Genomic DNA, 65186 nt, shown 5'->3' with positions numbered 1-65186 from the left:
CAAAAGAACCAGTGGATTCCATTTGTGCACTGTAAACAAGTGTTTAATTTGAATTCAGGATAATGAAATGAAAACCCATTTCAGCATTTCTTTTCTTGATTCATCATTTCATTCCAGTCTATCAATCAAATGAGATGGGTGATGAGATTGTCTAGCTAGTTCTTATCCAATCATCACATCTAACAGGGTTCTTATGAAGTGAATTTATACATCTTTTGAAATGGTTGTGGTCCAAAAATCATGACTGGTCTCATTTACTTAAGTGCACTGTTGGGGATAATAGCACAGATGCTATAAAGAATTGGGGTGATCACCACAAATCAAAATTCTGATGGGGACAAGGGGTTGGTGGTGTTTGTTAGGTAGGTGTGGCCACTGGCCAACACTCCAAAAGAATCTAAAATTGATTCATAAGAATAAAAAATTTTGATTTTTGCACCCAAAAAAAACCACTAGATTGACTGTGGTATTGGAATCGTCATTTAACCCAAAAAAAAGGTTATGGGTCATCTTCATTTATTTTCCCGGTAGAGATTTACTATCAGCTAGAAGGTATTGCAACACTGTGCAGCCTATGGTCCAGATCGATATTATTGATGTTGAGCAGAAACCTTGACCACTCATTTTGTAGTTAAACTTTACCTTAAAAAAATCACTTTACACGAAATTAAATGAAACGAGTGATTCATATTTCATCTCGACTCCAAGTTTTGATTTAGACCGTAGGCTGCACAGTGGTACTGCGCAATAATTGTACAACACTGAAGTAATTTCGAAGAAAATGGTGAGGTATTGGTATTAGTGTGAGAAATTGTCATGGGTTGTCGGTGGTTGAAGTTTCTTCTCCAACAACATTCAAACTCCTTCCAAGGTGAAACAATGGTGGTGAGGTTGGGTCTCCTCTATGCATTTGGAGAAGGGAAGGGATAGAGTTATTGGAAGTGGAAGCTGGCAATTTGTCTCTTATTCTTTGGGTGGGATATACAAAGAAGAACATCACCTTATCATCTGTGGGGCTGGTGAGAGACATTCAAGAGTTGTCCAAGAGTTGATAGACTGCTGCCGACTCTTTTATCTTGAAAAGCATTGACTTAGGCATGCGATAGTTAGTGGTCATTTTCCACTCTTTGATTTGTTGAATTGTGTAATGCAAAACTTGGATTTAAAAATTTGTGCTTCTCCAGCTATAGCTGTTTCTCTCATCAATAAATAAGTTTGTTTCGTACCAACAAAAAAGTTTCATTAGTAAGATAAGGTTCGAAATGATGTTTCTCATTGATAAAATTTTACAGTATAAATAAGAGCTTCAAGAGTATGGCACAGAGTTAGCATGGAACAGAAGAAAAAAAGATCAAGGACCACAGGTTTTCGCATCAAATCCTCAGAAAATGGATTTGTATTAAAGATTTAAGTACTTTAGAGTTTAGAAAAAGATGCATTTTTGCGCAATCAAAGAAGGGGTAAAGGTAGCATTGGATATGGGAGTATGGCCACTCCAAATAGAATCAGACTCGCTGAAGGCCATAAGATTACTGGATCCAGAAGTTAACGAGCAAGGATCGATGGGAAGATTAGTTGCTGAAATTCGAAGCCTATATGCTTCTCGAGGCCATGTTAGATTTGGTCATGTGAGGCGTCAAAATAACAAGGCTGATGATTGGTTGTCTAAGAGGCGGCTAATTGGAAGAGATGATCTGGTCTTTTTTAATGATCCCCCGCAGGAAATGACAGACATCCTTAAAGATGATTGTCTCAAAGAGTTGTGCTCTAGTTTGATTTGTTTTGTTTTTTTGGTCTTTTGACCCGTTTTGTAACAAAAAAAAAAAAGTCCGGTCTCTAAGGATGTTTGTCATTCCACTTCAACTGCTAAATATATTTGATTTTCACAAGAATAGATTCCAGCCCCAACCCCCTTCTTTTGGAAACTTCAGCCTTTTTGAAGCTCTAGTTAGGAGATAAACACTTCTAAAAAAAATACATTTGAAGTCTTGGAATAAAAAGTCTTGTACAAGTTAGTATGGCTCCAAAGAGCTTTTACCTAATTCCAAATTGATTGTAGGGCCATACAAAACACGAGCAAATTGCATTTATAGCCTCTATTTGCAAATGAGTATATTTAGGTAAGAGGGGAGGTAAGTGATATTATCCAACTAAGAGAGGTGAAAGTGATATTTACCCTTTTTTTTTGTACAAAGGGGCTTTATTAAGCCGGGGGATGGGGACATTAATATGCCTTAGCGAGAGTCGAACCCACGACCTCTTTACTAAGAGGTATTGGTTTCAACCACTAGAACAGCTCTGCATTGGCTCTAATCCAAGTTTTAAGATAATAAAAAATATACGTAAAAGTTAGTCAATTTTAAAGATGAATTGACTTCTATTTAGGAGATTTTTTTAGGAATTTGCTTAGAAAAATCTGTTTTATCAAGAATTCAAGATGTCGTGTTTGAATATGAAAAACTTTATTAAAGTCTTATTAATATTTCAACCAGGTTCTATGTTTTGGAAATGCCTTTCCTTTTAATGTTTGAAATAAAGAAGGGCAATATTGGGAATTCTAAACATATGGTAAATGTTGACTCATCACTTAATGCTATTGTTCTAACAATAGAGGTATGGTTGTTATATAATTCAAAACACAAGGATGTGATGCGATAGAATTAATTCTAGCGTGTAACAAATACAGGGGTGTAAATATAATTTGTTCTAACTTCGTTCTTTAACATAGAAAGAAACCCACACTCTTGCCTCTTGATTCAAGTACACAACTCAAATTTGTGGAATCGAACTGAGGAAAAATAAATTGCCCACAATGAACATAAATATTTTTTGTTGAAAAATGAGCAATATGTGAATGAAAAACGCTCATTAAGAGGAATTTTGGGAATTAAATGCATGAGATTATTATGGTTGATTGGGTGTTTCAAATCTCAATGATGGTTCATGCATAGAAGTTAATGAACATTTGGGCTTTACATTTCCCAAGCATTAATCATGAATTGATGGTTATGGGACATTAATATTTGGGCTTTTGATTTTCCAATTCATGAATGGAGGGTTATGAGACTTTTTATTTCCCAATGAACTTCTCATTTTCCTAGCTGGGTTAATAAATGACCAAAGATTTTCGTTTCCCAAACTTGATCCATTAATAACCAAAGCTCTTTGTTTTCCAAGTTTGGTTGTAAATGACAAAAGCTTTTAGTTTTTCCAAGCGTGTTAATGAGACATTGATTGATAGTATAAAATATTCATTGTACCTACCAAAGATCTCCACTATAAATTGGGATCCCCCCTTAATGTAAATGGTCTTTTTCTTTGGAAGTTTTCTTTCTTTTAATTTAAGTATCTTGTTGAGATTGCCTTGAGAGTCTTCATAATGTTTGTGTCTTGTTAATGGATTATTGAAGTTCTCCCTTTGACAAGTAAAAGGTTTTGGGACTATTCCCTCATCCAGTTTTAGAGTCATGCTAAAGTTATTTTGAGAATCTTGTTATTTTGTGGTATTCCGGTGATAAAAAGAAGGCACATATCAAGTTTGCCGTAGTGGTTTACTTTGTGTTAAGTATACCGTGGTTCGTCTTTGTATTTTGGGAGACAGACATCCATAAGATCCTCAAGCACACGTCGGAGGGGAGGAATCTGTTTTGAGGAAAGCTTTTGACTCTCCTCGACGATTGTCCTTTATTCTTCTCATTTCGGTTCAGGTTCTGTTTACATGTTTTTCCAATTATTGTCTCAATTTTTTATCCCCCTGATTATATTAACAATGTGGCTAACATATTTTACCTGGTTCGGATCTTGTGATTCCACATCCAGGACAAAAGTTAAATCTAACGAAATACACCCTCAAATTGCTATTTATAATTTTTTTTTTACAAGGATTACAATGCATAAACCTAGAGAGATACAAGAAATACAAAAGTCCCAAAACACGAGCAAAATAGCAAGAATATTGCAACAACAAAGAGCTGTAGCACTTCACAATAGAGAGGAAGAATATGTTCTCCCAACACACTCTAACAAAAACACCTAAACCAAAGAGATAAAACCTAAAACAAATACCTAGTAAAAGTCAATTATGCCCCTAAACTAAATGCAAAAAATAGATTATTAAGAATGCCCTCAACCTAATGCCAAAATGCCGAGTATACCCCTACAAAGATGCATGGATTTTAAATCACTTTGCATCATACTTCACTTTGGTTTAAAGCCGAAAAACCTAAGACTTAAGACTAGAGACTTTACCCCTGAAATGACTCAAGAAAAAGAAAAACAAAATATAAAAGATTATTTCTGAATTTTAAGCAAACTCAATGCTTCCCTAAACTTACCAACTAGGACATACTTGGTTAGAATATCAGCAGAATTTATATTTAAAGAGATCTTCTCCACCTTGACTTGACTACTTGCAATGATATCTTTAATAAAATGCAGCCGAACATCTATGTGCTTGGACTTTTCGTGGTAAGTACTTTTATTTGATAAATGTATTGCACTTTGTGAATCACAAAACACAATGGGATCTTCAACTTCAAATCCCAGCTCTTTAACAATTCCCTTGATCCATAAAGCCTCTATTACAGTTTTAGTTAATGCAACATACTCCGCTTCGGTGGAAGATAAGGCAATAATATGTTATAGTTTAAACTTTCAACTTACAACATTGTCACCCACAATAAATACAAAGCTAGTCAATGACCTTCCTTTATCTAAATCAACATAATCTAATTCACAATATCTTAAATATATATATATATATATATATATATATATATATATATATATATATATATATATATATATATATATATATATATATATATATTATAGCAACAAGGCTGGCCTCGACCACAGCCCGGACGGTTCAAACCACCACCACATAAGCATATCCGCCTAGACATGATACACTAAATTTTCAATAGCATTAGCATTAGATACATTTCTCATAAAGACAATCTCATCACTAGACAGATCATCATCAACAGATTTCAATCTAAAATGAGAAGCCAAAGGTACATTATCAGGCTTACAACTATGCATTGAAAATAGTTCAATAACCTTTTTAATATAGCCAAATTGAGTTAAAAGCAAAATTTTATTTTTTCTATCTCTAACTATATCTATTCCCAAAATTCTTTTGGAAGGTTCAAGAATTTTCATATCAAACTCGGTTTTCAATAACTCTTTCAACCTATTGATATCATTAGTGTTCTTAAAAACAATTAACATGTCATCAATATAAATCAACAAGTAAATAAAACATTTATCCTCAAGCATCTTAAAATAAATATAATGATCATAGCTACTTTTAGAGAAACCAAGCAACAAAACAAAGTCATCAAATTTTCTATATCATTGTCTATGAGATTGTTTCAAACTATATAATGATTTTTTAAGCAAACAAACTTTATCTTTAGAACCCTTTTTTTATAAAGTCTTCAGGCTATTCCATAAAAAATTCTTCATCTAGAGAGCCAAGAAAGAAAGAAATTTTGACATGTAATTGTTCTAACTCATAATCAAATATAGCTACAGCAAATAACATCAATTTTATTGAAGTATGCTTAACAACAGAAGAAAAAACCTCATGATAGTTTGCCATCAACTTGAGAAAATCCTTTAGCTACAACCCTAGCCTTAAATTTAGCATTCTCAACACCTGGAACAACAAGTTTTTCTTTTGAAAATCCATTTACAACCTATGACCTTCTTACCTATAAGTCTGTCCATAGGGGACCAAGTCTGGTTCTTCATCAAAGAATAAAATTCTTACCTTCATTGCTCTCAGTCAATCATTCTTAAATAAACTCTCACATGCCTCCTTGTAATTAGTTGCCTCAATGAGCTCAATTAAGCCACCAACCTGAGCAAAGGCTATAATATAATTAGACAAAAGGTCATTGCCTTGACCACCTATATTAGGTTTAGTTTCTAAGGGTATATCATAAAGTAATTCTAGACCATCATCATCATTATGCTCTAGATCATGATCTTGATCCAAATGTGAACTAGATAGTTGATCTTGAGCATCACCCTCATGCTACTTAGAATGGCCAACATTCTCTACCACTAACCTAACTCTATCTAAGTCATCAAACTCTTTAGTTCCTTGTAACACATCTCTATAAAAATATACCTCATTAAAGACAACATCTTTACTAATGACACATTTCTTTTCAGAAATAAGCCACAACCTAAAACCTTTCGTTCCAAGAATGTATCTAATAAAAACACCCTTGATAGCTCCAAGGTTTAATTTTCTCTGCTTAGTATGAACAAAAGCAATGCAACCAAAATGTTTTAGGTAATTCAAATTGCAGGGTTTTCCTGTCCAAAGTTCCACAAGAGTTTTAAAAGCTATAACAGAGGAGGGGGACCTATTAATCACATGACAAGCTATAAATACAACACTAGCCCAAAAAGGTTTACCTAGACTAGAATCAGCCAGCATACACATAACCTTGTTTAATATTGTCCAATTCATTTGTTCAGTCAACCCATTTTGTTGAGGTGTATTAGCACATGTTCTATGTCTAGCAATTCCAAATTGAGCACAAAAATAAGAAAATTGATTATTACAATATTCAAGTCCATTATCAGTTCTTACGACTTTTATTTTTTTATTATTAGTTTGACTTTCTACTAGAGTTTTTTAGATTTTAAACTTTCAAAGGCTTGATCCTTATGTTTTAAAAAATAGACCCAAACTTTTCTAGAATAATCATCAACCATAGATAGAAAATAATTGCGAGCCTGAGAGAGAACTAGAAATTTGGAGTGATCCCCATAAATCCGAATGTATGTAATCTAATATAGATTCTAATTTATATAAAGATGCAATAAAACCAAGCCTGGATGAGACTTATCTAAAATGCAGTTTTCACAAAAATGAAGACTGATTATTTTCTTGGGGTTCAACAAGCCTTGCTTACAAAGCTCTTGTAAGCCCTTACTCATATGTCCAAATCTTAAATGCCAAGTCTAGTATCATCAGATTTATTTAAAACTAGATCAGACTCACCCATAATAACCTCACCCTCTAAAATGTACAACACTTGCCCTAATTTTTCTCTCATAACAACTAAGGCTCCCTTAATCACCTTAAGAACACCATTTTCATATTTATAGCCAAACCCTTTAGAATCTAACATCCCTAAAGAAATCAAATTCCTTCTCAAAACAGGGACTAACCTATTGTCCTCTAAAACCTTATAGGTCACTTATATCACAAGTCTGATCATTTCTCATAAGGACTTTGCCACTTGTTATTGGTTTAAAGTCACTTAACCACTCACTCCTAGATGTCATATGGAATATACAATCTGAGTCCATAACCCATTCCTGGTCTGCTAACCTATTTGTGTTTGATAACACTAACACTTCAGCAGTGTGATATCCATCCAATAAATTAGCAGAATTCTTTTTATTTGTGTTCCCATTATTCTAAGATTTATTTATGTTAGGACAATTTTTCCTAAAGTGACTTTTCGTTGTGGCAATACCAACAAGTAACCCTACCCTTAGATTGAAATCTATTAGGCTGGTTACCCTTCGATTTATTGTTGTTATTTGAATTTGTCTTTGTATTATTGATTTCTCTTTCAAATCTATCCCTATCATTTAAACCTTCAGTAGAGGCTTTCTTTTCAAACTTCATCTCTAATTCTTTAGATCTAAGAGCACCCAAGACATCTTCTAAAGTTAAAGACTCCCTACCATATTTAATAGCAACCTTAACATCTTTGAAAGAATCAAGCAAAGCATTCAAAAGAATTATAGCTTGGTTTTCATTTGAAATTTTTTCGTCAATGACAAATAAACTAATAGTAATTTTCTTAAAATTCATCTAGATTTTTCAAAGATTTACTAGGATCTATTTTGAAACCAACTAATTTTTCTTTCAAATGAATCTTATTAGGCATAGATTTACTCATAAACAAATATTCTAATTTAATCCAAACACCAGCAGCAGTGGTTTCATCATCTACTTGTCTTAACACATTATCCGATAAATGCAAAATTAGCAACCTATATGCAATTTCATGCATATCAAAATTTTCAATATCAGATAGAGAAGCAAGTAAGGCTTTCTCATCTTCAAGTGCCTTAGAGCACTTCTGATGTACTAGTACTGCCTTCATCTTCTTATACCACATATTGAAGTCTCACTTCCGTAGTCCCCATTAGGTTCCCTGTATTCAAGAAAGAAACCAACAAAAAACAAAATAGTGAATATGCAAGAAACCATAAATAAGGAAGAAAAGAAAAAGAAAAGATGAGTAATTGAAGAAAAATAATCCAAAACACATTTGAACGACACAGAGATCGCACAAACAAAGAGAAACAAGCACCGAATCGCGAGCTCTAGATATCAATGTAGAAAGAAACCCACGCTCTTGCCTCTTGATTCAATTACACAACTCAGATTCGTGAAATCAAATGGAGGAAAAATAAATTGCACAAAATGAACACAAAGATTTTACTTGGTTCAGATCTTGTGATCCTACATTCAAGGCAGAGGTTAAATCTAACGAAGTACACCCTCAAATCGCTTTTTACAGACCTCTCTTTACAAGGATTACAATGCATATACCTAGAGAGACACAAGAAGCACAAAAGCCCCAAAATACAAGAGCAAAATAGCAAGAATATTGCAGTAACACAGAGTTGCTACACTTCACAAGAGAAAGAGGAAGAAGATGATTGCCAAACACATTCTAACAGCAGCACCTAAACCAACGGGATAAAACCCTAAAACAACTACCTGGTAAAAGTCAGTTATGCCCCTAAACTAAATACAAAAAATAGATTATCAATAATGCCCTCAACTTAATGCAAGAATGACAAGTATATCTCTACAAAGATGTGTGGATTTTAAATCTCATTACAACATTTAACTATGGAAGTATGATGATAAATCAGTATCAAATTATCCTAGATGTATCAAAAGATACAATGCGTGGCAAAATTAGACCATCTGTTTAGGAGTGTACTTTATTTCAATGATTTGTACCATCATATTTGGCTTCTCTAAGAGGGCATCATGATTTATATCTTTTATACAACAATTTATTTGGTTTAATTCCAAAATATTTGCGTACGTTTAAAATTTTTATAATACTTAGATTGTAATAATTAGAAGGGTGAGCTCTCAACAAATGGGGTATTCGGAAATTTGGGTGCATATTTAAAATAATGAGCTACGGAAATATATCAAAACTCCATTTGCTAGCATGTCGAACTCAAAAGTCTAAAGAAGATGGTAGGCCTAATGTTTTCAAGTTGTTGGGTTCTATATGTAGTTTTCTGATTTTCTCTTTCATATTTTGTTGGAGAAGAAAAAAGAAGAAAAAAAAAGAAAAAAAAAAAAGGAAAGATCCACTTTGCTTTTAAGAGGTCATCTTATCAAGATTTTCCAAACCCACCCCCGCGCAACCCCATCTATGGCAAAAAAAAATGAGCAAATTGCACTGACACCCCAAAGTGGAGGCCTTAATGCACTGACACCTCACTTTATGTTTAAAAAGCACAGAGACCCCAAAATTGAATTTTCATTGGATATATTTATCCAATTTATCACTGAAAACAGTTAAGTCATTGTTTATTTTCAAAAATATCCCTATAAGAAACAGCGTCTGAAAGGTTTTCAGTGACAAATTGGACTAATAAATTCAATGAAAATCCAATTTTGGGGTCTTTTTAAACATAAAGTGGGGTGTCAATGCTTTAAGGCCTCAATTTTGGGGTGTCAATGCAATTCGCTAAAAAAAATTTAATATCTTTCTACAAATTTGATTAGACTTAGGGAGATTTCATTCTATATATGGAATTCTTAATCACAGAGAAACTACTGTTACCATGGAGATCTTAGGGCCTGTTTGGTTACATGAATCCAGAGATTTGAAATCTCTGGATTCATGAATTTGAGAATTATACCCGTTTGGTTGTAAAAATCTCTAGATTCATGAATTCTATAGATTCACCTTTTTACACTAAAAACTTGAATCTGTAGATTTATGGGTAAGGGGTGAAATTCAGAAATTTCAAAAAAGCTATACATTTGCACATTCACAAAAATCACGTCCATCAAATAGTTTTTAGTTTTTTAGGATGAATCCACAGATTTCATTCGACAACCAAACACTTAATTTTATAAATTATGACTATAGATTTGAAGTCTATAGATTTGAAATCTGTAAATATTTAAAATCTCTAGACTCATGTAACCAAACAGGCCCTTAGTGAACCAAGTGATTCCATAAGTTTTATGGTTGAATGTAATCCCTTGTGCGCAAAAATGTTCAACATCTACATCTTGTAAATCAAGAATCAATCAATATGCTGCAGCCTGCAGCGTTCTAACATTATGATTCAGGTTCATTTATTCTGATTTATTTCTAATATATACGACATTTCTTATATCATTATATCGTATTATCAAGTAATTCCACTAATTTTGGACGGATTCGAATTCTCTTAAACATAAATAAATGATTAAAAATTTGGAAAAGAATTTTCATTAATACAATGAAATCCCTAGTATTTAAGTCATTATACACTTCATTCAAGGTAATTTATGCCTACCACAGGATAGTAAGTGGTATAAACGTCAACATATTATGCATCTTAAATCAAAATTGAAATTGACCAAAACCAAACCGAGTGAAGACGATACATCTAAAACCCACCAACCAAAGAATTAAGTTCACGCTAACACTGCTAGAAACATTAACATTTGGTGTATCTGACCTCTGGAGGGCTTCAGCTTTCCTAACTGCATGCTTGGGTATTTCTTTGATATCAATGTACAATAGAGTAACTATACAGATCATGCCAGAGTTATACATCCATAGAGATCATAAGAAGCTGCAAAGTTCACAGGAGAAATACTTCCGTTGAAAAGCCAGCTTGCTAGGCTCCCTATGATGCAAAGTTTCTTGGATTTCAGGAACCAGAGTAGTATGAAGATAGGGCCATAAGCGATATAATACAATAAATATTACAAAAATGGATATCTCGGCCAAAATAAAATTCACAATCATTGATTAGTCATCATCCGAAATACACACGACATCTGCTGTTTGATCCGTTCGGGCTGCATTGCCCTGTGAACTACTATGCGTGGTGAGCTCAGGCGGATCCAATGCACCCAAGGTCGGACCCAAATGTTGGAGAGGTGGTAACATACTTGGTTGGTTTTCACCACGGTGGTTACTCACATCCAATAAAAGCTCCAGAGCAGACAATGAAGAACTATTAAAACCCGTCAAGCCTACAGCATTTTCTTGTTGGTGGTTCCTGCTAAAAGGCCCAGATGAAAGAGAATGTATCCGGGATCCAGACTGAGGAGTCATGGGAGAAGTCGAAGCAGCATTTCTGAGTGCCTGCTGACTGGAAATGGTGTGAGGAACAGGCTGTATGTTGGGTGCTAGCATTGATGTGGAATGTCTAAAAGGCTGAAGGTGAGGGGCTGGGGCGCGCAGTTCACTGGCAACTTGGACGTTCCCTGCCAGAGGAACAATAGGACTGATGGGTTGTCTGACCGAATTACCAGAGAAGAGTGCAGAGGATTGGTGGACCACCTGCAATGGCGGAGCTGCTGGTGACCCAGAAACAGGGGCAGGCCTCTGAGCATGTGATAGCTGAAATAACTCCATGAAACTAGTAGGTACCCCTGGAAGAAGAAGACATGTTAGATGCTCCATGAAAATTTAAAAACAGCATGTATGTTGTATGCATTATAGCAATCAGTGTGCCTATTACAGTCCATTGTTAGAAGCATGCCATGTTAATCATGATAAAGAAAATACAGTAGCTGGATCTCCAACTATGAAGCTTAATACACATCTGAACTTGCCCATGCTGGTAAGTTTGACTGTGAGCACTACCAATGCGTAACAAGTTCAGATGTATTCAACACATGGTGAACACGGATTAACTATGCCTTATTTCCAACTTGGGAATACATCTGTCAAAGTCAAAACATTAAACTGAAACAGGTCCTCAAATAATCCCTTACCTTGCCGTTGTCCCAACATCCCAGCTGCCCTTGGCTCACTGAATTTGGATCTGAACGCATCAGCCAACATCTTATTCATAAAAACTTTGTTGCAGTTTGCATCCAGTGTCTTTCTCTTCTGCACAAGTGCAGCCTCAGCCTCCTGGAGCATTGCCGCATACTTTCTTCGTATCTGTTCTATCTCTTTATCACGTTCAGATTCAAGCCGCAATTTCTACTCACAAATAAGAAAACATTCAACAGAACAGAATATATTGGACCCACCTCCCACTTAAAATACAGTGTTAACCAAAACAAGAAAAAAAGAAGCTCAAGAACAAACCAATTCTGTATGGAGTTTGATGGCCTGCTCCTTTTCTTTCTGTAATCTTTCCATTTCGTGTTGTAGTGGGTCATAATACCAAGGCTGACTCACTGGGTTTGTTGAAGTAGTTGGACGTAGCGGTCGGTTGTTGGATTCTGGAATCGTCCCCATACCCCCCGTAACTGATACATGTGTGCCGCTTCCAACTGAATGTACAACATCTGGACAATAACTTGACTCTAGAGCAGTAACCAAATTAGTGTCCAACAACTGTGTCCCACTTCCAATTGACGGACTAGCACCAGGAACTGATACATGCGAGCTGCGTCCAACTGAATGTACAATATCGGGACAATAACTTGACTCTGGAATAGTGGCCAAATTGGTGTCCAACAATCGTGTCCCACTTCCAATTGAGGGCCTACCCAAAGCCTGGTGCTGCAACAAGGAGGTCGTGGATTGTGGAAGAGAAAGGGACGGCTCAGAACAGTCCTCAACTGATGGTGATGATTCAGAGTGACTAGATGATACTGCTGGATCGTCTATCGTTGGTGGATCTTGAAATTGATTTTGGATGGAGGTATGGTCTTCAACACTTGCTTCATTATAGGTCCCCGTAGTCAAAGGTACATCATCTTGATCATATCTAGTAGAGGGTATGCTCATTGACACAGGCAGTTGCAGATGTTGAACAGGTTCCGTGACAGAGGTATCATAATCGCGTTCATCAGGAGGTAAAACATCACCCGGCGCCAGTGACAGAACCTGCACTTGTTCTGAAACGTGGTGTGTTTCAGAACTTGAGACAGCCTCACCTTGTGCTGCAACTGATGAAGGTGGCTCACAACGCTCAACACTAGAACTAGTTAAAAGTCTCTGCAAATTTCCATGAATACATGCATGGAGTACAAGATATGTTAGCACATTCAATTTCAAGCCCTGTGCGTAAGCAAAACACATCTTTCTCAACATGGAGACATAATCTAGATCTGGGTGGTACAATGTCAATGTAATAAGCTAAGACTAGCAGTAAAAGAATATGGTGTGCATGTAGGCAGATGGAACATCAAGACCATCTGCTACAAGCTTATAATCAAAATTTGGATGGTCAGAACAAATAGGTACATGGTCCACATATATGGCCACTTACTTAGTATTAAGCTACTGGAGTTTGACAATAGGATAAAGACAGAATTAGCATATTAGAACAACCAAAAGAAGGCCATAACCTATATATATACCTCATCTGATGGCAATGAATTGGCCAGAACAGAATCTGTCAGAGTTGGCTCCAACTCTAGACGATCAGAACTCTCTGCCCCGTGGTGCTGCTCACCTCCAGCAAGAGTTTCCCTTTCTATGTCTGTAACATCCATTGCATTTTCCTCTCTACAAGATTGAGTGCCACAAGAATTATCCTTTCCACTGTCACTTCTATGAGGCTGCTTGGCAACTGCTGTAACATCCATTGCATTATCCTCTTGTACAGAATGCGTGGCAATTGTACTGTCCAATCTACAGTCAGCTGCGTTAGATTGCATGTCAACATTACAAGCATCAACTTGATCAGCCTCTCTGTTAGGCTGCAAGTTAAAGGTAATGCCCAATCTGTTGCTGTCCCCATTAGACTGCATCGCATCCACTCCATCATCCTCTCTATTAGGCTGCAAGTTCAGGGGAGTGCCCGATCTGTCGTCGTCTCCATTAGACTGCAAGGAAGCAGTAGCATCCACTCCAACGTCCTCTCCATTAGGCTGCAAATCAAGCGTAGTACTCCTTATGCTACTGTTTATGTTAGATTGTGCAGCAACACAAATATCCATGCCATCATCCTCTCTGTTAGGCTGCATGTCAACTATAGTATCAATGTCATCCCCTCCGGATTGCAAGGTAACAGTGGCATCAATCCTCTCCTCTCTATCAAGTTGCATATCAAGGGCAGCAACCATCAAACTATCCTCTGCATCATCACTTGGAATGATTTTTGTCATTTTAGATGGTAGAACCTCACCTGGCTTGATTGGAGAACTCATGTTAGAATCCAGTTTTCCTGAAGGAAGCCCAGCACTATGGATGGCATCCAGCTTACCGCCCATCATTTGCTCCAACCTGAACCAAGAATCTGGCAAAGGAAGCTTAGCAAATGGCTCAATTGATTTCCCAGATAAGGCAAGCTCCAACCAATGAGCTTTCGTCCGCCTTTCCTCCTTCCTTGCTGCCTGCTGCAAATCCTCGAGACTTTGCTTGAGCGATTCCCAACCCTGAATGTGAGCTTCTATCTTCTTTGTATGATTTTTCTCTGCCATATTCATCTTATCTAATCTAACGGAGGTATGTTTATGTACAGTGCGGATAAGAGCCAACTCCAATGTTCTCTCCTTATCCAGCTTTGTTTTTTCTTTTTCCCTGATTTCGTCAAGTTTCTGAACTTCCTCCTGTTGCTTCTCAAGGAGCTTCTTGTACCTCGTGGCACAAATATTCTCAAATTGGCCATAGCCCATGAAGAGGTCATTCTGCTCTGACAAATTGGTTTTATGAGAATCAGCTACCTGCTCCTGCTTGGCACGGACCATTGGAGGATTAGTACAAGACTGAGGGCTCTCTCTGATCTCTCCTTCTTCCAATTCTTCCAGGACAGATGCCATTGATTGTGAAGAGTTAGCATACAGAAGAATGTTTGAGCAATCTTTGACTCCAGATGGACCATCTTCAGGAGATCTCAACTCTGCAGACATTCTTATATGACGGCGAAACATTTTCTTCATTATCCGCAATTTTGAATAGATAATTTCAGCCTCTTCCTCCTTACATTCAAAATTCAAAAGATGCTTTGCACGTGCAAGTGATTCCTTATGATCGATCTTGTGCTTCAACAAAGCAGCAGCTGTCCAGCACTGAAAAATCAAGCTACTTAGGTGGAAATTAAAATCCAGGGTTTAAATTTATTATAAAATGAATACTGAATACTGTTTACTGCACCACGGGACCAGTAGACTAGAAACTGAGGAACCAACAGTTAAGAGGATCATGAAAGTTAATAATGATTGCAGTGAAACTGGCCCAATATCAGGACAATCATATTGTCAAATAATTGCTTCGTTAAGTATTTATTGTCCAAGGATTCTATAAGCCTATTCCAACCTCTCCATATTTCAAAGTCCAACAAATGTTTGAAATGTTCAATGAAATGATATCCTTAATGAAGACTTTGATTAGCAGCTGACCAATAAGACACTGAAACACCATTTGCTCAGCATCGATCAAAATGCTAAAATTTTGTTTCCAAAAACACATAAAGACGTCTCACAGAAAAACTATTAAAAGTAAGTTGGTGGAATTCCCACCGACTCAGCTTCATTAGAACAATAAACTGGATGAAAGAGAATACCAATTAGAGTAAGAATGCACTAACCACAGATATCAGAAATGCGTGTAATATGGCCACTGGATCTCTATTGACATGATGATTTTTCATTATGTACTCCAGAAACCTCACAGCCATACCCTTGATGTACCCCTGCATTCAATTCAGACAAACAAATGGATAAGATACCTAGGTTTAACAAGTCACCAGCATGAAATGCATTATCAAGACTTCAAAAGGGCAAATAACAATGACCAGAATTATAGCAGACAAATGTTCAAGACATTTAGGAAGTCACACATATGCCAGTATGCAAGCAAATGGGAAGGCAGAATAATGAGTAACAAAAGAATCTCTACTCTGATGACAACCAATGCAATATTTCTTGATCAATAACCATATGAAGAAGCCAAAAACTTAAAACAGAACACTGAACCACAGGGCCAGTAAAAATCAACCTGAAAATAAACACGATTGAGGAAACTACGAACGATATGGAGTCACTGACCATACGTAAAATTAAGTAAGAAGGTAAGTCATGCGCAAGCATTGATCAAAGGGAAAAAAGAGAGGCAAAAGTCAAGATGTTTTAGTTTTGAGGAACTGAAAATTTCATAGTCCAGTTTTAGGATCCCTTTGGGCTCGCTGCTTTCTTCTCGGTTTCTTTGTTGTTCTTTTCTTGAAAAGAAGTCTGCAACATAAGTATCCAAAAGTTCATGAAAGTGGCCCTTTTTTGAAAGGGGAAAATGAAAAAGTCTAACCTACCAACGGGAAAGGCTAAGTATGTTAAACTGTAAGCTAGCATCCAATGTCCATCTCCCTCCCTTTTGAATCTCATCCTGTTTGAGATGACTTCCTCACCTGATCTAACCCAACCCTAGGGTTAGGTCTCTTTGAAATAATGCCCTAAAGTTTAGGGTTAGCCAAGAATCTTCGAGCAAATAATCATCAAAATTCTATGGGTTGATCTAAGATAACAAAGAATACTAATGGAAGATGCAAGGTTGCTAGGGAAAAATTAAGTTTTAATAAATTCCCATGGGATGATTTTGAAAGACAAAATACCCTAGGATTGATCGAAAAGTGGACGGGATTATTTCCGATTAAGTAAGGTTTAGGGAAGATTGTAGGGTAATTCTTGGATGAAAGAATTGATAAAGAATTTTAGGGTCTTGAGAATGGATCTTGGGGAGGGTTTTGAAGATCTGGGGCAGCTCTTTTTGTAGGGTAATTCTTGGATGAAACAATTCATAAAGAGAGTTCTAGGATTTTGAGAATGGATCTCGGGGAGGGTTTTGAAGATCTGGGCAGCTCCTTCAATTCTTTCTTTTCTTTCTTTTTTCTTTCTTGTTTTCGGTTATTCTGGTTGCTGCAAGTCAGACAAGGGAGGGAGAGGGAACCAAGAGAGAAAGAGAGGGGGGGTGCTGCAGGGTTTTGGGGAGGTGGGGGAAGGATCTAGGGGTGTTGCAGGGGGTAGGGTAGGGGATCTAAGAGACTGGCAAGGAGGGGCAGGGGAATTAGGGGCTACGATGGAAGGGGGGTTTCCTAGGCTGCACAAGAGAGGGAAGGGGCAGGCGAGGGCTTTGACGGAGAAAGGGGGCCGGGGGTGTTGGACTTGGTGGAGCTGCTGTTGGAGGAGGTGATTGCTGGTTCTTGAAGATGAATGCTGCACTTGAATACAAGGAGCTAAGAATCTGTCGCGGCCCTACCAAGAAGGCCATGACCTATTTTCCCACAAGAGTTCTTCAATTCTTTATTCAATACTGTCTTTACAATGAAAAGAATGGCTTATTTATAGCCTGACATCAAGAAAGAAAGAATCTAACTCTATCTGGGAGACTGATTTAGACTCAACAAGGACTTAGAAACTAACTCAACTAGGGTTTCCTTCATAAGTTAGGATACCCCATACAATTAAATAACATCCACGTAAAAGAAAAGATCAGGACTTGGAATAAAAGACCTAATTGTCCATAAAGAGTCCTACTTAAATGAAGACTCCCCATGACACCAGAACTCAACTGCTAACTCAAACTAAGACTTCAAGACATGTTTGGACTTAGAAAATAAAATCAGCAGGTAATTAGGGCTAGACAATGACCAAATTGCCCCTTTTAGGGGCTCGGCCAGCCCTAGGTGCACCACCTGGGTGGGGCCTCAGGGCCAACACCAGGGTTTCGGGGAGGGGGAGGGCCGTTGTTCACATCATCACCCCTCAACGGGAAGGCAGAGACAGAGAGAGACATAGGGTAATAGCTTACTTTATAACCTAGTATATCCATCCTTCTCCCTAAATTAATTTACAGAAATGATATTTTCTTAGGAAATTTCAACATCAATATAACATGCTCTCTGTCATGGCACAGTTGAAATAGACATTCTAGCAGAACAATCATGGCCAAGTTAATAACTATAGATTTTAAATAAAATATCTATTTATCTATGGGCTGTTACATATTAGGTCTGACTTTAGGCAACGTAAGAATGGCAACGGATTTGGTTTAAACCTGTTACATCATTTTTGAAATTAGTAAGACATGAAATACCTGAAATAGAACCAGTTTTGCAGTTATTATAGTGGGGGAAAAGATAAGGAAAGTGTTAAATGAAAATGATTCATTCAAAAACAGACAACACATAATTTGGACCTATGAGATGCATACAGGAAGACTTAGGATTTCACAGAGTTTTGAAATCTCTGGCTTCAATAAGAGATGAAGACTCTGCTGGGCTTCACGTAGTTTTCTTCTTTCTTCAGATTCAATCAAGTGACCTTCAGATAAACGCGAGCTCTCATTTTCCATGGAGCGGGCATGATTTATGTCACCCATATTAACACCAGAACTTGGCAAGGATTGAGAGCTGTTGCCACCCTGAGTTCCAGATGTTCCTGTAGAGAAGGCAATGGTTTAGTTTCCGAAACCGAAAGAAGAAATGGAAGCAAAATACAGTACTTGAAGTATCAGTCTCTTGTTGACTTTAATGAGGAGAGTACATAATAACTGCATGTAACCTAAGCATCAACAGAAACTTTACCTTCCTTGCCCCCAGTAAGTCCTTTCCTTTTCTCTTCTAGTAATGGCTTGAGTGTGGTTGAATTGAAGGTGTTGTCCGTTACCTTTTTGCGCTTATTTATAACTTCTGCACTCTCGACACCGGATTTCCTTGGTGACTCATCAAAATACTGCACTCTTTTCCGGACCCTCTGAGAAGATCCAGACCAATATCTCCACCTAGGATATCTTCCTTTTAGTAATTTTGTCCAAAAAACATGAGGTGGTTCTTCCTCCCTTGGGGATATTTTACTCTCTCCTAGTAAAGGAATATCCCTTGAATATATTGCACCACTCTGTTTAACCTTTGAAATTAAAGAGCAGTTGCTTTTAGTATTGCTTTCGGCATTTTCAGGTACACTTGTCAACAACTCCTTCACTACATTGTTCATAAATGGCTCATTGGATAAATCGTTTAAGCCTGAAGCTGAGGTATCCTCACCATGGAAATCATCCAATTTACTGAACAGCTGGGAGGCACCCCAAAGAAGCAGCATCTGACAATGACTACGGTTAATATTCTGTATACTGCTATCAAGATACATATCTTGCTTTGCAAGATTTAGAATTTTTTCTTCGATAGTGCAAGGTGTATAGAAACGGAATACTTTTAGCTGTTCAAATTGTGAATCAATATGAATCCTCTGTAGGCCTCTTAAATCAATAAGGGGGTTCCAATCACTATCAAATAAAATAACAGCATCCACTGAAGAAAGTTTAATGGTTGTATGACAAGCTCGGCTTTCTAACAGAAACACAAATCTTCCTCTCTCCTTACTGTTAAACATGTTCATGGCAGCTTGCTTCTTCTTTGAACTAACAATTCCTTCAACACGTTCATAAGTATCTGGCCCAAATCTTTGCCGCAGAAAGTCATCCAAGATATCCCCTAGTCTAGATCCATCAAATGGCTGCCATGTAACAACGAAGTCAAAGAATAAGAACAAAAAACAGTAGGTGATGAAATTACGAAACTGATAAACGGCAAAAAAAAAAAGCTATATCAGGAACTCTGGAAGAAAAATCAAAGAAAATGCCTTGGAAACAGGTTGGTTTTGTTTCAGTGATGTGAAGGCCAACCTAAAGTTCATTAAGCTAAAAAACAAAAGGAACAGCCAATCAATCAAAATCCCTCAAACCAATGAGAAATGGAAATTTCTCTCTACATATTTCCACCAATGAAAATGACCAGATCAAAGGTTGTGAATCTATTAAGAAGTCTCCTCAGTCTGCTACACCTTGGGCAGCCAAAGATTCACCTCTTAAAGGCAATTAATTTGCAATAGTGCTATCTCCTATCCTCTGAGGGTCCAAATATAAGGAATATAACCTGTTCACATCCTCCTATGGGAAGGGTGATGTGGTCCTGCACAGTGCAAAAAAGATTCAACACCGTACAACGTATAACAGAAACTTTGCCATGTCACATTATTTGTGTCACTAAATCAAATCTTGCTTCTAGGGTTGACCCTACCCACATTCATAAGTTTGATGTTTACATACCTCATGTAACGAGCAGCATTTTTAGGTTTAATGTGAGGACTTGGTACAAATGTTTCTGACATCATTACAAAGGAGGATTCTAGAGAGACTGACTCTCCAGTGGGAGAAAGGTAGTGATGTGCACATCATTCCTATGGAGTGAGAGATTCAAGTTTATCAGCGGCTCTGGCATAGAGATCAGCCCACTGCAGGACCTATGTGGGTCGACATCGAGTTTAAGAGGCTATTGGATTGCTAGAGTGTGAAGGTTTGACTAGGCGCACTGCCCCTAGTGCAGCTTAGTTGTTTTTATTGGTTAGTTTTGTTTCTTTGTTGGGTTTTATGTGGGTTATTGGGTTTAATATGGTTCGTTTGAGTTTATTTGGATGATTTAATGTAAATGGCTTCGGGTCGATCCATGGGCTATGCTACTTAAGTGTACTTTTGTGGGTTTCCAAATTTGACATTACCATTAGAGGATTAGTAGTAAGGTCACCTAGTGTTTATTCTGATATTTTGAGTCTTAAGTTTTGATCCCCCCCCCCCCTTTCTTCTTTTTCTTATAAAGCAATGTAACCACAGGTCCACGGCCAATTTTGGATTATTGAATGAATAAAGAAAAGCAGATTTCCCCCCCCCCCATTGACAGTGGACAGTCTTTCTCTCTCATCTATTTTTTTCTTGGCATGCTCTTCTTCTTGGTATGTTCTTTTATTATTGTCTTTGTTTGGTAAATGCTATTGGTAGGGCATTCCTTGACAAAATAAGTGATGCGCTACACCATGGTCTAAGTGTGGTACAAGTAGGCAAGGATTAGCTAGGATGTAGCAGATCTGAAATCAAAGAAATAATATATATGAAAGGACTGACAATGAAGGTTGATTGGCACGTTGCTCAAGTGCTCACTTGCTGAATGCTTGGCCATGGGTTCAGCTCTCGGAACCAACATATCTGAAAAGTGAAAACAGGGCAAGGTGTCCCTGCTAAGCACAGGAGCCTTGTCAATGGGGATGGTCTTAATTCAAATAAAAGGACTAGCAATATACTGAACTGCAAGGATGTTTTAGATCTGGTTCCAACACTACAAAAGCCAAGAGACAGCAAGAAATAGCGTATTGGCAGGAAGAAGAGAGAAACAGAATAACTAGGGGGAGAAACGGGGGATAAAATAGAAGTTTGAATCTACCATCAGATACCAAAAAACACAGACCTTGAAACCAAGTTCTATCACACCAAATTATAGTGTTAATCAGGTTACTAATAGGACAAGTCTCAAGGTGTTTCTAAGGTAATAAATAAGCTGAAATTTAGACAAGAACAGGAAAGCCAAGGAAATCATTGCAAATAAAGAATGACTAATTAGCAGATCTGAAATCATACAAGGAATATATAAAGGGACGACTGGTACATCCATATATTTTGAAAAAGACACATTAAAAGACTGGTTTACGTATACAGAGAGTGATGTATGTCAACACGGGATCCAGAAATTAGGAAATAAGGTATTGGAAAAAATAGCAGAAACAGGAGAACAGGTATTAATACAGTAATCATTTGACCCAAATTAAACTGTTTTCCAGACTGGCTCCAGACAAGATGCATGCTGAAATCCTGCGACTGCAGTGCATTGCCGTAGTGGAACAAAGGGATAAATGAAGCAGACAAACATGGACAATGTAGGTGAGAAACTAAGAAACATGGGAAAAGAAATCACAGGAAGGAAAGAAAGAGGAGAAACTGATCACGGGAGAAAAAGGAAGGGAATGAGTCTCCCATTCTCAAGTTCCCAATAAAAATAAACCATCAACTGGATCTGTTCGTAACTATCTAAAGAAAATAGATATAATAGTGATCCTAGAGTATAACTTCCAAACAGGTTGTAACAATTAGACTAAATGATCTTCCTAAAAAACTTAAATTACTCTTCTAAAGAAAAGCAACCACCAGAATGGGCCCATCTTTCTAATAAATGGAACTAAAGATATTTAAAAGAAACAAAAGACATATATACCCGTATAAACATCTACTATTACCAACCAATGACTAGATTCGGATGAACGGTATAATCAGTGAAAGCCTGTCATATCCTTCACCCAGTCCAGTGCTACACTGCTATTGTATCAGACGCTCTATGACAGCAGATCACAGAAAATTTGAAAACAATATCAGGAAGTATCAGCCAGCAATTTGGATACCTGAAAAAGGATCAAAGCTCTTAAGCCAGATTTTTTCATCTCTTGAAGGGTCTTGTCAAGAAGTTGCAGCTTTCCACTAGCCTTTATTCCAACGTCCAAATATTCCACCTCAGGGAGACCTTTAGTGAGCAGACTTTGCAAAGATGGCTCCATAAGATACGGATGGTCACAGCACTGTCAGAAAACACCAAAATGGCAAATCAAATGAAAAATCTAACAGGAACGCCACTAAACATATAACCATAAACACCTGCCAGATGAACAACTTCAGATAAACAATGGCAATTCATTGGAGAAAACATGAATTTATTATTCAGAACTATAAGAAGCATCATCTCATCATGCCAACCTTCTTTGCTGCAATAAGTATATCACGAAGGGCCCAAACAGAGTCGTTCTTTGAGCATGACCGAAGAGTCATTTGATTCAAAATTAAAGCACCACAATAATGCTCCAGCTGCACGTTGGAAAGCTCAACAGGAACCCAGTACTCTACAAATTTGGATGATTCAGATTTATGCTCAGTTGAGATAGACTGTGCCAAGCACTCCAGATTTCCAATATTATCACATGAATCAACCTTCATGGTATCAGGCATCGCCCCACCACCACTAGAAGAGGCATTCTGGTCAGTTTCAGTTTGAAAAATTAATGGAGTCCTGTCATGCAGGCCATCACTTTGACAATCTTCAGTAACTCCTGTCCCAACTGCAGCTTCAGGTTCCCTTCTATCCTAATTAAAAGCAATAGGGGAAGGTAAATAAATATGTATAGAATTTGAAAATTAATCAAAACTAGAAAAATTTAACACCACCAACTCTATCATGTTGTCATTTACTTCATATCTAGAAAAAAGATATGCAATAATATGCACACAAATATTCTATTACCTCAGTTAGGGTACCATGCTAAAAGTGAGGTCAGTCTAGCTAAAGCCCTAAGTTAGCTAATCTATCTGCATGTACAAAATAGGTCTTGCATAGCAGATAAGAACTTCACTACGTATGTTGTCATTCAAGACTCAACTTTCCTCTCTAGTAGGCATTACCTCAAAAAAGAAATTCAATTTGAAAATTACCCTCGCTATGAAAGCCATATTCCAGAAGGAAATTCATTAGCAGATGAATAAAATGCATACCACCACAACAGGAGTTAAGACCTCACATACCAAAACCAAATTACCTGAATGATGAGTAAATTGTAATTTGCCTGAAAGAGAACTCCAATAGAAAATATAGTGAATAAAATTGGAGGGTAATGAGACATTTAATAGGATAAAGCCCCGTGACAAAATTTTCCTAATATAGCACACCCCATAGTTCACCTTCATTTTCTTTGGTACATTCTGAAATTTGGAGTCCTTGTCGAGTTAGAAATAAGTAGGTTTTAGTTATTTTGTGAGTTTTGTTGATAGAACATTTTTTGTTACAATAGGTCTACTTGTTGAAGGATCAGTCACACTTTGCTTCTGTTTTCCAAGTTTTTATAATGGAATAAAGACCCAATTTGATGCTTCCATTAAAGTTTTCCATCATAATAATGCCCTTGAATATGCGCAGAAGGTAATATCTGATTTTCATTCATCCAAATACATGATGCATCCAAGTTGTTCTCATCCTTGACAACAATATAGGGTGGCTGCATGTAAGAACAAATATCTTTTGGATATCGCTTGTTCTGTTATGTTTCATATGAAGATTACAAAGAATTTTTTGTCTGATGCTATTCTTATAGCTTGTTTTTTTATTAATTGCATAACTTGTTTGTTGAATAAATAAAATTCCATTTTTCGTTTTACGATCCGACACCCCTTTGTCCTCTCTTCCACCTGGTGTTTTGGGATGTAATTGTTTTCTTCATATTTTGCACCCTGAGTTAGACAAGCTTTTTCCCTATGCTACCAAATATATTTTCCAGGGATATTCTCACACTCAAAAAGGTTGTCATAGTTCTAATCCTTTTTTGAATCATCATTTTACGAGTGTTGATGTTACCTTCTTTTTAGATACTCCTTTTACTGATCCCATGATGATTTAACTGTGGTTTTCTATGATGTTGAAACCCCAGTTTCAGTGCTTCCTGTTACTCCCACTGCAGAAATGGAGTCTTAGCCAGTAATAGTGTCCCAGAGGCATAAGCAACAATAGTATCCTCCAGTGCCACCAGTTCCTACAAATTCTCCTCCATCTCTTCCTAATCAACCTTCTACTACTGCAAATCCTAACTTAACTTAACAATCACCCTTACAAAGGTACTCATTCTTCCACATACAATCTTCAACTGCAAATCCCATTGCTAAAATAATTTCTAATGACCATCTTCCTCCCTTCATTGGTCTCTTATTTACTTGTTATCTGTTGCCACTCTCCCAAAATCCCATCATGAGGCCTTTTCTCACACTGAGTGGAAGGTTGCTATGGACACTAAGATGACTGCTTATTATCATGTAAAACACAGTCTCTGGTGGATTTACCTCTTGATAAGGATATTGCTCGTTGTTATTGGGTGTATGCCATTAAGCATGTTTTAGATGGAACAATGAGCACCTTGAAGCATGGCTGGTTGCTAAAACTATACACATTTTGGTGGAACCCAGAGTCTGGGCAACCCTCACAAGCCTCTTTAAGTAAACCAGCAGTACCACTAGGGTTGAAGACCCTGCAGTTCTAGGTCAAGTTTTAGCAGACAGCAGCCAAACATGCTTAAATACACCCTGCAGATAGGCTAGTTTGAAGCCCAAGTCTTAGGGTTAAGTTTAGGGTAATCTGGGGTTAATTGGGTTCGGCTGGGTTAGAATCATGTCCGAAATTAAAGGAAACTATTCTGTCTTACAAAAACTGTAATTTCAGAAAATCCCCAAGTTAGTATTTGTAAATTCAGGTCTTCTAATGTGTACAGGACTCTTGGATAGAACTACTCTTAAGCAAAACCAAACCTAACTCAAATTACCAAACTAGACTCAACAAAAATTCTGGAAAATTCTAAAAACAATTTCAGAGATAAATTCAGGGCTAAAATGCCCAAAATATCCCTCCAAATAGGTTCGGCCAATTATGGTAGCTTCTTGGAGCCATCCTAAGGACCACACTTGAACTTTTGGCCAAGGGGTCCTTGTGTTCAAATCAGGTGCTCAGCTCCCCTTCTATGGTTCTGGTCCCCACTGAAATAGGTAAAATGTGCTCCCCTAAGGTGAAGGGTGTCTGCTGCCTCTTCCATGGGGTAGTCTCTCCTCTATGTCAAACCTATTATGCACAGGATTGTAATACCTGGATTCCTGAGTATGGCAATTCCTATCCATGTCTTCTTTGTATCCTCCAACTGGTGCATCATCCATGTCAATGTGGTTCAATGGTCTCTCCACGATGGGGTAATACAATTTGAGATTAAAATCTTGGTGGTGTGGGAGGAGTGTGTTCTTCGCCGGTGGCTGCTCTAGATGAGCCACTTTATTGGTCAAGCCCTATACTTGTGTCGCAAGGCCTTGTAGTTGTGCTAGCATCTCACACTGGGTCTTTTGTATGTTCTCAAGTCACTTGGCAACTGCTGAATCATCCATAAAAAAGTGTTGGATAAATCCATCTTAGAGAGGATGGCATTGATAATTACAATTAATTTTCAATAGAGTTGCTGATATTGGGATCGAGTGTTCCTGTAGGGATAATAAACTTATTCTCAAAAAACACTCAGCTTCTGATCTTCAAAATCGATACCCTTAAAAAAATGTATAAATTGCAAAAAAGGATATTTGTGAACTAGTAGGGATAGACATTGTCCAAGGTATGCCTGATATGGATCTCCAACAAGGAAGACTTAATTCCCAATAGATGAATCGATCTTCCAAGGAAAAGTGAAGACAAAAAAATCATAGGTAAGAAGCAGCAGGTATAAATCGCTAAGGTAACATAGAGAGCAGTGACTAGATCAATTGACACCAAATTAGTTCAGTTGATGCCCTTTGAGGAGAAGCTAACAAGAAGGGGGGAAAATAAGAAGAAGAAGATGAAGAAAATGATGAAGAGAAGGTGAGAGGGTATTTTATAACTAAGTCAGAATTTTGGCTCTCGTGCTAAGTAAACAGAACCTAGGTTCTAATGCTTGAGTGATCTATCAGAGTACGAAATCTCTGCATTTATAATATCAGAATAAAGAATAAATTACAATAAACACTATTCATGAGTTACCGTTCACGTGAATGCTACTAAATAAACAACCTGAAAAACCAGCATAACCCAACAATATTCTGGAGTACACTTTTTAACGGTTACACTGTATCAAAGCTTCGAATTCAGTATCCAATGTTCTTACTTGATTCAAGTTCAATGTGGTTAGGGGTTTTCCCTATTTTTGGTGTACATCACCTGATATTGTTTCCTGTCTGCTAGAACCTTAGTTTATTGAACATGCACAACTAGGAATCCATCATCACTGCTTATTGAAGTCATTTGAGAGGGAATACTCTAACACTTAAGATACCCATATCTAGGCTAGGATTTGTTGTTTAGGCCAATGTGGGTTTCCCGATGCAGATTGGCAGATCCTAAAGACCTACATCCACAAGGGAACAACACGAAGAAGTCCCAGTAGTCCGACAAGAAGTAATGTAGCATTACGTACTTAGTATTATTTTGAAGTATTTATGTATTTCAGTTAAACCAGTGACTAAACCCTGGTTCAATGTAAGTTGTTTGCTAGGTCTAATTAATTATCATGTGATATGACTTAGTAAGCATTATGTGATTAGGATCACTCAAAAGACACTGAATAGAAATTGAAGATCCAAATGATAGCAGATGCATAATCTGCTGGTTTATATGTTTATGCAAGTGAATGAACTTTCATAAAAAGTACTGTAGTGTTAGATTTACTAGTAAGTCCATTGTACAACACAAGGCCAAAGAACATAAAAAAACAGGGACTTGGAAATCCTAAAAAGTTCCAGAATTTGAGGGTTCATATCCAACTCTCATGCATTAGAAACATTAATAAACTATATAATCAAAAGAATGACAGGTTCTATCTTGTATCTTCACATAAAGCTCTGTAAAGCAGCAAATAAAATCCTCTCCTGCTGTTTTTAGCACTAGGTCAACCACAGCTTCTCAACTGAGGAATTCTTCCAAAGAAATTTAGTGGTATAAAAAATATTATGGTGCAAAAAGAAAAAGGTAAACAAGAACCTCACTTTTGCATTGCAAGAGCAGAACCCCAGATCATGTGACTCAATGTCCACCCTGCCGAAATGAATAACATGCATTTATAAGGTCAAATCAAAGTAATAAACAACATTTCATAAACAACAATGAATGGGTCCTGGTCCATAGATTGAATTCGTAATAGAAACATTCTGATCATTGTCAAAGCAGAGGATGATTAGAAGGAAAATCATCTACAAGTACCAGCTCAAAAAAATGAAAAAAAAAAAAAAAAAAAAAAAAAAAAGGAAGAAGAAGAAGAAGAAGAAGAAGAAGAAGAAGAAGAAGAGAAAAGAAAAGAAAAGAAAAGAAAGACCCTAAAAATTCTACACAGTATTAACAGCGCCATTCATGGATGTTAGTTTTCTAAGAACAAAGACAATAATCTAGAATACAACCTCCTAAAGACTCAAATGCATGCATCAGAGATGAGATAGAACAAATCAAAGAAAGTCACGTTTGCTCAAAACCCTTGATTCCATCATTAAATGTCCTATCATTGATAGGTTTATGCATTTTCAATCACCTAGAAAAGGATAGATCCTGGAAAAGCAACTTGGCTTCAATAATTCATCAATTAAAAGTGAAATAAGACTAGATCTAAAGATAAGGAAAAAAAATCCATCTTTACCACAACCATAGCATTTCTTTGGCCTCTTCTGTGAAACTTCTAGCATGGGAAAAATGCATATGCCACATGAAAGTCATATTGTGGCTGCATTACATATTCCAAAATTAAAAGAATATATACAGATAAGGGACTGCAATATAGAAACCAGACAAACAAGACCCCTGACCACAGAGAGCCATTCAATGTGTTTTAGTATTATAGATCAAGCCCTTAAACAAGACCTTGTTGATTGCTACCACAAGACATACAATGTCAAATCACAGGTTAACCCTATGAGGATTGATCTTTGACTACGTTCCTAAAATTCAAAGCTGGCTTCAAATCAAGTAACATAAGCAGGAAAAAATAAGGGACAAAGGTTTTTGGTGTCAAGTGCAAGTCAAATGATATATGCAGCTGAGGCAACTCAACAGACCGAATAAAGGTAATCCCAAGAAAAAAAATACCTTTGCCTTTTAGAGCAGACTAAACATCTCTCGACAAAATTACCCATACTGCTCTCAGAAGGGGATGAAGAGATAGCATCTGCTGGAGCACTGCAGATCTCTTTACTTGCTTCTATTACATAAGTATCAGAATCCATATGAACTGAATCTCTCTTCCTTTTATGACTTCCATCTTTGTCAGTTCCTCTTGTATCAGTTTCAGCATCATCAAGTGATCTTCCTTCAGAAGTAGATTCCATTAACTCAGTTTCCTGAACGTCTTCTCTCAGAGAAGATTCCACCCTCATCCTACTAGAATCATCCTCATCTTTCTGCACTGCTCCATCTGGAGATGAATGCCCAGAAAGATCAACAGACTCAGGCATGGGCTCTTTATCTCCAATTTCACCATCATGATTTTTCCCCTGATGATTTTTCTGCTTAGTGTCAAACTGAAATAATTCTTTAATTGTTTTATCTTCCAGCTCATCTCCAGCTTCCTCAACTCCCTTGGAACTACTAGCTCCAATACGACAGCTCTTCCTTAGAGGCTGCTTACCCTTTCCTTTCAACCTCCGACGAAGATATGACTGCCCAAAAGGATCAACAGACTCAGGCACAGGCAATTTATCTTGACTTTCAGCATCATGATTTTCCTCATGGTGGTTTTTTTGCTCAGCATCGAACTGAGATGAATCTTTAACTGGTTTATCTTCTGGTTCCACACTGCATTCATCTCCATCCTCCTCAACTTCCTTGGAACTACTAGCTGCAAGACGGCAGCTCTTCCTTTGAGACTGCTTATCCATTCTTTTCAACCTCTGACGAATAGATGATTGCACAGAAACATCACTAGACTCAGGCACAGGCAATTTATCTCGACTTTCGACATCATGATTTTCCTCATTGTGACTATGCTGCTCCCCGCTGAACTGAGATGAATCTTTAACAGGTTCATCTTCCATTCTCTCACTACATTTATCTGTGTCCTCCTCAACTTCCTTGGAATCACTAGCTCCAATACGGCAGCTTTTCCTTTTAGACTGCTTAGCCTCTCTTTTCAACTTCTGATGAAGATCTATCCAGTAGAACAGTAAAAAGAATTATGTTTGAAGTTTGAACCAATAGACAAAATTCCCCTCTAACAACAAAACATGTTTCTTTTCTTTTTTTCCTCTTTTTTTTTTTTTTTTTTTTTTTTTTGGGAGGGGGGGTGGTTGTGTTGAAATAGCCACACTGTATGTTGAACTAAGCAAATATCAGAGCTGGTCTTTTCACACAACCCCCCCCCCCCCAAAAAAAAAATCAACCCAGTTTTGGCAGCTATTCAACTTTCAGATATAGAGTCATGCAGTTACATTTCTCTAAAAGACATGATCATGAATATGCACATATGCTTTAGCAAAAGCCTGGAGATCATGTTTTAATTTGGAACATGAGAACATATCTAACATTCTAACTTTTCAGTGATCAACTTATAGTAACAGTATGAAACACAGTGAAGTATTGTTTTAGGCAAGAGAAGAAAAGCTTCACATACCTGCCCCCTTAGAAATCCTTGCTTGAGGGCTGAGCAATGCCCTATAACTACGGGCATCCAATCTCTTTTTTTTAAGAATTACATGAGAAGGTTTAGGTTGCTGCTTCTCATTTTTCTTCTCCACTCTAGCACCCATCATTTGCTGTTTCTCATTTTTCACTTTCTTCTTCTTTTTAATAATTGTATCTGGAGAACTTAAACCTTTTTCAGAATTCTTGGAATCTGAAGAATTCAAAGAGCGCTGTTTTTCATTTCTCCCAGACTTTCTCAAGGGACTCGGCATGCTTTGCTTTTCAACTTGCTCGATTTTTTTTTTAATTGGAACAGTTGCTGGCGTGCGTTTCTCAAGTCTTTCAGACTTCCGTGTACTTGAAGTACTTGATAAACTCTGTTTCTTTGAAGTTGTTTCTCTTGTGGACCTTCTTAACGCCAAACTATCTGTTGTTGCAGAACCAGATGTAGTTGAGCTGCTACCAACATGCCTTCTCTTTGAGTTATGGCTGCCATTTTCCTTAACTTTTCGATCATTTGCCATTTTTTCAACTAGTATATCACCAGAAAATATAAGTCAGTCATTTTCAAATGGAAGAAATTGGAGCACCTTTTACAATACCGATCAAAGAAGCAAAAATAGGGAAAGCCAACCTTAAAGGAATCAAGAAAACTAGTTTCATCCTAAAATAATACTTAAGAACTATAAAGCAGGCCATTAGCAGAATAAGTATATTACCAAATACAAGAAAACTGATTTAGCTAATTCTTTAGATCAAAATTTTCAGCCCAGCCATGGTTCCCTGAGTAATAACCAAAAACATTTCAGGGTAAGGGTAGGGTTGCACTCTTCCAGTTAGACATCCAATTCGTCAAGCTAATTTACCCAAGACAGCTACTTTGTTAACAATCTGCCAGGTTAAATGGCAAAAGTTCACATTGAAAATCCTGGTTTAATTTTTTTCCTTTTTTTTCTTTTGGTGTGTGCTTATGGTTGAGATAGCTGTTCGCACAGCGGGGGGGGCGGATGATAGAAAAGAAGTATAATGAGAGACTACAGTAAATAAAGAGGATAAGAGAACAACCAGACTAACAGGCCAAGGATATCTCTTGCACTTCTATTGATCTTCATGAAAATCCAAGAAGTATAAGGTACTAAGATCAGACTCAACAAATAACAATATAAATCAGCTTTAGGGTAAAAGCTAGGGCAAGAGAAAAGAAGAAAATTATAACCATTAAAAATCTGAACTGTTTGCTAACTGCAGTTCAGACTACAGCTCTATAACAGATTGCTAAAAAAAGAAAAAAATTTACAATCAAAGGTTCTGAACTGTTACTGAATACAGCCCTAGAAGAGATTGTAAAAGGGTACAAAACTGCTAAGGTACAGCAAAGAAAAATATTTCAGGTCTGCTCTAAGGTTAGGTCTCCAACAAATAAGTAATTTCCCCCACCCACCCACCCACCCCCTACCCCCCCCCCCCCCCACCGCCAAAAAAATCCAGGTATGGGCAGAACTGGTTTAGGTTCCTTATTTTATTTTAGAAAATAGAAGAAGGAAAGAAAGAATTGTCCATTGAGTTTCCTTACTGCTATCCTCAAAAACTAAGGTGAAAAAGGGGCGGAATTTTCATTATGGTCTACAGAGTGAGAATTACTTAAGTTTGTATTGCTGGAAAAGCAAAGGGTCAACTGGTCAGGTTTTACAACAATTACCCCAAATCTGTTTGGATAACATCCCTTTTCGATTGGATACAGCTTCAACCATTCCTGGAGCCCGGCAATTAGTTAATCATACATGTATTTTAGTTAATGATCCTATAGTAGATAGTCATATAGAAGAGCTTAGGAGTCTATGGGATAGCTTGGCTAATCAAGTTGTTTAATAAGATTATGAGCACAAAGAAATGCCAGATGAATGGAGGAGAAGCATCGTGGTTCCAACGTATAAAAATAAAGGAGATATTCAAATTTGTAATAACTATAAAGACATCAAACTAATGAGTCATACTATGATATTAAAGGAGAAAATAAATAAAATCTGGATTAGAGCTAATGAGTCATACTCAAGAGAATTTTGATGAAATTAAAGGAGAAAATAAATAAAATTAAAGACATCACACACACACACGCAATAGAGGTTCAAATCTTCAAGTAAAAGAGCTGGGAAGTTCTATTTATCTGTCGAAGGCTGAGAGGAGAACCAGCTCACAGAGAAAAGTTGGAAGTAATCAGTGCCACAGGTTGGAAAGTCAGCTGCGAGTGCGAGTGTTGAGGGGCTTGAGAAGAGTGTTAGAGCTCGCATAAGTTGCTAGAAGAGTGGAATAATTATCGAGCCTAGGCTCTAATACCATGTTGTAAGATTGAGTTTTAGTTACTCAGAAATTGTATTTTATCTTAGTTACTCAGAAATTGTATTTTATTCACAGCCTCAATGGGAATTTATAGATTACAATTAGAGACAATCCTACTTTGAGTAGGAAAAGAAATGCAAATCAAAAATGGAACTCCAAATAGGAATAGGAGAGGAGTTCTATCCCTCTCGATTCTAGCAACAGCACTAGCTAGCACCATACTTGAGAGCCCCCCCCCCCTCGCCATCACAACAATTTTTTTGTATAATGGTGTTAGGTAAGTAGGATTGCCCGTCCAAATTAAGTTGGAACCATATTTCAGTCTTATAATATAAATCTACAGTTGAGAGTCTAGTTAGGAATCTTCAATTTTTCTTTTTAAAAAAGCTTACCAAATTTAGAGATTTCAACAAAAATTCCAGATTTCAGATAAAAATATCAAATTTTCCGCACATAATAAATTCATAGTTATGTTTCATTAAGGACCCACCGAATATTTCAAAGAAATCATGGTTGGTGCTTACACCAGGAGCAACCCTGCCCAAAGTCCGCAGGAGTGGAAAGTTCCAAGTCAAATCCAATTCTGGTTCTTGCTCTTTCATTGAACTAAAATTCAAGAATGAAATATTAATTTTTTAGAAATCTTTAGGTCTAGCTTCACCGGCATTCAATAAAGACGGGGCTTCCACGTTCAATCCTAAAATATCTATTGCATTAGACTCTTCTGGTGTTCTATCAGCCAAAATAAATGTGCTTACAGTGAATTCTGGTTTTATGAAGGAAGAGAGACTTCTTTCTCATTGCATTTGTTCCTTGTGATCTGTGACTAAGATTGTTGAGTGGCCTGAACCAAAAATCTATGTTCAAACAAGGTTTTAGCTCCATTAGAGACCCTATCACCAGTTGTTTTGGAAATGCAATTTCAGCTGTAGAAAGGCTAATTCAAAGCCTTTCAACAAATCAAGAACTAAATGACTGAAGCACTTATGTCACAACTTCCTGGGTTTCTGAAGTCTTCTGTTGTAATTCAGTGGTTTTGTTTATAAGGGTAGATTTGTCGGCTAGGATGCTTTATTCTTTTTAGCCCCCACATCCAGTATATTTGTATTTTCTCTTGCATATTACTATTATAAATAAAGGCATGCTATGTCACATTGACATAAGTCAAGATTCATTCAGTTATTTCAACATTGTATCAGAGCTAGGTCTGATCCATCATTAAGCACCACCTTTCCCTTGTTCTTCAAAAAGGAAAAAAGGGAGAAAGGAGAAAGGAACCATCGCCATCTCCTTTTGCTTTTTTCCCGTTGCATCACACAGCAAAGCCATCACTGCAACCATCCAAAGCCATCGCTGCAACCATGAACCATCCACCATCATCACCACCACTGCAACCTAAAACCTGTCACCAAAACCACCGCCTATTACCTTCTTCTTCTCCTTCTTCCTCACTTTTTCCTTCTCCATCACAACTTCAAAACCCCCATCGCAACTTAAAAAACCCATCGCCACTTCAAAAATCCTCATCGCAACTTCAAAATCCTCATCGCAACTTCAAAACCACCATGTCCATGGTAAGTTAGATCCTCGTAGGTTACAGTACATATTTTTGGGTTATCCTCCTATACAAAAGTGGTATAGGTGTTATCATGCTAGCTCTCACCGCTTCTTAGTATCTATCGATGTTGTGTTCCAAGAGAAGGACCCTTTCCTTTCCCCTTCACATCTTCAGGGGGAGAATACTCGTGAAGAAGCTCTGCTGTTCATTAACATTCCTCTTGAGCTTCAGTCAATTGATTCTCCTTTGACCGATGGAGTGATCGGACAGGATCAGTCGGTGGATAATTTGCAGGGGGAGACTAGACCTCTAAAGACCTATCAAAGAAAGCAAAAAATAACCCCTTCTAAGCCACGCCAAGTGGAAGCACCGGCTCCTATTCTTGAAAAATCAGCTCTTCCTGATGAGTTTGTCTCTGCCCATTCTTTAGACCTTACTCTGGACTTACCTATTGCATTAAGAAAACAGCCACGTACTTGTACCAAACACCCTATTTCCAATTATGTCTCATATCAATATCTATCCCCAGAATTTCAAACTTCCGTCCCCTCTGTCTTCAACTTCTATTCCTAACACTTGGTAGAAAGCATAATCCCATTCAAGCTGAAGGGAAGCCATGGATGAGAAATTGCGAGCTCTAGCAAAAAACAAAACATGGGAATTGGGTCTTTGCCTGCAGGAAAACAGACTATTGGGTGCAAATGGGTGTTTGTGATAAAACACAAGACAATTGGAACCATTGAGTGATGTAATGCAAGACTAGTAGCCAAAGCCTTTATGTAGGCCTATGGCATTAACTATCAGGAGACATTTACCCTTGTTGCCAAAACGAACACAATTCGGGCTGTTCTCTCATGTGCTATGAATCAGAGATGGAATCTACAACAATTGGATGTGTATATGGATGTGCCTCCTAGCTATTCTAATCTTGATATTCATGGGAAAGTGTGCAAACTAACAAGAGCCTTGTATGGATCGAAGCAGTCCCTTAGGGCATGGTTTGGAGATTTCAAAAGGCCATGACTTCCTCCGGCCAAGGTGAGAGATTTCGTCCTGTATTGCCGGTTCGCTACCCAACAAACCCAGCGATATGGCAAAATCTCGCCAGAGAATCGGCAATAAAATTACAGAGAGTAACCCATATCTCAATGGTCAGCACCACCTAAGAGTAACCCATATTTCGCCATTTTCTTCTCCAATTTCCTCTTCATAGGTAACGAACCCATACGAATTTCCAAAAGAGAGTAAAAGAAAATTGATAGCTTTGACGCCATTATCTCTGTGTTGTACTATGCTTCTCTGCCTGCCTCTGGCGATCTTCTTCACCATCACTAGCCCAACCGGCGTCACCATACACACCAGAGCCCACAACAACAGCAACGAATATCCAGCCACAACTTTAATCCCGATCGATCAAGGCAATCACAAAGTCGTCGTCTTCCGGCCCTCGCAGCCTCTTGTTGCAGGCAAATCTGCAATTCCATGGCAAAGATGAAGCCATCGCCGTCCTCATCAAACACCTTGAAAGCCTCTGTCAAATCTTCCTCCTGCGACGACGAAGACTCAAGGCTCTGTCAATCTTCCTCCTCTTGCCACCGTTCTCGACGGCTTTCCCAAAGAAGGTTTCGTTGGGCACTCGTATGAGCCACCGCCATTAATAACCGCCATTATGGTGTGACCCACTGAAAAATTGTATATTTTGCCAGCAAAACGGCGAATTTCTGGCGAAATCAGTGAAACTTTGGAAATTTCGCCAGAAAATCAAAGTTTTGAAATCTCGGTTTCGATTACTTTTTTATTTCGTCCACTGGCGAACTTGGCGAATTTCGGCAAAATTCGCCGATATGTTTTTCCGTGCCTACAGTTATAAGCAAAGTAATGCATACCATACCTTGTTTGTTAAGTGGGATGGCTCCTATACAACAGTACTTCCGATGTACGTGGATGATATTGTGATCGCAGGAAGTAGCAAGGAAGAAATTACATCCTTGAAGACTTTTTTGGGGAGTAAATTTAAGATAAAAGATAGACGCAAACTCAAATATTTTCTTGGGCTAGAGTTAACATATTCGGCCAATGGTGTGTCTCTCTTCAGAGGAAGAATACTTCGGAATTACTGGAAGAAGCTGGAATGTTAGGGTGTAGGTTGGCCAAGACTCCTGTGGAGCCAATCAACACTAGAAGGCAAAGGAAGGACAACTAGTTGAAAAGACCAGCTATCAAAAACTAGTTGGCAAGTTGAATTATTTGTCACACACTAGGCTAGTAATTACTTTTGCAGTTAGCCTTGTCAATCAGTACGAGAATACATGCATGATCCCTACTCCTCTTCATCCTGAATGCGTATATTGTATCTTGAGATACTTGAAGGCTTCTCCCGAGAAAGGCATCTTGATTTCTTTTCATGGATATCTTAGAGTTGAGGCATACACAAATGCAAACCGGGCAAGATGTCCAGATGACAAGAGATCTACCTCTGATTATTGTGCATATGTAGGAGACAACTTGGTATCGTGGAGGAGCAAGAAACAGGTTGTAGTTGCACAATCCAGTGCTGAAGCAGAATTTAGAGCTTTGGCCCAAGGTTATTTGCAAGGTACTGTAGTTGAAAGGTCTTCTTCAGGAGCTTAGGACAGATCTGGAAGAGCCTATACGGTTGTATTCAGACAGCAAATCAGTCATCAGTATAGCTCATAGTACAACATGATAGGACTAAACATGTAGAGATTGACAGGCATTTTATCAAAGAGAAGGTCGAGTCTGGTCTGATTCAAATTACCTTTGTCACATCTAACAATCAGTGTGCTGATGTGTTTACAAAGAGCTTGAGTGCCAAGATGTTTAGTAGCATTATTAGCAAGTTAGGCATGGTAAATATCTATGCACCAACTTGAGGGGGAGTGATGTAATTCAGTGGTTTTGTTTATAGGGGTAGATTTGCCGAATATGATGCTTTATTCTTTTTAGTCCAACATCGGGTATATTTGTATTTTCTGATGTATACTACTATTATAAATAAAGGTCTGCTATGTCACATGACATAAGTCAAGATTCATTCAGTTATTTGTATTGTCTCTTGCATATGACTATTATAAATAAAGGCTTGTTATGTCACATTGACATAAGTCAAGATTCATTCAATTATTTCAACATCTTTGAAATAGGAATAGATGATGTCCCAAATCAAAATGGGCATAGACATAACTTTCTGTCAGGAATAGTTAAATTAAGCCAAGCAATACTATACCACCTCCATAAAGTGCTATGTAGAAAACCTTAGGGTATTGGAGTTATTGCCTACTTCTGCAAGAGTATGTTCTCTACTCATATCCTTAGGCTTTGCAGAATTTGTGCACACAAAAGAAGCTCAGTCCTTGACAAGCAAAGTGGGTTGAATTTCTAGAAGAACACACATTTGGATTAAAACACAAAACAGTGTAGAAAACAAACTTGCCAATGCCTTGACTAGAATGTCGACCTAACTGGATCCTGCCTTTTTACACTAGATAAGTATTTAGGTGATAAGAATGGAGAGAATCAAAAGTGGCTAAGGATGGCACCTAGACTCTGGGGACATTTATGTATCACTAAGTGAGAGGCATCCAGCAAGGAGTACTGAAGATACCCGCTAAGATTCTAAGATGGCTTCTTGTTTTGTGGTAACAAATAATGCCTTCCAAATACATTCATTAGAGAGTCTGGGATTTGTGTACAAATGAGCAACTGGGTATTTAGGTACAAGACAGTTGCCATGGTGGAGGACAGGTTCTTTTGACCCAGTCTACATTGAAACGACATATTTCAAAAATAATTAAAAAAGATGGCAAAAGAGAGGAAGCCAAAAAAAAAAGAAGAAGAAGAAAAACAAACCTCTACACACTGCTACCTGTGCAATGTGCGCTATGGCAAGATTTGAACATGGACTTCATGTTAAAATTCCAGAGTACACAACATCTATATAGGCAAAGATCTAAGCACACAGGCAGAACTTATTATTGTATGGTGAGTCTGGCGACCCAGTCTAATAAACTAGCATGCCTGTATTCACTGAGCATACAAACCATTTAAGTGTTGAGGGATAGAAACCTAGATCGCGGTTTAGAAATATAGATTTGAAACACCCCCCCCCCCCCCAAACCACCACCACCATCACTATATCCAGCATTTGCTCTCTGAAATCTGCATTCTCAACTAGTACAGGAAAATGCAGCATGCATACAAAGATACTAATAGTGAGCAGAAGAAGAAACATAACAGTTTCATATTTCTCAGGGACTGAATGCACCGTGAAGTACATCAACCTGATAAAAAGAAGTCCGACTAGAAACGAAACCCTAGGTCATCCGCCTAAGACAATAGGAATTTGTTGTACATTCGATTATAGAGATCATTGGAATTTTTACGAACCACGAATTAAAACGTAGAAAAGGTAACCAAAATTTTTTTGCTGGTAGAAGAAGGTAATCAAATCTACTAATAAAAATCCAAGAAGTCGGAAATTCAGGTCTTACAGTTTTCAGCTTGGAACTCGTCCAGACGAGCAGTCTAAATTCATCGTAAAAATGTTCAACAAATCCATTAATCTAGCAACCGAAGGGGTGAACTAGGGAAGAGTGCAGACCAGGAAAGCAAGAAATCACAGCTGTCCGGCTTCTCGTGTGTAAATTTCGTGCTTTTTTATGGTGGAAGTGGAACCGCAAGCACTGTCATCGCCCAATTCGAATTGACGAAGAATACCCTGCATACGGAATTGATTGACTCAACTGTGTTCTTTCGTGACTTCTCGCTGTTTAGTTTCTAGTGGAGCCTTTTCGGAAAAGAGAAAGATATACCGACTTTGGTTTAACCCATGGGTGAACCAAGAATCCCACAATTTCTTTCTTTCTTTTTTTTTTTTTTCTTTTTTTTTTTTGTGGGGAAAATAATTTCAAGTACACCTCAAAACTAATTCGCCAAAAACACATACCCAAAACTATCTCAAATTCACAATGATATCGTAAAGAGATAATTACTATTGTTCTCTTTAATATTATTTAATTACTACTTTATCTTGATACTTTTTAAAATTATTAATCCAACTTTAAACTTTTTTTTTTAAATTACTAATACTTCTAAATTTATCAACTATGATATCATTACTTTATATTGTTTTTTGTAAAAGATAAACCTAATTTATTTTTTTATTTTGGTATATGAGGTTCGCTAGCGCACCTCGATACATCCTCAGGGGGAGTATTTGTCGTTTGCAAGAGTCAAACACAGGACCTCTCCACTGAGAAATATGGATTTTACCACTCTACCAATCCTGAATTTTTTTTTCATGAGTTATCCTTTTACTCACATTTAGCATTTTACATTATAATAAAATATAAAATACTACAACTAAGGATATATTTGTTATTTCATCTAACCAACTAAGTAGACGACTACTAACTCAGCTCGAATTTGTTTATGTTTTTCACCAATTATCTTAAAGTACCCTTAAAATTTATCAAAAGAAACATGTTAAAATCTTACTTTATTTATGAAGTTTTTAAGGGTAGAACATTTCTCAAGTTCAAAAAGAAAAAGAGGGAGTAGCTTGGGTTGACAACCCCTTGACTAAGAAATACCACATACAAGTTACCCATGTCAGGAATAATTACTTTCCTTACCAAGTATAACCTCAATGTTTCTTCATATTTCATTGCTCTCTGTCCATCAATAAATAGTTTACCAAAAATGATTCTATCAATAAATAGATTCCACGAATCTTTGACTGTAGCTGCACCAGCTCCAGCTACCGAGCAGAAATTAATTTTTAGTATGAAGGTCACTGGAAACTGGTGTCAATGTTTCAAATCCGGTCCAAATTGGGTTGGATTTGAGTTGGTTTGGAATTTTGTAGGCAAAGATTTGGAACGGTTCACTAATCACTTTGCTTCGGTTTCTGTTTATTCACTCTTTCTTTCCAATTAACCCATAAAACTTTGATGTTGGATTCCACCATCCTCTGCCTCACGGGGAAGACGACCACGAATTTAGGATTATAAACACTGGGTAGAAGAATTCTCACACGAAAAACAAAAAATATATGACTATAAATAATAATTAGAGGATTTAGGTTTATATGTTAATGGTCGGGTTACCCCGACAGACAGACCATGGTTCAGCCTAGTGGTTAGGACCAGCCCGAATGATAACGGTTCAACCATAGTGAAAGCATAAGAACCAAGCAACAAACTGTGCAGTGTTTTACTCATAATCAACTCCTAAAATGGTTGGGACAAGGTTCCTAGTTGAGTAAAGGAGTCTTACTTTGAAGAGTCCATATCAAACTCTATAGTAAGAATTCTGGTCAGACTCTACAATCATCGTACAAGTAAACTACTTAAAATCTACATAAAGCTAATGGATGGTGATACGGAAAGATGAGCACCAAACGGGTATAACCCGAATATTATATATTGTCATGATAGCCGGGTTCCACCCGGTTTCAACAGGACAAAACCTGACCGGGTCTGGCCCGAATGGGGCTCCACATGACAGTTAATCGGGAAGGATGCCGATCATCCATGACCAAAAGCGCAACGTACGCCACAGATATGGCAATCATCCTTGTTATAGAAGGTCAACTCAGCAGCTGATTGAATGGGACTAACAACAAGGGAGCATGATCCGAGGAGAAACATCAGCCCTTGTCTGGCTGACTTACCAAATACATAAAAGGTAACACCCACACTATAAATACAAGGATCTACCCCTCCGGTAAGTAACCAATACACTTTGAGCATAATCTTGTGTAGCTTTTGCACGAGACCTCATTCGGTTCATCATCTAACTTTGCCATCGGAGGCGGCTGCCCGGCACACAAGCCGGCCCGCATCTAACCTTTCTTGCAGGACTCATCGTCCCGGATACGAGAGGAGGCTCAGTCGGATCCAGAAGCATAATTGATCCACATCAAATGGTCAAGAGGATGGTCAAGAGGAGGTAAGGATTCTGGGGCTATCTTCCCTAACATTGAGAGTCATCTTGAGTTTTCTTCTTCTTTAACATTGTTTCTTGCTAACTTGGTCGTTGGAGGTATTACTCTACCAACATGGTCTGTTACGGATGAAATTTGTATCAAACCGGGTCTACATTCGGTTCAATCTACGACCCCGGTTAGAAACGGCCCCGAAGAATTCAAGATACGTGATGGAGTTATAAACGTTACTGCTACTCTGAGGAGTGGGTAATCGTGTTAAACATGGAAACTACTTCCACCCCCCGAGAAAATGGGGCAAAACCCTACAATCAAACGGCCACCAAAAAGAATCACGAATGCATCCAACGATCGAGAATCGGAGGTAAAACCTATATAAATAGTAAAACTAAATCAATGAAAGGAAGAGTTCTAGATCATTTACCTTAGTGATATTCTGCAATGAATCTAGACACTGGAGGTGCCTCTTTGTGTTCCCTTTCTCTTCTCTCAGCTTGTGAACTCTATAGGTTATTTTCACGCTTCCAAATCGGCAAACCACAGTGATGGAGGTTCAGAATTAGCTTTGAGAATTCGTAGAGCATGGGAGAGTATTCTAAATCATGTGTGTTTCTGTTTGGTTTTTCATCCTTTATTTATAATGCTTTCCCTCAATCCTAATTCCTTAAGTAGGGTTTTCTTTAGACTCATCTTAGGGAGGGAATATTAGAGTCCTATTTAAACTCAATTAAATAGAGGAGTAGTCATCTTAGACTACATAACCATCTTGCTGCCACCTATGGCGCAATTTGCAATGGGACCCACCCACTATTATTAACATCTCCCACTCTCCACAAGGTGGCGGAGTTATCCAAATGCTCTCATCAACTCTAATTCTTTCAATGCGGAAATGGAACGTGTGACCTAAGAGATGTATCTAGGGTAGGAGTGCTATATCAAGTCTCCATCTAACCAACATAACACATCACTTGAAAATTATCTCACTATACCCTAAACAATTCAATTATACCCAGTTCCACATTCTCGATCCCTCATAGTGAGCAATGTGAACTATCCTCATATGATGTGCTCATGACTTTGTCCAATGACAAGTCGCCTGGGCAATGAGTCACATTACTGATGGGTATAGAATAAAAAGTTTTCCCATAGCCCTCATGTCATTTGCATTATCCCCAACTGCTTCCCAGTCTTGTCCTGCGAAACTGCATCATCCATGATCCTAAGGAACAAGCTAAAGTAGCATCATTGGGTGTCCTCTTTGTGCATAGTCTAAAGTAAAGGGTACAAGTAGGATCAACAAAATGTGATCCTGATGGCTCACACAGTGATGAAGCAGAGATCCATCAATCACTCTCATCATCGGTCGACTTCAGCACATGCAACAAACATGCATGCTATGGTGTAACTCCTACTGATATGGGCATGTCACGAAAGAAAAAATACGCCATATAAATCTTGGTTCAGTCGCTACCTAAAGCGCCGAACCTAATTCTTCTACAATTAATCACACATTGACCAATTATAAAATATTCACATTCGGCTACAACCCATGCAACACAGAAATGTGATGATTCTATGTTCGACCAATGAGGTCTCATCTTAGACCCAACTAAGGCGTCTGGCATTGGTTTGAAAGCCCCTTAAAGCCTTACAAACCCTTAGGCCCATCTTGCTCACTATCTACAAGCGCCAAGGTGAATTACCCGTGTGAGTGGGTGGAACATCTTTATAAAATATACTAACTCACTTATCATAACATGCATCAAATATGCACGTAAAAAATGATTTCATTATGTCCAAAAGAAGATGTCTTAAAAAATAAAATAACAACTATCATCCACGTCTAAGACCCAGACTCCTAACATGTGCCAAAAACACATCCCTTGGTATAGGCTTAGTCAATGGGTCAGCCACCATGTTGGATGTGGAGATGTGCTTTAAGACAACTTCTCCCTTCGCAATCATATCTCGGATAAAATGGTAGCGAATCTCTGTGTTTGGCTTTTCCATGGAACTTTGCATCTTTAGAAAAAGCCAAAGCTGTTGTACTATCAGTGTGTAGGAGCACCACATCATCTGAATGTGAGAATAGGCTGAGACTTCTCAAGAATCTTCTAAGCCAAACTGCCTCTTGATCAACAATTGAGCATGCAACATACTTAGCCTCCATCGTGGACAAACGAATGCATGTTTGCTTCTTGCTGCTCCAAGTAACAGCTCCACCTCCAAGGACAAAAACATAACCTAAGGTAGACTTTCGCTCGTCTTGATCACTGCCCCAGTCAGCATCACTGTAACCTCTCAACCTCAAATCTAAACCACTATATGTGAGCATGAGACTTGTTGTTCCACGAAGGTAACGAAAAATCCTTTTTACTGCCTACCAATGGGTAAGTCATGGGTTACTCTGGTAACGATTGACCATCCCAACAACATAGTAGATATTTGGGTGCGTGCATATCATCGCGTACATCAGACTACCAAGCGCAGGAGCATAGGGTACTATTGACATTTGATTTTCTCTTCTTCATTCTTAGGGCATTTATCTAGGCTCAGTCTGCACATTTTGTCCATTGGTGTGTCAATGGGCTTAGAATTTTGCATGTGGAATCGTTCAATGACTTTCTCTAAGTAAGTTTGTTGAGACAAACCAAGAAAGTTCTTTGAGCGATTCCTCATTATCTTGATGCCTAACACAAAGTTGGCTTCGCCCATGTCCTTCATCTCAAATGTGAAGGACAGCCATCTTTAGTGGCAACTATCATGTCAATGTCATTCCTTGCTAAAAGGATATCATCGACATATAAAGAGAGAACTAAGAATCCTCTCTTGGACCGTTTTATATACACACAATGATCTGCTTCAATCACATCAAAGCCATTAGAAGTTACGGCATTGATGAAATCTAAAATACCATTGTCTGGACGCTTGTTTGAGGCCATATACGGAACGCTTAAGGCGGCAAACTTTGCGCTCATGTCCCTTGGACTCAAAACCCATTGGTTGATCCATATAGATCTCTTCGTCCAGTTCTCCGTTGAGAAATGCCATTTTAACATCCATTTGAACTCCATTTAAAAGAGTCCAAGATCTAGTTTTGTCACAATGGACAATATAAGACGAATGGATGTTATCCTCACCATAGGGGAGAATGTCTCATCATAGTCCACACCCTCTATTTGGGTGTAGCCTTTCGCCACAAGTCGTGCATTATATTTGTCAATTAATCCATTGGCCTTACGCTTAACCTTAAGAACCTATTTGTTCCCAATAGTTTTGCAATTAGGTGGAGGATCAACTAACTCCCAAACTTGGTACTTTCCATAGAACTCAACTCATATTCTATAGCAACCAACCATTTGTCCTTAACATGTGATGATAGCACTTCCTTTAGGGATGCAGACTCTTCCTCATCAGCTAAAGCACACAAAAGGGCGTCCCCTTCAATCTTGAAACGACGACGGGGAATATGTCCTCTTGTGCTTCTACGTGCATCGAGATCACAATCATTTATGGGTGTGTCCCCACTAGGTACACTCCCACTTGGTTCACAGTCTGCATTCGTGCTCCCACTTGGTGCACTATGACCAATATCTTCTCTGGCGACTAAAGGATGTGTTCTTTCCCCACCCTCGCCAAGAGGATTTGGTATGCTGTGATCCTCCTCTATCTCATAGAGATCAAGATCTCTATGCGCATCAGATAAACTAGGGTAATCTGCTTCTAGAAACTCAACATCTCATGATTCAATCTCAGTCATACCTGCACTAGGGTGTTCACTGTACATAACGTATCCCTTAGAGCTATTAGGATACCTCACAAATATGCATTTTTTAGCTCTAGGTCCTAACTTCCCGTACTTATGGGAAGAGGTGTGAACATACCCAGCACAACCCCATGGTTGTAAATGTCCTAGAGCAGGCTTTATACCTCTCCATAGCTCATAGAGTGTAGATGGTATTGACTAAGATGGTACTCTATTCAGGATATAGGCTACAGTTTGAAGTGCATTTCCCCAAAAACTAATTGGGAGGTTTGTTTGCGCCATCATGGACCTAACCATGTCCAATAGAGTTCTATTCCTTCTTTCTACTACACCATTTTGTTGCGGAGTGTTAGAAATAGTTAATTATCTCACAATTCCTTTTTCTTCATACAATTCTTTAAATTGTTCAGATAAATATTTGCGTCCACGGTCAATTCGCAGAATTTTTTAATTTCTGCCTAATTGATTTTCAACCTCTGTCACAAAGCGTTTGAAACAATCTAATGCTTCATAACGGTGAGCAATCAAATAAATATAACCATATCACGAATGATCATCTATGAAAGTGAGAAAATAGGAGGCTCCATGTCTTGCCTTAACATTCATGGGTCCACAGATGTTAGAGTGTACTAACTCTAATGGCTGAGTTGATCTGGGTGCCTTTCCAAAAGGCTTCCGATGAGCCTTTCCAGCCAGACAAGGTTCACATATGGGCAGGTCTACTTTAGCGAGTGAGCCTAAAAAGCCGACTCTAGCTAACCGTGACATCATGTCCTTCCCAATGTGACCTAATCTAGAATGCCATTTTACATATTCTATATTACTGTCAACAATTAAAGAATAAGAATTAGAGATAACCGGAATCAAATCTAATTTAAAAAATCCATTGTCAAGAATGCAGTGGCCCCATATGGCCCCTTCAAATAACAAATCCAAAGCACTGTTGGAAAAATTGAAAGAATATCCAAAACTTAAAAGTGCTGAAACCGATACTAAATTATGCATTATGTCGGGTGCATAGAGTACATTATGGAGGATCAACGTGCAGCTTGTTCGTAAGCTAAGTTGGACTGATCCAATGCCTTGAACATCCATGTTGGCATTGTTTCCCATGTAAATTCTATGCACTCCCAATGACACTTTGCGATAATTTATGAAACTACCTCTTTCCCGTGTGATGTTTATGGTTGCTCCTGTATCAACAATCCAATCTAATTGTGTTAAGGCAACTAAAACATGTGTACTCACAAAGGTACAAGGAAAGGATAAAGATGATACCTTATTTGACTCAATGCAATCACGAGCAAAGGGGCCCCCCCTTGGGGGTTTAGCCCGTTTTTTGGGGGCCGCCCCCCCCCCCCCCCCCCCCCCCCTTTTTTGTGTCCCCCCCCCCCCCCCCGGGGCCCCCCCCCCCCCCCCCCCCCCCCCCCCCACCCTCAAATCTAGCCCGAAGACCCGATCTGTTTTGGGTGAAGTCGGGTTTTGTTTAATGTTGACTTCGAAGTTTGACCGTGATTTCCGTTTTACTATCTTTGAAAATCTTAAGAAGATGTCTTTGTGGGCCATCTTAGTAGAAGATATGGTATTTGACCCAAAACCCATGGATATTGATGATGGTGTTTCCTTATGGAAACCTTACTTGATTTGGTGTTGAACTATTTATTTGTGAAGAAGAACTGGGTTGGTGGACCTAAAGCTTAGTTGGATCTGGTTTGAAGACATCCCTCCATACTAGGTAAGTAGTATGATGTGTTGAAAGAAGCCCATCCAAAAATATTGAAGTTTAGCCTATTAAATCCCTATTTTTGAACAAGCTGTCCAGGCAATGGCATTTTGGTAAATATCTGTTTTGAATGTTTTCAAAAGCTTTATTTCCTTTAATTTCGTGGTAAACTATTCCCACCATGTTTCTAAACCTCTAGATAGTGTGGGATCGACCTTTGAACTTCCTCTTTTGCAACCAATCAACCATCGGGGTCAATTTGGTCAGTTTGGTGAAACCCTAGTAACTCTTGAACTCTTTGTGCTATTTAAAAGGGGGAACTCCATGTGTTTCACTCCCAATCTGTTTCTAAGCCTTGGGAGAACGTGGGAAGATCCCTAGAACCTCTCCTTCGAAGCCAAGACAGATCCTCAAGTATCTGTTCAAGTTTCTTCAGCGGTTTCTCTTCTAAAAGGTTGGTATTCAATTCGCTTCTTCTTTAATTCATTCTTTCTTCTCTACTTCTGATTTCCTGATCATGAGAAGGGTATTACACTACTGTAATGACCTCTTCTTTAATTCTTTTGCCCTAGAGTGAATCCCCCAATTCACTCTATGATCTTGAAGCCATATGGCGATGATCCTTGAATTTGATCCCACCAAAGCTCTTAATGATACTTTCCCTAATTTCCTACCTATCTTTATTATTGTGGGGAAGGTCTCATATTATTACCATGACCTTCCCTTGTGTCCTCATGATTGAGGAGTTGATCCTTGTTTTTCCTTGGAACAATTGGCAACCCTTTTATTTTCTATTAATTCATTGGACTCTCCCCAAAACCTTTCTTGATTGTAAATTCTTTGCCCTAATTGTGAATTTTTATTCTCCCTAGTCTTTTCGTGGGATACACGGATTCTTGTTAGTAATCCCTAATTGTATGATTTGAATTTCTTTCCCTTCACTTTAATTGAGAACCTTATTTTTCTCTCATTAGTAGATCCTTCCTAATTCCATTCTTTATTTTGAAATACTAATGAGATATTCCTTTATCTATCTTGGGTTGTTTTTGTGAGAATTAATTATGGGTAACTCTCATGAGAGGTAACCAACTCTTATGAGAGGTAACCATATCTAAAAACCTATTGTTCTTTTATCTATTGGAAACTTCCCAACACTTTTCCAGATTGTGCATTCTTTGTTTCTCTTTCCCATGGGTGAATCTTGATTCTTTGTTTCTCTTTCCCTTGGGTGATATTTGTGTTAACCTAAACTTGATCATCTATGTTTTCTTGTTTTATTGACTATCAATTTATTTCCCTTCATCCGGTGCTCTCAACCTTTTCATTGGGAGCCAAAAAAAAGGGTGAAATCCTAACCTCTTGGATCAAACCAAGAACCCTTAGTTTGATCTTGTTAACAGCCAATCAATGTGTTTTCTTTACTAAAATTGTAACCTATCATTCTCTAATTGTTTATCCTTGATCACACTATATTTTCTTCATGATCCATGTTTAACCTAATTAGGATTTCTAATTATTCTTTCTTCGTTCTTGTTCTTGTTTGAGATCAGGAAGAAGATGATGCATTCTTGCAACCATCTATTCCATGATCTCATTCTATTCTTTGAGATCTATGATCATCATCATGATCTTAACCCTAGCCAAATAAATTCCTTGAAACCCTAACCCTTGAATGATCTTTCGGAAACCTCTTGTAACCTTCCATGTGCGGGAAACCTCATGGGTAATGTTTGTTAACATAAACTAGATTTCCTATGATTTCTTGTTATTTTCTTGATAACAATCATTCCCTCTCTTTCCGTGATCATAACCTTTTCATGAGCCATATGTTATGATGAAATCCTAACCCCTTTATTACAAACCTATTATGATTGATTTTTCGGACTATGATCTCCCCCATGTCTTCATTTGGGTTTGGTTGTACTTGGTCTTCAACCCCATGAGCAAAGCACCCTTGTATAGCAATATACTTGGGGGCGGTTACTAGTGGCGGTTGATTAAACCAAGCGACCGCCTTAAGCGACCGCCCGGTTCGCCTTGCGGGAAAATGCCCTATTTTGCCCCCTGTTCGTTATAAATAGCATCCCTCGCCCTATTAACGCATTATTTTGTTCGGGATTGCTATTTTGGGCGATTAGGCGGCTGTGGAATCGTGCGGGATTCAACTCTGAAGTGTTGTTAATGATATAAAACATTTTCTCTTCTATTCTTGGTGATTCTGATTAAGGTAATGAATCTCCATCTGCAATTCTCTTCTTTTTAACCTCTGATTGATATGAACCCATCCCCTTTTTGTTGGTGGTTACCCATTTGATTTGTTGTACTCCCTTTCCAATGTTCTTGATGAGATCCTGTCCAGAAACGAATCCCCGCATTTGTTTAATGGATGGATCCCATCAAGGGGAATGATTTGGGTAATAAATCTTTGTTAATTCTAGGGTTTCTTGTTACCCCCTTGTTCTAGACTTATTAAGCTTGAATTTCGGACTAAGATCATCCCAAAACGGATTGAAATCGGATGATAAAAAGTCTGATTTTCGGAGTTGGAAACTGCTGAAAGGCGGCGGTCGCTTGTGGAGGTCGCTTAACTTAAGCAACCGCCACAAGCAACCGGCTGGTTTCCAAAGAATCGTGTAGGTTTGATTTTTGAATTGTTTTGACTCTTGACTCTTATGCATTCTTGTAACCCTATGCCTAGGTGTTCTCTGTTTCAAATAAAAGTCTTATAATAGTTTTTGGATTGCAAGTTAGAGGACATCTACTAAATTACAGGTAAGGACATGCATTCTTATTTATATGCAATTACATATACATGATGATTCAGCTGTTCTATTTACTATTCTTTGATCATGTAACTTGCTTGTAATTGTATAAAGCATGTGAATCTTATTGTATACTTGCTGTTAGTGGTGTTCTTTGATGTACTTCATCTTTTATGATATTGCACAACTGTTCATGGTATGATAAAGAGTGATTGTAGTGTAGTTGTGATGGAAGGGGTATTCCTTTGGGATATCTTGGCTTGGGATATCAGAAGGCTATGGAATGGGACACATGCCTGCTGATGTCTCCAGCACTATCATGATTACTTGATGACATACTTAGGGAGTCTAGAATTGCATGGCTAGGTACCCCACATGCTATTACCCTTTCGGCAGGGGAATTGAAGCCGGGTGACCCGTGACAATGGTGACGTGACTATGTTTCATCCAACAGCGGTAACCAGTCCGTGCGGAGACTCAGTGGTCCACTATTGGTCATGTAATGGTAGGGTTGCATATGTTAGGGTTGGGCTCATGGACGTCCAAGGAGCGGACCGGGTGTCGCGAGGAGTCATGAGAGCATCCGCCCCAATAATATGTGGATGACCATAGGGTTAAGGAGTGGAGTCCAACAGAGGTAGCCCGTCCGTGAGGATTCACACTCCTAGGTTGCGAAGAATACTGAACCGAGTTGGTTGGTGCCATAAGGGAAGTATCTGGACTTCATATAGTATGTTACCATTATGACCTTGCATTGGATTAGAAACCCCGACATGCGCCAGTACTCATTGCCAATGGTCGTGGTGAGAGAGTGTTGACTTAACCCCCACCACGGTTTTGAGAGCCAGGTGTGGACTTACCCCTTTGCCCAGGATCCCTACAGAGGTAACCAGTCCTTGCCGGATCAGAGTGATGAGACTTACCCAAAGGAGGGCTGGTGTATATCTTAAAGCATGTCAGCCATTAGAGACTTGCATAGTTAGATCTTAGTAGCATTCATATTTCTGCATATCATCCATATCATTTCATATGTGCATTCGTGGATTGTATTGACATATATATGAGAATTGCTTGTTCCTTACTGAGTTCGTTGGAACTCATTCCTTTCATTGTATGTATTATATAAACTGTACGAGATGGTTGCACAACGTCGGAAGTTGGAGATGATTCGTATGAAAGAGCCTTCTCGTTTGAAGCTGATGTGGCACAGACAGTGATACATGGACTTGCAGAGCATGAAGCCTCCTGAAGATGAAGATTATTTAGTTATTCTTTTTGCTTCTGCTGAACTCGATATTACATTTGATTCTTGATTCTTTCCTTTGATTATTTCTTGGATATTTATTGGAGTATTTGGACTCCTGTAACCTGTTTATTAATTATTGCACTTTTCTTGCTCTTGATTATCTGTATTTGTATTTATTATTATTGATAGACTAAAACCATGGATCCTGTGACGGTTCACATCCGCGTGTTGTCGGGCGGTTAACCGGGCCTGGCGGGCGGGGTGTGACACTCCTGATTCCCTCTTTTAAGTCCTTTATGTTTGGGCCATTTGCCCTTATGTGTACTTTCCTGAGCAACAAGAGCAGTTGTGTGGGTCGCCTCTAGGCGCTCCGCTTCCATCTCAAGGTGTTGAGCTAGATCAACATACGTCTCGATGCTCTCAAGATGAGCAAGTACTTGTTTCATTGGTGCCCAGGAATCAGGTAAGGTCCTAATCAAGGTCTAGATCTATTGCTCATCAGAAAGGCCATGTCCAACATCTTTTGATTTGCGAACCATTTCCTTGACAGTTCTGATGTGCTCAGTCATTTTGTGCTTGGGGTCCATTCAGTACATCTCAAACTTGAGGATCATACCTCGTAGTCTAGTTGTGGTTGTACCACCAAAAGCACGTTCCACACGGACTTAGCTATAGGAAAAACCACATATTCCCCTTGTAGGTCATCTTGCATGGCACTTAGCATGAAAAATCGCGCACTTCAGTCTTTCTTAACCCAAGCATCATACAGATCCTTATCTTACAAGACTGGGTAGTCTCTTTTCCCAAGGGAGGATTGGTCGGTACAGTCATTTCCGTGGTAAGATGCTCCATGCTACTTGGTCATTAAGGTAGTACTGGACTTTCTGTTGTCACTTCTCAAAGTTCTCATGATCAAGAAGTTTCTCACCCATGAGAAGGTCAACGATCACGTTTTTAGAGGCCATTTTGACTACATCCAGAATGCGAAAAAATGACATAGTATATTTTTCATCACTCATTGAAATTTTTCCAAATTAATTATCAGTAATCCATATTGTGGTGTCAATCATCTAACACTGTTCAATGTCAAACCCCACCAAATATGTATTGAGAATAATTAATTTAAATTATTCCAATAAGTATACATTGGAGGATGGGCCTCTCTTATCACATAATTGCGCCATACATAAGAGTGTGCATGGGTTCCACTAGAGGAACCCAAAGCTTGGTACTCTTAATGACACATCGAGTCAGTACAAGATTGTGATACGTAGTATGGTGGCAACCCTATTACATGGTTTCCAAAAAATAATTAAAATTACATCTCAAAGAATCCTACTACAACACTACTAGGGTATACCACACTTTGCATCACTCTCAAATACTAACTCTAGCATACATACATAAAATGTGTCATTATGGTAACACCAAATAGGATCTCTTCCATGAATAGATTAAAAGAAATAAAAAATTATGGTCTATTTTGGAAAAGATTGATTTTGCATCCACCTAATGGAGCGAATCAAAGGTCTAAACCGCCATAGGAGGGTTTCATTGCTAATTAAAATTTTGCACAATCATCATAGCAAAGAATGTTAAAACAATATAACCACCATGACAGTAAAGCTAATGATCACAAAAATTGCACAAAACAAAATTTTATACCAAACATAGAAAGATGTAATCCTAAATAACTCCAAGCTAATAACTTTTTAATTCAAAAACAAATATGGTGCTAGTAAAACTCCATTGATTTAAGTTTATGATCAACAACCACAAAGTCAGTGGTTCAAACCTCACTCTAGCAACACTTAGAACACGGGGAGGATCTCCTTTTTTTTTAATAAAAAAAAACTTCTACTAAAGGAAAAACTGAAAAGAAAAATTATTCATCCAATTAAATACCACTGATTAGGTAGAGGTCAAACAATTGGTTAAGGATTGAATCCCAGCGACCCTAACCCCAACCTGGCTCGGATACCAATGTAAAATTAAATCAATGAAATGAAGAGTTTTAGATCCTTTACTTTAGTGATATTCTGCAATGAATCTATATACTGGAGGTGTCTCTTTGTGTTCCATTTCTCTCCTTTCAGCTTATGAACTCTATAGGTTATTTCCACGTTTCCAAATTGGCAAACCACAATGATGGTTCAGGATTAGCTTGGAGAATTCATAGAGCATGGGAGAGTATTCTAAATCATGTGTGTTTCTGTTTGGTTTTCCCTCAACCCTAATTCCTTAATTAGGGTTTTCTTTAGACTCATCTTAGGGAGAAAATATTAGAGTTCTATTTAGACTCAATTAAATAGAGGAGTAGTCATCTTAGACTACATAACCAACTTGCCACCACCTATGGCGCAAATTGTAGTGGGACCCACCCACCACTATTATTAACAAATAGCCTATGCCCAGACGAGGTATCTAAATCGTTTCCCTTACTCTCGTATTCAATTCCTGCTCTGCAATTAACCAGGGCTTTGTGATTAGTTCAATAACTGACTTAGCCTTCAGAGGTGGTCTCCCAACCCCAGGGTTGGGCCACGTCTAACACTGTTTTGCAAGTCATTCCCGGAGATTTGAAGGTTGATTAGATTTTAGATACATCACTGTCAAACATGTTTTTGCACGTTCACTTGTTTATGTGATCGAACAAAAATTTTCCAGCAAGAAGTTTAGAATTCAAACTGAGCGTTCAACCTCAAGAGGTTCTATAGAAAATATATTTTTGTTGCTAATGTTCTAATTCCACCTTGAAAAAGAAATGGGTTCTTTAATTTTTCTTTTTTATCAGAAATTCATGCAGCCAGCCAGCCACCTCAACTACATCTTCATTCCTTGGAGTGGCTTCTATATTTAATTCAACCATATGATGATATGATGGGAACTTCGATCTTGACCCAAAAAAACTGTTTGTAAAACGGTTCTTGGGGATTCAAATGACATTGGATTTGTTTGGCCAATTTCGCCTAACGAATCAACTTGGTTCAAATTGAGTTTTATTAGTGTTGATTGAATGCCTATCAGTTTAGTCCGAACTAAACTGAACCCGAATACAAATAAAGACCCTTTTTTTTTTTGTAGGTTGAAAAAATAAAGGCCAATTGCTCCATTATTTCGGATGTTGTGGTGATCAAGTAGATCAATTGGCATTAATATATACAAAATTAAGTACTAAAGTTATTATAAATACTTCAGACCATGTCCTATAAATATGCCAATTGGGAAGAGATTAATCTATTGGAATTGAGGTAAGGAAGGTGTTTGAGGAAATTAAAGTAACTAACCGAGGTTAATTTAGAAAGGAAAAGTTTCTCCTTCAGAGAAAAGGAGAGCTAACAAGGCGTTGGGGTCCATGAAAGCCACCAAAATAGGAGACACTGGACCAGGATCCATTCATTGTCTTTTAATCAAATGTAATTTATTACATTGAGTTTCTGACAATTACATGTTATTCACATCATCTGGGGTTCTGGTCTTGCAATGCAAAGTGATTCTTGTTGCCTTTTTCTTTTTGCACCATATACCATTGAATTTCTTTGGAATAATTCCTGGGTTGAGAATTGTGCTTGCCCTAGTGTTGAAAACAGGAAAAAAGGGTTTATTTGCTGCCTTGGAGAGCTTTATCTGAAGATAGACCCTGCAATTCTTTTGATGCTATAATTTGTTAATGTTTCTAATGAGTGTGAAATAAATATGGAAGCTTCTTCAGCCTAATTTTCAAGTTTCTTTTTATCTTTAGAGGATTTTGTTTGCTTGGGTCATGCTGCATCTGTATTGCACCTTCTATTTCTGTCCTCCCCCAGACTTCTTCTGTAAGCTTTAAAGGATCAACCTTTTAGTAATAGGGGTTGGGTCTCCCTAGCAACTTGTGGATTTTGGCTTGAGAGAAACAATAAATCTTTAACAGTCATGCTTAGCTTTTTGGATTGGAAATAGCATGGCCATGGCAAGCAAAGGAGAAACTGAATTGTGACTTTTTGCATGCAAAGTGTTTTGGGGTCCTGCTAGTGAGATCAAAGATTCATAAGGAACTGGAATTTTTTGTTTGGTTTCCAAGTCCCTCTTTTTGTATGTTCTTTGACCTTGAATATTACAGTGGACTTCTAGTAAAATCTAACACTACAGTACTTTTTAAGTTCATTGACTGTATAGGTATCTTATTATACCGCTAACTCATATCACACGACAACTAACTAGACCTAACCGATCAACTTAAATTGATCCAGACTCTTAACCACTGGTTCAACTGAAATACATAAAAGACTTTGAATAAAACTTAGAATGCTATAGGACTAGTGGGAATTCTTTCTGTTGTTTCCTTGTGGATGTAGGACTTTTAAGATCTGCAGCCAAAAACACTATGCACATTGGGCTAACAACAAGCCCTAACCGACTTATGGGTGTCTTATGTATTCCTGCTCAAATAACTTCAATATGCAGTAATGATGGATTTCTAGTTGTGAATGTTCGATAAACTAAGAATCTAGCAGATAGAAAACAATATCGGTAGATGTACACAAAAATGGAAAGTGATGTAGCCCTAAGTCAGGGGCCAGTCTTCAGGATCCTCTTTTAGAGAACCAGCAGTAAATTAGGCTTTAAAATTGCTGTCCTAGGTCAATTTTCAGTCAAATTCTTAAAGGACAGCAGCTGTATATGACCAATTAAAAACTGTGGCAAGGGGGTTTTGCCATCCAACTCCTAAAGCAACGGTTAGGGGTCTAGGGTTGATTTAGGGATGATGGGGAGGGTTAATAGGTAGGGGTGCAAGTTTGGCCTTGATGGCCCTGACCCGCCCTAAGCCCTCCCTGAGACTGAATAGGGCTTGGGCTCAAGATTTTGGCCCTAAGGGCGGCCTGGGATTACTCTTTGGCCCGCCGGCTGTCCCAACCTTCCCTGATTTTTTACCTTGACCGTAGCCCTGATTTTGGCCCTAATCATGGCTCTAATTTTGTTCCTGGTGCTTGATCTCAATGAATTAGGAACATGGACAAGGATAGGGCCAATTAGGGCTAAGGCCAAGTATAGGGTCAATTAGGGCCAAGGCCAAGGCTAGGGACAGGGCCAGAGACAAGGCCAATAAGGGCCAAGTATAGGGCCAATCAGGGCTAGGGACAGGGCCAAGGCCAATTAGGGCGGGAATGGGCTTGGCTTGGCCGTGTAGGGCTTCGGGTCGGGGACAATAATCATTGTCCCTGAATTAGGGTCAGGACGGGAATGAGCTTAGATTAGAATATATAGGGCTGAGCTTGGGATTTTGCAATCTCAAGCCCAGCCCAACTTTGTTGCAGCCCTATTAATAGGTTCAGCCAAGGGTTTTTTTATTTATTTTTTAATTGGCTTTAGACTGAAAACAGGATCTGTTTTTTGAGTACTTTTAATTTCAGTTTCAGTCCTAGGGTTAGGGTTTATTGGATAAGATGAGTGGAGGGTCTTCTAGGGTTTTAGAGGTATGAAACTAGGGTTCGATCAGGCTGAGTTGGAGCTCGAACTTGAGAGAATTAATTCTGTTATATCGTTTTCTAATTTCAAAATTAATTCCTTACGGCTAGGGTTCAGAAACTAGGTTTTCAAATTGGTTTAGGACTCTTGGTTAGGGCTAGGGTTCAGAAACTACTTTTCCAAACTGGTATAGGACTCTTGGTTAGGGCCAGGGTTCAGAAACTACATTTCCAAATTGGTTTAGGACTCTTGGTTGGCGCTAGGGTTCAGAAACTACATTTCCAAATTTAGGAGTCTTGGTTAAGGCTAGGGTTCAAAAACTATTTTTCCAAATTGGTTGGTTGACAAGACTCTTGGTTAGGATTAGCGTTTCGTCCACTTGGGCAGAATTAGGTTGAAAGGTCACTAGCATTAGGGAATGATGCTCCTACAGTTTGGACAGATCCAATGGTTAGATTGCCGCAGATCTGACCTTGAATTTTAGGTGTTAGAAGAAGTCAGAGAAAAAAATCCAGAAAATATAAAAGGGAATGGTTTGGGAAGTATAGTTTTAGACTTTTAGGGGTTTGGGGGATGAAGGAGGAAGAATAAGGGAAGCAGATGGTGTAGGGTTGCACTTACTTGCTGTAGGAGACTTTAAGTGCAGAATATCTGAAGAAGTAATGCGGCCGCAAGCTTTATGAAGGGAGAACAAAGCTGAAATTGCAGAAACTAACTACAAATCGTGGGGACCCTTCTTGGATCCCAAGACACTCTATCACCAACCTCTTTGTTAATTTCATCAAGTCAGAATTGTTAAAACTGAATGGCATATTTATAGCCTCCTTACATGAAGACATTTAAAAACAAATAAAAGACTACTTAGGAATTCTACTTGGAAGAGAATTCCTTCTTAGTATAGAACTCTACTTAGCAACTAGAAGAGGAATTCTAATAAAAACTCCTACCAAGAGACTTCCATAAGTAAACATCCTAGTCTAACAGTGAGTCCAATTGGGAATATAATTCCAACTAGGACTCCTAAACATATCAGGACTCAAACCACTAACTCAATTGCAAAACAAAAAGTAGATATGGACTACTAAAACTATGGAAAATCTAACTAGACCATTCTGGCATCAGGGATGACTGGTCAAATGACCAAAATACCCCTCAAGTGGTTTGGCCAGCCCTTGGCGCTGCATGCATTGTGGCCTGGTTTAAGCTCAAAATATAGCCTGCCCCATGGCTGCTAATCCTGGCTACATCAGAGAGACCCTAAACACACTAAACTTGAATCAAGTAAGAACCCCAGGTACTGAATCAAAGCTTTGATACAGCGTAACTGTTTGAATAATGTACTCCAAAATACTGTAGGGGGTATTCTGGTCTTTCAGGTTATATTTTATTTAGTACTGTATCACATGAACAGTAACTCGTTATACTGTCATTTATTGTAATTTTGTTCTTTATTCTCACATCATGAATAAAGAGGCTTGATGATCTGATAGACCACTCAAGCATCAGAACCTAATTGTTCTATTTACATAACATCATAGCCAAAACTCTGGCCTAGTTACAATATACCCACTTACCTTCTCTTCACCGTTCACTTCTTTTATTTTCCCCTTATTAATTTACCTTCCCCTTCTCAAAGGGCAGCAACTAATAAGGTGATCGGTTGATCAAGTCACTGCCATTTCTGTTACCAAGGTGATTTAGAAGATCGATAACTGCTGCTTCTTATCTATGATTTCTTTTTGTCTTCACTCTCCCTTGAAGATCGATTCGTCTATTTGGAATCTGAGTATTCCTTGTTGGAGTCCATATCAGGCATACCTTCATCTACACCTACTTCTTGTTCATGAATATCCTTTATCGATATCTGTATCTTTTTCTTAAGGGTTTTCCATCGATTTTGAAGTTCTCTTTATTATTCCTACAGAAGCACTCAGTCCCAATTTCAGCAACTTGAGTTGAAGATCATTTGAAATTATCAAGGTTCCTCTCTCTAGGATCTATTTTTCCAACACTGAGCTGCCATTTCTTATAGTTATCCTTTGCTGCTTTATTTTTTTTCCTTTCAAAACAAGGACGTTGTCTAATTCATTCTTATAGGTTGTGCAAATTCTTTTCTTCATCATGACGGATGTATCAACTGCTACATCCAAAATTGAGGAAAGACAAGTAATGAGTATCTTCCACTTGCTGCTGCTACAACTGAATGGAACCAAATCTCTAATGTGTTCCATGTCTTTATATTTTACTGGTACTGGCCATGATCCTGCAGGATATCTTCTTGGCTCCTCTTTAAAACCAACACTGGTTCATCTCAAGCTCCTTGGGTTTCTACCAATGCTATAGTGACGTTGTTCCTGCTGACTCACCCAGTCACCCCAAAGAAAAAGTGTCGTTTCTAATGCCGATCCTTCCCAGCCAGTAAGTATAAGTACATGTAGATCCAAGTCGCACGCAGCTAAGATGTTTTTTTAAATGTTTCCATGCCTATCTCGAATCTCCTGTGCTGGTCAATTGCCCATGCAGGGACATGTCTACCATCTATGGTTCCAAGCCTTGCAACGCAACCTTAAATTATGGATAACAGCTTTTGTGGGTACCAGATATTTGTCCATGCACTCTGGTACTTGGTGGCTGTAGTAACTGTTGGTGCAAGTTCAGTACAGCTCCCAAGACATGTCAAAGTACTGACTAACGGTCTCCCAAGAGTGGGGATAATCATTGACAAAAACTCGGTTCTTCACATTGTGGACATCGTGTACAGCCATGTGTTCTTCCACTTGAAGATATGGTGAATCTTGTAGAAGCCCCCTCTCTTGCAGCACGTTACTTAAACTGAAAAATGCCCTCTTGTTCATCCTTAACTTGTTTCAACATGTGGTGTCAGATATACCAATAATTCATTGGGTCTCAATCTACCCCGAAGTCTTTCATTACGGTGGATATTTGGAAAGAACCATCTTACTATAATACTGAGCTGCTATAGCAGCAGCAGTGCCTGCTAACATCATCAGTTTCTCCATTTGCTTCAGGAGGCCATTGTTTTCATTACCATTGTCCATAATTTACTTTAAAACAGAATTAAAAAAAAAAAATTGATCATTATCATCAAGACAGCAGCAGAATGTCAGACAAGCTAACCAAAAAGACAGATGGAAAGAAAGATCAAAACAACAAAGAACAAATAGAACCCATGATATGTCATACTCACACAAAAGCATGTATTCGTCATGAAGCATAAGAAATCCATCAGGTAGGTATCAAAGCATTCATGCCTGGACAGCAATCATCTTCTATATGTGTGGGTGTACCACGTGGTTGTTGCATGATCACCAATGGCCCACAACTGAAATCAAGGGCTATTGCAATGGAAAAGAGAAGTCCCATAATTCATGAATGGCTCTTCACAGAAAATTTGCAATAATAGGGATACAGTTCCTCACATCTGGATGAGCACACAAGCACTCAAAGAGAAACAACATCCGTCTCAAGCAATGAATGATGACCACGCATGACAGGTTATCATTTATCTCTTAAGGGACATTATCTGGAGAAGCTTTAAAGAGGAGAACATGTCATGGGTCAGATTGTAAATTAGGATATAAGTCTCAACTTCTTTATTTATTTCATATCAGCTAATGAGACTTAAGTTTGCTCTATTTCCATGCTTAATGGTGTAAACAAGTAAACGTCTAGCACCCACCCCTCTTTTTCCCATTGCACGTATAGTTGCAGGTGCATTAAACAAGAGCAGCTAAAGAGCATTTAACCAAAGGTTGATAAGGGAACTGATAACTAAAGTATTGAACCAATGCACACAATACTGTATCTGATTGTTATTATCTATTTAGAGGAAGTTCTTATAATGAATTAAAAAAAGAGTAAATGATAAGATATAAGTGAGTCAACAAGGAAAAGAACTATTGACTGACTTTTCTTTCATCTTTCACGTTCTTGAATTAGCCATGCATGACTAGGCACAGTACTCCAATAAGTTTTACGGTTTAAGGGGGAAAACCAAAAGATAAGGAAATCATGGGAGGAGACACAAAGTCATGACTCATGAGATAGCCTTTGTCCACCCAAACATCAGCTATATCATCTAACATCGAACTCTAAAAAGAAACAAGAAAATGGAAAAGTTGTTTCTATGTTCAAAACCTTTTAGAAAGCTATATCAAAAGCAACCCATTTGAAGAGAAAAATTACAATAAATAAATACAAGCAACTACGAAACAAGACAAGATTAAAAATAAAAAATAAAAAACAAACAAACAGTAGATGCATTTAGCGGCTGGTACACAGTAGTGATCTAAAATCATGCACATCTTCACCCACTACGTTCACTCATGACACTTGAAGTTAACTCAAGAACAGAGCTATAAATGCAAGCAAGCAAGATGAAAAACATGGAAAGGAGCAGATAATAATTGATAAATCTGAATTGGAATCCTAACAAGCAAACATCCCACATTTCTACCTTTCTCCATCCACAGGCCCAGTAAATATCAAGACTTCAATAGTAGAAAGAATGGTTTCAAATAGGCTACAAAACGTAGAAGCAAGAGTTATGGCTTCTAACAGGCTACCTGTATTACAGCAACTGTGAAAGAAGGTAACCACAAAACATAAAGATATCCTTCTCAATTGATAGGATGGTAAATAGGAGCAATCTCGGATGCAAAAACTAGAAAGGGTGTGGATGGACAATGCACCCTATAGAGCTTTGGTTCCACATCAATCATATGACACACCATGTACTAGGTACTTCTCTTCTAAGTGTACCAAATCCTATGGAACTTCAGTTCTACTTCAATCATTTGACACACCATGTATTAGGTTGTTTTCTTCTAAGTGTGCATGCATCATCTTTTAGGTTAAAATATCCAGAAGTTCTAAAAATGAAAAATCTTTTATTTTACCACATTTGAAAAGAAAGAAGAAAAGAAATTGCTTGTTGAAACTTTGAAGGATTACACAGAAACAAAGGTTTCTTGCATATCTTGGGCGTCAAACAAGCTGTGCAGAGGCATTTAATGGCACTAATTTATCCAACTCTTACGAAACTGGTTACCTCGTGAGATCCCCACCTTGTAAAATTGGCAAGTAAGCACAAAAGCAATTATATGTACTCACATTTGCATTCAAAAGAGTACACATGGCAGGGATCAAACCTACAATCATACCCACCAAAAGAGCCCTAATTACCGTAAGAAGTTCAAGGTAAGGTGAAAGAATCAGAAGACTGCAACAACCCCGATGAAATGAAGGGGAAAATGACCCTATAACGTATAGAATGCATAAGAAATCAGAATCAATAATTTGGAAGAATAAATTACCATCATCGCAAAACCAACCTTCTTCGTTTTGGTCTACTTCATCGTCTTCAACCTAGGCATCGACGTCGATTAATTTGAGTACACCAGAATTCTTTCTCTTTCGTTTTACAGATTCATCCGTTTCATAACGTTTCCTCTGTACCGATGACCCTTTTTAAGCTACCAGCTTCCCCTTCACCTCCTTCCCTCTTACACCCATAATCTACAGTGTTAGGAGGAGAGAAGAGAAAGAATGATAACGGAACTACTTCGGGAGATTTGCAACCGGAATGAAACCCAAAAGGGGAGAGGGTTTAAAGAGAAAATTATAAATGATTATACTAATTTATCATTTTAATTTCATTTGTACACGTTAGAAAGTTACATATACAAAACAATTGAATTTAGGGTAATTTTCATCTGAACCTCCTAAGGTTTGGTCCATGTCATTTTTAGTCCAAATAAATAGACACTTTGCATCTGCCTTCCCTGAGGTACTCAATAAAATCAATTAAGGATAATTTGTAAGTTTTATAACCAAAATACCCCCATCTATTCTATAATTCTGGTTGAAGGAGATGAGAGAGAATTGGGGAATTAGAAATATGTATTTTTCAAATGGATTTATGTTCATCCAATTGGAATGATCCACGTGTCTAAAATCTAACGGCCCACTCTTTTGATCTTCACCCGTTGAATTTAATTTTTAAGAAAATATGCAAATCTTACTGTAGAATAGATGGGGGTATTTTGGTCATAAAACTTACAAATTTTATGATTTAATAAAACTCAAATAGAAACCGAAGAGGAAGGAAAATCGAATTCAACTCAAATTGGAAACTGAATATCACCTAAAAATTTTTCAAAATAAATGAAGTTTAGTGAGGGTGGGAAACCAAATTGGATTTGGATTTTGTTCATTTTTTTAATTCAAAATAATTGAAGTTTAGTGAAAGTGGGAAACCAAATCGGATTTGGATTTTGCTCATTTCTTTAATTTAAAATAGATGGAGTTTTGTGAAGGTGGGAAACCAAATCGGATTTGAATTTTGCCCATTTCATTAATTCATAATAAATGAAGTTTAGGGTAAAATTGAAATTTAATCTGGTTTTATAAATGGGGTAGAATTGTCTTTTGATTTCTTAATTTTATATATTCAAATTTAACGGCAACTTAACACCGTTATAAGGAAGGGGGGCAACAGTAATTTCGTAAAGAACAGGGTTTTATTAGTAATAAAAGCAAACTACAAGGGGGCAACAGTAATTATCCCTAGAAAATTTTAAAATTCTGTTCTGTGGTGTTGACTGAATTGCTCAATCCATTATGACCAGTGACTACCACCTCTTAGCCAGTTTTGTGGTGATTCTTAAAAGAGTTCGGATCGTCTCCCCCGGCGACTGGCCTGAATTACAAGAGAGCCATAGGGTTATAGTGATGAGGTTTATTTTTTTACTTGTGGGCCTCACATAATTTGTGATTATAACACTGTTGAGGGGGCACAAACATCACGGGAAATGATCCACACTCTTCTAAAATACATGTAATGTAAAAGTGTAATCGTTATGAGTGAGGTTAAAATAGTAAATTCAGTTTCTTTTATAAAATCATCATTATCTTAGTTCTTTACCTCTCTTCACCAAAAAAAAAAAAAAAAATTATATATACCAAACGTATCTTACCAATTGATTACCAAACGTTTTCATATTTTGATCTGAAATTAGTTTTTATACTGATTTTAAAAAAATAGGTAAAAATGAAAAATGAAAATCATGTTAAAGAGAGTCTTAGTGAAAAGGTTACATGTTTAATACTCTTTGTGATATATATGGAATTACCCACAACTCAACCCCCTAATATAAAGATTTTAATTTAAAAAATTAGAATTTTTTTCATACTGCCCACTTAAGCTGGGCCAAAACTCTTATTTGTCCATTTAAGTGGTAAGAATTACATGCTGCCCCATTTTGAGAAATTACAATTTATGCATTGTTACTATTCTGTTAAATTCGAAATTGAAATAATCATTTTGCCCACAAGGCGAAGGAAAATACAAGTTTTTTTATTTTACAAAAACCTCGCTTAATTTTCTAAAATTTATAGAAAAACTCCCAAGATTATCGATTCACTTGAATTCGCTTTCCATGTGGATGTCTCCCCCATCGCTGGCGAACTCCTTCCTAGACATTGGGTAGGGGCGTAGGGCTCCATTTCACGGAACTCCAACATCATTGCCAACATTTTGCACTCCCTTGACGTCTTCGTTTACTCTCGTTGTTGGCTCCTCCTCCTCATCTTCCCCTCTGTTCTCTACTCATTTTTCCTAGCAACTACATACGCAATAACAATAATCACCATTGTTTCTGCAACCAAACACTGGTTTTGGATTTCAGTCTTCTTTCCCAACACCTCAAGCTACTTTGATTCCCCAATCAATTCCATTATCCATTGGCAATGCTCAATTGACCTCAGATGTCACCTCTCATTCCTCTCTCTCGCTTGTGGGTTGTGATATATACGTAGGGTTTTAGTTTCTATCTTCTAACATGAAACCCCAACCGCATCATTCCTTTCCTAAAACGAATGTAACAAAGCCCTCGCTTTCACAAATACCCCATTTGGTGAAGACTTCTCCAATTGTAAGGCAAAGGATTCTAGAGTGCAAATCCTTGTAGAGCCATTGCTACATCAAAGTGTGTCTGTACTTTTCGCTTACCAAAAGTACTATTGTAGAGCCAGTTTGGTCGCTTTCCGCTCCTTGGTTCGGTGTGAACCTTGTGTTTTCTTGCAGCTTTGTGTATGTACTTTTATTTCTTTAATGAATGAAGTACTGCTTACCAAAAAAAAAAAAGTTGCTCCATCAAAGTAAGAGCTTTGGACCATAGGATGTGTTAGTCTAACATGCTAATCTCGTTTGAAGAGCGTTTGCTCTTTTTGGGCAAGGGAAGGGGTGGTGGGTATTATTCAGCAAGGGCCAAGGTTTAGGTAGAAGATGGGAATTCCTTCACCCACTTAAGGATGAACGAGGGACATTATTGTCATTTACAGCGCTAATGAATATTTTGGCCCATTGATATTCTTTCTTTCTTTTTTTGGGTAAAGATGACCTCATGACCCATTGACATTCAAAACTTGAAAAACTTGATAGTCGAATAATAAAAATCTAACAGTTGGTAACTTGTAATTTCTCAAATAGCCAATGTGAACAGCATGTAATTGTTGCTACTTAAGTGGGTATACAAGAGTTTTGGCCCAACTAAAGTAGGTAGCATGGAAAAAACTCAAAAAATTAATGATAATTATTAACTTTGATTAAAAACAAAATTTGAATTTCAGTCTCACCCCCTTGAGTTACCCCATAATATTAATATTATCCTCTAAGTTATCCAATTTATCAATCAAACCCTCTATTACTAACACCATTGTTTCCATTAGTTTTGATTTATCCATTTCTAATGTTATCTTCGTATCCTAAGTTTTATTTATTTATTTGGAATTGATAACTTATGTTAGGAGGTGGGGACTATAACATACACCCTAAGGCTGTGTTTGTTTGCAAGAATATAGTGGGGTGGGAAACTTGTACTTTTTTCCCACAAAATTCTAAGCTATGGTCTGTTTAGATACTTGGGAGGGAAAATGGCAGACAATTTATTGACACCGTGGAATTCTTGTCGGGACCTGTTTTTCCCATTCCATGCCCTCTCAAAATCCCACTATTTTGATGGGGTTCTGAGGGGAAATAATGGAAACCTGGAGAAGGCACAGTTTTCAATTGGCGGGAGTTCTGCATGGTGAGTCTTCTTCATCTTCTACTCCTTTCTCTATTGTCTTCTTCATCTCTCTC

General features: G+C 38.0%; 1 protein-coding gene across 3 annotated transcripts; it reads right to left on the bottom strand.

Moving 5' to 3' along the window:
* Nucleotides 1-10874: 10874 nt before the first annotated feature.
* LOC149023494 (uncharacterized) lies at nucleotides 10875-61635 on the bottom strand. Of its 3 annotated transcripts, XM_089144024.1 has the most exons (14): nucleotides 38626-38927; nucleotides 36589-36762; nucleotides 30209-30751; nucleotides 28690-29746; nucleotides 27603-27651; nucleotides 22770-23153; nucleotides 22421-22594; nucleotides 18727-19654; nucleotides 18354-18580; nucleotides 15739-15843; nucleotides 13568-15220; nucleotides 12345-13202; nucleotides 12023-12236; nucleotides 10875-11677 (listed from the first exon to the last, which is right to left on the bottom strand). In XM_089144024.1, the coding sequence occupies exons 3-14, from the start codon at nucleotides 30741-30743 to the stop codon at nucleotides 11049-11051; spliced, it is 6813 nt and encodes a 2270-aa protein (XP_089000150.1). In that variant the 5' UTR covers nucleotides 30744-30751; nucleotides 36589-36762; nucleotides 38626-38927; the 3' UTR covers nucleotides 10875-11048. The 3 variants fall into 3 exon arrangements, with proteins under 3 accessions (XP_089000150.1, XP_089000151.1, XP_089000149.1); XM_089144025.1 differs by lacking the exons at nucleotides 36589-36762; nucleotides 38626-38927 and adding an exon at nucleotides 61378-61635; XM_089144023.1 differs by lacking the exon at nucleotides 36589-36762.
* Nucleotides 61636-65186: the final 3551 nt, after the last annotated feature.

The sequence above is a fragment of the Hakea prostrata genome, chromosome 2, assembly GCF_041222555.1.
Source record: "Hakea prostrata isolate BN-2017 chromosome 2, UWA_Hpros_2, whole genome shotgun sequence".
Lineage (NCBI taxonomy): Eukaryota > Viridiplantae > Streptophyta > Magnoliopsida > Proteales > Proteaceae > Hakea > Hakea prostrata.
The sequence above is the reverse complement of the archived record's forward strand: the minus strand, read 5'-3'. Positions and strand labels throughout refer to the sequence as shown.

Bases quoted from the DNA above. Each gene is read 5' to 3' on its own strand.
- LOC149023494 (XM_089144025.1), bottom strand. From the start codon at position 30,743: ATGGCAAATGATCGAAAAGTTAAGGAAAATGGCAGCCATAACTCAAAG. The intron at 27,652-28,689 runs GTATTTTTTTTC...TCATTTCGGCAG, and splicing joins GTCTGCTCTAAAAGGCAAAG to GGTGGACATTGAGTCACATG. The intron at 13,203-13,567 runs GTATATATATAG...GGAAATTTGCAG, and splicing joins ATTCATTGCCATCAGATGAG to AGACTTTTAACTAGTTCTAG.